Source organism: Acipenser ruthenus, chromosome 23, assembly GCF_902713425.1.
Source record: "Acipenser ruthenus chromosome 23, fAciRut3.2 maternal haplotype, whole genome shotgun sequence".
Taxonomy (NCBI): domain Eukaryota; kingdom Metazoa; phylum Chordata; class Actinopteri; order Acipenseriformes; family Acipenseridae; genus Acipenser; species Acipenser ruthenus.
The window spans coordinates 27,196,303-27,268,045 of NC_081211.1; the positions used below are offsets into that span (position 1 = coordinate 27,196,303).

Sequence of the window (71,743 nt, forward strand, 5' to 3'; positions counted from 1 at the left end):
CCCTCATTTTGTTCAAATTTATTTTTCCTTTTTATTATTTTTAAAAACACTCAACATGCCCTTCGGATAAAATAATAAAAAAAAAAACACACAAAACGCAGTCTTGACACACACAAAGCAGGGCTCAAATTTAATAGATGAATACAAAAAAAAAAAACTAGGAAATCAGAACAAAAAAACCCCAAACTTACAACAAAAAAAAAATATACACCAAAAGCAATAAAATAAAAGTTTAAAAGCAGGGAAAAAGACATTTATTTAAAAACTTTATTTGTGTAACATTTTAAATCTTTGTTTATGCCAAATTGTACTTAAATTCAAGCCCTGTTGGAATGAGACACATTACCCAATCTTATATTAAAACATCCATCTCACAAACCCTCCACAACATACATGGTCCACCGGTCAGGATAACGGCACTCCACAAAGCTTGGTCACACAAACTCTACCTCACCGGCATGCTCTTTATTAAGGGGTTAATGGCCTGGGTTACATTTCTACTATCTTTTTTGACATAACTAAAAGGTACTTCAGTTAGTTTTGCGATTTACACTCGGAAGCGTGTCTGTGTTTTTTTAGTGGTACAGGTAGGTTGATAAAATGAGAGATTAGCACCAGTCTAAGGATCTAAGGATTAGCACCTCGTCCCAGTAAAGGAAATGGAGTGTCCGCGATTAGCTGGGTTTAGATGACAAGGTCTTTGTCAACGTCCTCTGCAAGAAAAACAAAAAGAGAAACTGTTAGTTTCACCTTATTACGCTTACCAACACTGCATAGGAAAACAGTAAATAGTTATAAAACTCAATTTTGTTAACCCAGTGCAAAGATACAATATATAAAAAAAATATTTGCATGGAAAAATACATATATTTGAAGTCCCTGAATGATTTTATTTTTAGTTTTAATGTACTGCAAGAGTCTTCGATTGGGTAACTAACATATTGTACACACTATTACACAGTAGGGATTGGCTCGGTTTAGATGGTGCTTGTTGCCTGTGGATACTCACGCTCCTTGAGGCCGAAGCAGCCAGCCCATTCCTCCAGGGCGATGTACTTGTCGTTGTCAGTGTCACACTGGTCGAAGAAGCGGGTGGTGCAGTGCTCCATTGGGATGAGTGGAGCACGGAGAGGAGCCAGCTCGGTGTGGGACAGATATCTGAAACACAAACACCATCACGCTCAGCTGCCTTCCCTTTCCGCAGGTGCCCGATGCAAAAGAAGCCGTGCAGCCCCGTGCGAAGCGCTACCACCTACCCGTCAATGGGGTGCTGGTCCAGCTGTCCGAACTGCCAGTGCACTGGGAAGATGTACATGTTGTAGTTCTTCTCAAAGTCGTGGGCCAGCAGGTCCAGGGAGTGCTCGCCAGCCTGCAGGCGTTTCTGGTTCTCGTAGATCTTCTTCACCTGCAGGAGAACGCACCCAGGAGACAGACAGACAGAGAGAGAGTTAGCGCACAAGCTCATCAACACACAGGCTGTGCTGCACTGTGGAGGCACAAGAGGTACGGAGGCCCTTCTCAGAAACAGAAATTTAAAAATGTATAAAATACCACATCCAAAATATCATTTCAGTTAGCTCCACTGTTGCAGGCTTAGCTTTTAGTCTATCAGCACCCTTTAGTATCTGACTTGGAGCTGAATGTGTTGTTGTGTTGCCCTGCCATGCTGTGGAGTGAAGGTGCCTCGTGTGTAGCAGGCAGAGGGGGAGACTCACCCTGAGTTTCTGCTTCTCGCTCAGCATGTTGTTATCCTCGTCGCGCTCGTACAGGGACACCAGGACGTTCTTCAGCCAGTCCCTCATGCGCAGGGGGAACTCATTCAGCTCGTTGTCAATGCAGGGAGCGATGACTGTGCAAATAAAGAAAGGAAAGAAAAGAACATAAATATGAAAATCAAGAACCACTAAATCTTATAAACAAAAATAATAATAATGAAAAGCCACTTCTGTATCTAGGGCTCCCTTAGAATTTAGACACATCGTATCTAAATCCCAGAAAAACTACAACCAGCAAAGGAAATGATTTGGTTTCTAAATCTGCCTTCCTACAGCAAAACCATATAAACCACAAGCCAGCTGCCTGGGCAGGGTGTGGCTATAAATAAACTGCACTCTGTGCTTTCTGAAGCTCAGAAACAGATGTATTTTTTGCTTATTCTCCAGTTATGTAGTGGCTTTCTGTAAGCATTCAATTTTAGCCTGCTGAGCTCCATTCATTCCTTAAACTCCTTCCATTCCACTGCACTGGATAATGGAATGCTGAGATTATACATTGGATTAAAAGGGAGGGGAGGGCAAGTTCTGGCTTGTTCCGTTCTGGCTTTGCACACTGCGTTTAAACCTGTGACTGGGGCCTTTGCATTCACACATCAATCACTGCCTCCAGCTGCTGCTGCTGGCTTTGTTGAGACATTGACTTGGCGAGAACTATTGTGGCCAGATTGCGCCGTTTAAAATCAGAGCAGGTCAGTGCTTAACTCAAGGCATCTGCTCCTTTTCTCTTGGAACCCCTTTCCTTAAGGAACTGTAATAAGCATTCACCTGCCCCAGAGTACTTCCTTTACTTACACTTGCAGGGTCCGATATAGTCCAGGTGCAGCTTATGTCCCTTCTTGGTGCCTTCCAGGGCACACTTGGTGGCGAAGAAGTGGCAGGAAGAGTCGTAGGTCTTGTTGTCAGTGCCGCAGACCTGGGAAAGATATACACTGAATAATATATCCTGAGCATTGCAGGGCTGAGGCACTGTGCAGCCTCTCCAGCACTCCCCTGATATTAATGATGCATTGTGCAGCCTCTCCAGCACTCCCCTGATATTAATGATGCATTGTGCAGCCTCTCCACCACTCCCCTCATATTAATGATGCATTGTGCATTCTCTCCACCACTCCACTGATATTAATGATGCCTTGTGCAGCCTCTCCACCACTCCACTGATACTAATGATGCATTGTGCATTCTCTCCACCACTCCCCTGATATTAATGATGCATTGTGCAGCCTCTCCACCACTCCCCTAATATTAATGATGCATTGTGCATTCTCTCCACCACTCCCCTGATATTAATGATGCATTGTGCAGCCTCTCCACCACTCCCCTCATATTAATGATGCATTGTGCATTCTCTCCACCACTCCCCTGATATTAACGGTATTTGATTGACAAGGAGAAGCAGAATGGGGTGGGGGGGTGACTCACATGCTCGAACTCGGCAGTGCTGGCGGGGCAGGTGGAGGGGTCCTGGCACACACACATGGGTGTGTTGCTCTCATCCACTTCGCACACCTTGCCCTTCTTGCAGTGGTGGTTCAGACAGGGGTCTAAAAACAAACAAAAGACAGGATTGTTATTATTATTATTATTATCATTATTATTATATTATATTATTATTATTGTTTATTTAGCAGGCGCCTTTATCCAAGGCGACTTACAGAGACTAGGGTGTGTGAACTATGCATCAGCTGCAGAGTCACTTACAAATACGTCTCACCTTTATAACACAACTACTCTTAAATGTTTGAGGGCAACCGAGAAGACTCTAAACAGGGATCCTGGCTCATACACACAGCTCTCTACTCACTCTCAGAGGGGATCTCCTCTACAACTTCAATGGCCTCATCGAACTCTCCGGTCTCCACCTGGACTGGGTTTGAGCCCACTGGCAGCTCCTAGAGAGTTAGAGATGGGCGTTGATTAGCTTAAAATATAAATGTGAAGGCATTAGATTTAAAAGGAGGGAAAAAAACTAACTTTAGAAACAGAATTCTTATCACAGGTAATAAAGGAAATGGCAAGGCAAGGAGATGGGATTTCTAAAAGGTTTGGGAAGATGCAGCCTTTTCTCAACCTTGATCGCTTTGATACCAGAGAAAGGAGGTACTGATAAGACTTGCACGTATAATCCTTTCAAGGTGCTCTCCATCAACTATTCCAAGCAATAACTATGAGCCACTGAGGGAAATTAATTTATATATTTGGAGGAAACTTATTTATTTTACATTTTACACTAATTAAAGGACTCAATATAAACCTAGACTGGAATGCACTGGTGTCAGATTGGCAACCCCCAACCATGTATGTGACGTACCTCCAGCACCTCATCGATGACCTCATCCTCAGTAGCCTGTGATGAAACAAAAGATCAGTGTCAGCAATCACTGTGGCAAAATGGATACTCTAGACACAGCCATACAAACCAACCCATGGATACCCTAGACACAGCCATACAAACCAACCCATGGATACCCTAGACAGAGCCATACAAACCAACCCATGGATACCCTAGACACAGCCATACAAACCAACCCAGAAAGTGTATTATATTAGCCCACTACACCACCAGTGCAGCCTATACATTTATAAACTTCATATTTAAAGACTGTAGACAGAGTCATATGAATACTGCAGAATAGCTTCTTGTATTGAATGTCTGTGCAAACATGCGTCACATTTGGGAAAGCAAGCAGATCCTCCATTCACAACCTCCATGTTCGACACACCCCTCACTGAAATCACTAGCAGCTGTACTCTGAACTCCAGAGCCAGTTTATTTTGGTGATCCAGACTAACATACACTGGCATACACTGTAGGTACTAAAAGCAACTGAAACATAAAAACATGTGCCCCCACAGCTGAGCAGTTTGGTCAAATTGATGTTTCGCCCATTAACTTTGCATCAGTCTTTCTGATGTAGACTCAGAGCCTGAATGTCAAAGTCTTGACAAACTGTTCAGCTGTGCCAGTGCAGTGTCTTTCTCTCTCCTATCTGCGTGTCTATGGAGGTGCAAAGGAGTTGAGTGTGGGGGAGGAGGCAGGCAGAGGTTACTTACAGGAGCAGCCAGGGCTTTGCCACCCAGGCACAGGAGGAACACAATCCAAACCTGCATTTTCTATCTCAACCTACAAAGGAAGGAGAAAACAAAAGACATTTTAGAAGCCAAGACTACAACTATGCATTAATGTAGAGACCCCAGGTTAAGATAAAGTAACAAAGCAATGCAGGCAGTTATACGACCATCCAACACAGTGTGGGAGAGAGGATTGAATACGATTTATACAAGTTGTTTATTGTGTTTATTGGCAATCTGAATCTCTTTGGAATCTCTGCGACATGCAGATAAGACCAGACTTTGACGCAAATACACCGAACAGGTCATCCAGGTGGAGACTACATTACATGAATCACACTAGCCTGTGCACCCCTACCCCCCTCTCTGTGCTTTCCCTCCAATGAACACCGATCTGACAAGGACAGATTTATGCTTCAGCATTCCTAAAGCTCATAGCATTAACTGCAAATCTGTCACTACCCTGGGACGTGTGTTGAGAAATAGCACAGATTTGATGGATCTTTGAATGAATTGCAAATCCTCTATAGATTCAAATGACTCACTCCAAGTATGGATATATGCTGCCACACTAATTCATTTCAATGGTGTGATCCTGGTGCAACCTCAATTCATCCATACTGAGCGATCATCAAAATATCAATACTTTTGCCTATTGCTGTATATTTGAATGTTCACTCTGATCGTCACCACTAGCTTTCAAAATGCAGAATCACACCTGCAGGGTGCTTCTAGAATTAGCTATAAAATGATACAGAACAAGAATTCTGACATGATTCTGCACTTCTGAACTTACAACTGCATGGTGACATTTTCTGTACCGATTCTTTGAAAATAAGGGCAATTACTGATAAACTGTCCACATAATAGATACTCTGTCCCAAGCTTGAATCAATTCCTGTATTCCCCATCTTTCTTCTCTAAATCCCTGCTAATAATCTCTTCTACTGCATGAATGCACACGGCTATCAAAGAACCTTTATCTTTATTGTCTATCTGAAGATTGATTCATTGACTTCCAACTTCTTAGCAATGTCTCCAGCCCTCAGCCTCTTTCAAGAAGCACTGTGGAAGAGGGTCCTGTTTCATCCTTTCCAATACAGGAGGGATCTTTGTGTACATTGAAATGTAACTGAGAAGGCATGGAGATTAATTATAAAAAATAAGTTAATTTGGTGCAATCTCATTATTTGTATTTTATGGATAAAACTAAGACTTAGTTGTCACAGTTTGTTTGGAGCTGCTGCGATTGAAAAGGAAGATGTCAACACATTCCACAGATGAGATGAAGCCAAAAGGCTGACTAAGGCATCTGACCCCTGACCTCCCCAAGTTACCACATTGCTCAGACTCCACTATTCACCCCAGGAATTCCAACTGCCTTCAAACTGAATGTTTTTGGAAAGGGGTTATTTCAAGACGTTTGTTGGCAAATCTATTTTTTTGTACAGTTACCTGGGTTGTCCCTGAAGAACCTGCAACTTCTGGGGCAGGAAGTTAATCCATCACAATAGCCTTTCTTTCGATACTTTTGGCTTGTCCCTAACAGAGGTCAAACACAAATCTGGGTTTTTCTGTTGACATTTAATTTATTTGGGCAAGCTTGTTGGTGCACACGTGTGAACACCTTTAAAAAACAAAAATTACAATTCCAGCTAATGAGACAGTTAGATACCTACAGGACCAAAGCAGTCCAAGTCAATTCCTAAAAGGGACAGTTTAGGTTGCCTACTCATTCACCACATCAGATGAATAATGCTTCTGTAAGGGTGTGTCACTTACTACCCATTCATTTTCACCAGCCAGCTCATTCCCCCTCAGCTTTGATCTCACTTGAGCAACCAGTGCTGTATGTCTGTGCTAACCCTTCACAGCCCAGGGCTATAAGAAGAGACCCAATAACGGAGCCATTTGTCATGAAACCCCACCCTCCTGGAAGAAAGTGTATCCTTGGCCACCATGGCCTTGGCACTTCTTTAAAGACTCACAGCTGAGAAGCGGTTTGTTTTTGTAGCTTTTAAGTAAACACTGCAGTAAAGTGTACAGAATACAGTCCTGTCAATCCACCTGTACTGTTTTTATTTGTGAGACAATATATTGTTCTATCTTACTTACACTTTATATATATATATATATATATAATATATAATCCTTTAAAAAAAAAATCGGTAAGTTATTAAGATAGTGTTTTATTCCAACATAAGATGACACAAAGGGAAATTTGGTCTGCATTAATATTTAATTCTCAGAAAAGGAGGCCAAATATATGGACTTAAATAAAATACTACTACTACTAATAATCATAATAATATTAATAATAAAAAAAATGCAGTGGATTTGTGAGCAGACATGGCATGACCCAACACACGGCTTTTATTTGGAAAAAGCAAATCCAATGGAACTGGGTGGAATAGGTAGTCAGACTGTATTTTTTGGCCACTCAGTGATACCAGGCACAGGCAGGCTTTTTCCTCCTTTTCTTGTTTTCGTTGGAAGGCAACAAAAGGGCCTTGCTCCGGATGTGAGGTCAGCGGTGCTGCTCTCTTTGAAGAGGACTTGTGTGGAAGTGAACAGCTGAAGCTTCAGACTTCACACACAAGGAATCCCGTCTGTCTTTCTCCAGAGGCACCGTTTGCTTTGGAGCACGGAAAGTACATTTTGTGTTCACTAAAGAGCATCATCTCCTGAAATGTCTGTATTTAGTTTGGAACTCGATTTAGCTCTCTAGACGCCTTACGTAACTGAAACAGGGTTTTTTTTTTTGGAAAGTAGACTGAAAAGAAACTTTGAAGGCTAAAATAACTCCCTTTTCCCAGGGTATTAGATTTGGAAGTAAGCTATGCTAATAAACAGCAATAGTCAGGAAAGCCAAAGCTGTGTGGCCACAGGCCAGACTACATCCATTCAATGCACTTAATGGACAGCTTTAAAATATGATTAAGAGCTATTTTGTAAGGTAGCAGACTGCTACAGAGCTGTCCCTCAGACTCTAGTGGAAAGTCCAGTGTTTGAATCACTTGTAATTTGACACAGTGACACCTACATCACTGCAGCCACCTAAAGCCATCTATTTTGTGTTCACTGCACAGCTTTGGCTGTTTAGATAAAATAGACCAAATTCTTGTATAATCTAAACAGCGTCCACACTAAACACTCCATAATAACACAGTCGCCCCCCGCCGGGTGATTTATTGATCCCTTCATTAAAACGAAACACAACATAAAAATCTGTGAACAGCCAAGAGGGTTCATTTTCAACTTGATGCTTAGATCACCTGAGGGTATGTCTGGAATAACAGCAATGACGTATCATTTGAGGGCGTAGTCCACATTAAGAATCAAATCTGAAGGTTTTGCTTCTAGCTGATGTAAAACCTCATCCAACACGTTACTTACTTTGGAATGCATTCACGCGGTACAGCCTGCAGTACACATCAGACAAGATGTACAAAACAAATATTGTACCTGCAGGAGAAGACTCACAGCGAAGTGACTAATGCTTTTTACTACCCCTCCCAGTGGCAATCAGAGTGCTTCTTTATAGAAACAAATTGAAATGCAATGCACTCTCTATAAACAAACAAAAAGCAGTCAGTGAAATCCAAACGGGTATGCCAAATATAATTCTTGCTTTATCTTTTCAAACTCTCACAGTCTTTGAGGAGGCTCAAGCGCTTTCCAAGGTTTTTTTTTTGTTTTTGTTTTTTTTAATCCACAGGGAGATTAGTGGCAGGCATTTTCCAAGCAGGGAAAATTAATTCCCTAGACACTTTCCATTTGCTAATGTGGATACCGCTATTTGAACTAAAAACACCAGTTAGTAGGTTTGCCCCAATAGCATAGTCTTGTGTTCTTATAATTCTGTTTCGTGAACCAATATGAGCACGGTAATTTACAGTGTTCTTGGAATATTGAAATATCAGCAATACATATTTATGATTACCTGCTAGACAAGAGCAAGGCAATCCAAACATTTTGCAAGTGGCCGACTGCTAGACTCCAGGCAACTGATCATTGAAAAACGAACTTTAGTTGCAAATCACAACAAGGATACAAATTATATATATATATATATATATATATATATATATATATATATATATATATATATATATATGTTACAGTTGCCATGCATACAGATAGAGCCAGCAGGATTGTTTCACTTATTCGGGAAATGGTTTCACAACTTAGAGTAATTTTCTATATTCAAATATAAGAGTACACAATACAGATAACTTGAAACAGACATTCCATCGGGAGCCAGTAATGGGGAGGGTTTACTGTGGGGGAGGGTTGAAAAGTCCACAGACCCCACCCCAAACCCCTGCCCCCACTTCACAACTGCCTATGTGGCAGACAATAGTGTCACAATGCAGTTAACCCTTTCATGTTTCAGCTATTCTGCACCCCAGTTCAGAGCATCTATACAAGCAGATTTGAAACGTGTTCACTTCTAGCTATCTGTATCAAATGAAAGTTTAAAATCACTGTTGCAAATTAAAAATAAGAAGAAGAAGAATAACTCATCAACAAAGCTTATGTTGCCATGAATGTTAAGATTATTTGAAATTCCTGAGGGGCAACGTCTGATCTCAAATTCAACAAAACAACTGCACACACACTCCCAAAATGGAGATGCAAAAAAAAGCACATCCACAGACGTCTGAAAAATAAATAAGTAAATAAGTAAATAAATAAAGAAAATGACTTAATCTAAACGTTTCCTTTGGTCAAAAAGTTATTACACGATATAAAACGTTTAAACTTTGTCAATGTTAAGGAGCGGTACAAAAACAAATCACTGCGCAAAGACAAGTCTGGAGGAAATGAAGTTAAAAAAAAAAACCATAAACAAAACCTCACTTTGGTAAATTAAACTACTAAATAAAACAACAACAACAAAAAAGTTTGGGAAAGTTTAACAACGTTCAAAATAAACAAAACGAAATCATTGCGCAATTAATATGAATTACATGCAAGGACTCTTGTTCGTTAGCAACGGGATCCTGAATAAGAACTAGAACTGTAGTAAAGAACGAACGTTTACAAGTTTGGAGGTTTGGAGGTTGTTTTAAAAGTTCTCTTACCTCAGTTCCGACGAGAAGCGAATTCGAAGCAGCTGACTGTTTGAGGGGCAGGAGGAATCTGACGGTTCCAGAACGAGCTTTCAGAAGTCTGACTGCAGCTGACTGTGGGCAGGATCAACCCCCTCCATTGTGGAGGTTGACCAAGCATCCACCCGCCAGTAAAAATACTGGCTAACAGAGTTCTCAGACTGATTTTTTTAAAAAAAGACAAAAGCAGTCAAATTTAGGGAGTTGATCAGTGAATATGATAGCTAACCATATGATGTGAAGCTAATCTCCAGGTTAAACTACTGGTTAATATTGTATATTGTATATATAAAGAAGTTAGCATTCCATGCAAATGCAGGAGTATATTATACTTCCCTTAATTACATATAGACACATTTTGCTTATATAGATTTTTTTTTTTTTTTTTTTTTTTTTTTGGATGTAGGCTAACCAAAAGGTTAATATATATATATATATATATATATATATATATATATATATATATATATATATATATATATATATATATAACAGTGCAGTAAACGTGTTATTTTCAAGAATGTAATGTATATATGTAAGTACTTAAAGAGACTGATTCACTTCCTTTTATTCAAACTACTACAATGACAATGCAACGTGTAAAATAAATAAATAAATAAATAATAATATTTTTTACATTTTACCATACAAATTGCAGACAATCTCCTGCTTGGATCCATTATGAAGCATGTGATTACTACAGTACCAGAGATGTATACAGCAGACACATTCTATTTGAAAGTTTTCCTCAAAGGGCAATGTTGGTTAACAGTATTCCAGAATAATATTGTAGTTCCAGTTATGCTGTTGGCTGTGGTAGGTTTACTGTCCTCCCTGTGTGACAAAGTAACCTGGACAGCTTTTCAGGAATAGCCCAACCTTCAGTGGTGTCCCTTGGGTCATCTGCTAACATAAGCTTCAGCCTTCATCAGTGTCAACATTTATGACTGAGGTGATATCTAAAACGAAGATGATTTATAGATATCTCTTCAAATGCAGTCTGAGATATCTCAAAATGATCATTTGGCTGAAGAAGAGCTGTCTCCACACCCGTTGTTTTGCAAAGTCTTTTTGAAATTCCTCTATTGAAATATCCTCATCTACGTACACAATTAGGTCAAAGTTCATTTCCATCTTACAATACTTTGGATTCTGTCAATATGAGTGGTTTGTAAACAGTGTTTGTTTTAAACGACACAGTGTGCTTAGCAATAGAATGTGTTTGTGGTGAGGCCTCAGCAATGCAATACAGCACTGCCACCAAGACAAGCGTCACCAAGGCCAGGCAGCAGCAGATGGATTAATAATGCCTTGTTACTGGAACTTCACTCGTAAGAACAAAAACATCTGGAATATTTTTTTAAGAAGACTGCAACGTGGCAACAGCAGCTCTTCCTTTCCGCCTGCAGCCTGTACATGAAGCAGAACCAAATGAAAAAAAAAAACAGTTAATTATAACAGCTCTCTTTTTCTGAATACGTGGCGGCGTCAGTTTTTTTTTAAACAGCGTGTTTTGACAAAGCAGAACATTATCAATGTGGAGAGAACCCTTTTACTGTGGATTACCACCATATCCCAGGCTATACATGTACAAAAGAAAAATGTTTATGCCCTGTTGTACTTGAATTCACCTCACTCCCCCATCTCCTCATCCCAGCAGTTCAACTACAAAGCAGACTTTAAAATGAGGCTTCAAACTCTTTTAAACAATCACTGGGGTGAATGCTTTCATATTTACAGTATTACTTGTCTGGAAAGAAACGTGTGCATAACAACCATTCTTAGTCTGGTTTCCTAGATGGGTCATTCAAACACAGGTTGACGACTTTGATAACATTTTCTTTTTTCTTTTTTTTAATTTTCATAATTACCACAAAGTCAACTCCCTGCATAGGGATTGTCCTTCAGTATTTATGTCCATTGGTTTTAATTTTCAGATTCATAACATTTCCCATTTACGGCATGGACAAATAATCTAATCGAACCAAGTCTTAAGTGGTTTGATCATTGTGTATCAAAAATCTCATTGCACTTAGGTTCAAATTGTTGGGATCACCTCCAGAGAGAACGTATTCAATCTTTGAGAGACCCACAGAGTTTTAAAACGAAATCTCCTCAGTTTTTGAGCAGCTGAGAAATGAAAGGCCTCCTCTTTGTCCCAGACAGAGTTCTTATGGCTCCTCAGCTGTACCCTAGCAGCATTGGAATAAGTGCTACCCTTGAGCTGCCTTTAATGGATATGATTGCAGGGTGTGAGATATAAGAGGTAGGTGTGGGCTCATGTAATCTGTTATTACTTTGTGAAGGGCTCTTGTTTAGTTTGTCTTGCTTGTTTTTCCCCCCTCTGATGAATTGAGGGTTCAGTGGAATTTACTGTACTGTTACTGGTAATGTAAATGAACAGCGCTGTTGTGATTGATATCAACATCGCCCTGCTGTTGGTCAAAGACAGCGTTATTGCATGAATATAGCCACCATCTGTCAAAGTAGGTTTTCACACTTTGGAGATCAATAAAATGGCCCCAGTATCTAGCTAGACTTCATAGCCACTGGGTATACAGACTGTCCCCTTCATAGTGTTGCTATATTGGTGTTTTCTCTGTCTCTATTTTGTCTTTTTGAAAATTGGCAGCAGGTGGTGTTTGTGGAGTGTGCTGGCTTCCCCTTCTACCTCGTCTTGCCGGTGTATCCATGGGAACCCGTAGGCCTTGGCAGGTGCTCTCTGTACAGTAATTACTGTTGTTAATAGCAGGCTGTCTCAGCGACATGCCAGATGGGTGCAGAGGTTTTCCAGTCTACCACAGTTTCCATTTCTTTTTCATTATAACTAACTGGAGGTCAGTGTGTAAAAACGTCTGCATTGCCAACAGAACTCTGGGGTGGCTAAAATTCTATAAGAATGTAACTAGGGCCTGCTGTTTTACTGGATATGTTATAGAGTATATGATACCCAACCTGGAACTAATATTCGTTTTTTGTGTGTGTTACAATAGGTAGAAAACTAATTTCAATCCCGTTTGTATTTTAATTTGTTGTACGTAGATTTACATCTACTGCACTGTCAACTGAAGAGCAGCTATTTTGTCAGCAGCTGTTGCAGATGTACAGTATTTGATCAGACAGTGAAAATACTTTTGCCATGTGCTCATTGCATGCGTGTTAAGATGGAGGGCACCCAGAGGAAAGCAGATCATCCCCCCAATAAAGGTTTCCCATAGTAAAAGCATAGCAAAGTGTAATAAAGCACAGTGAAAGCATGGTAAAGCATAGGCAAGCATTGTAAAGAATAGCGAGGTATGGTAAAGCTGAACTAGAGTGCTTACAATTATAATCATAACTGAATGATCCAAAAATAGTAAAATATTACGAGATGTCTGTCTGTTCAGCAATTTTGTATTAAAAAAAAACAAAAACAATTAAACTAACAAACTCTCTCTCTCTCTCTTTCTCTCTCTCTCTCTCTCTCTCTCTCTCTCTCTCTCTTTCTTTCTCTTTCTCTTTCTCTTTCTCTTTCTCATTCTCTCTCTCACTGCCAGCTGTACAAGCTTACAAGCCCTGCAGGTATTGAAAATTGAAACCACACCCATTCGCTCCTCTGTGGTTTCAATTACTAAATTTATCAGTGCAGTTCTGAGAATGCTTTGACCTTTTTCCTCTTCTGGGTATTCCAGCAACTGGTAACCAGTTACAGCCATGAACTGGGACTCACTGTTACTGGTTTCTTACTGGTTATTACCCAGCAGTTTTACAGAAATACACAGCACTGGTTGTTGAACAGCAAAGTAAAGCAGTAGATTTGCAGTGAAATAAAATGTGTTTTCTTTATATGCATTAGTATAGCTTTGGAACCGCCTTTACAGTTATCCATTAATGTTCGGCTTACAACCAGGGCCAGTCTTTGCTGTCTGGGAATCCACCCTTTGCAATTTCTTATTGGTTACCTTAGGACCGACTGGCAGTCCCTCCTCCGACCTGTCTATAAAGCAACACACAGAGGCGGCTTGCGGATCACACAGATGTGTCACTCTCTGTTGCATTCTTTCATTTGGAGATGGGGGGTAATTTTGTTTTCTTCCCTCTTGACTACTGTTTGATAGGTTTCCATAGAAACCCCTTCAACATGTGGAGAAGCTGAACCCTGTCTTACGATCATGGCTGAACAATGGTCTACCTCTGTAGGCCACCAGTAAACCCTTTATCATGTTGGATCGTGGAGAACATGTTGTGGGTCTATGTTCATAATCTAAACAGGGACGTATCTAAATATTGTGACTTTAACAACGGTGCTCAACCAAACTTTACTACATACAATAAAATGCATTCAGATCAAGGAGGTCTCCCCTAGAGCACATTTCATACATTTGAAGTCAGACCCCCTTCAGGAGACCAGGGTTCAAGGCACTGCATGGCATACCAGGGGAGACTTGGGGTTTGATACAGCAGGTTGCCTCAAACTAGGTCTCCCGGTCTCCTGGAACCAGATTTCAAGCCACTGAAAAAGTGGCTTTGTGTTCCCTCAGCTGAGACACTGGTGCCCATGCTTTCCAGGCTCCAGACCCACTGATTATTACAGGAACAAGAATGTAAACAGGAAGGTCATAATAAATATCTAACAAATGTGTTCGTAAGAAAGGAATAGTTAGGAAGGGGTCCTGCTTCCACTGGAAAGATAGTCTTTTAACAAGACTGGAAATAACACATGGTTTTAAACATGAACCCAGCCCTGTGGCTACAGCAGGTGAAGAGCCACACAAGATTGAAATATGCATACCTGCAGGCTGCTGTCCTAATGCTCAAAACATCAATCTTCATACTACTGCCAGAGGTGCTGATGAAATCACTGTGGCTAATGAGACTGGAAATCATGTGCTTATTATAGAGATTATTATAGAGATTGGATTGAACTGAACGCACCAGTCGGAAAACCAAAGTTGAAATTATAGAATACCTCCAGATACAACAGCTCCCGCACAACTTTGCTGACTGGAAAAGTACCCAGAACCCCAGGGGGTTACTTCATGTGCTAGTATACCTGATATCACTTTAAACAGAATTACAATTAAGGTGATCTCCTTACAAAACTAAATGGCGCAAACTTGCAATGGATAATGCCTGATTTCTTTTTTTTTACTACCCTGACCTTCAGAAGCCTAAGATAATGGATACAGCCTCCTCATCTCACTTACCTTACACACATGCACAAAGACACCTTGTATTGTCCTAACAGATGTGCATTGACTCGCTTAGGTGCATGTGGCAAAAGTGAAATGCATGAACATTGAGACGGGATATGTCAGTACAATCTCACTGTCTCCTGCTGCTGTCCCAGCCTGCATAGTGATCTGCAAAACTATCACTAGTTGGCCTTGAGAGCTCAAATTCAATTCCAATAACAGAGTGATATGTGCTCTGCATTATTATTGGAATCGTTTGTTCTGCACATGCCCTTGTAAAAGTTTACCACAGTATTTTTGCACTGCCTTTTTAATGTTTGTACCATAGTTTACCATGCTTTGCCTTGTTTTTTAATATGGTTTACCATACCTCTGGGCTTTGCCATGATTTCACTGTGCTTTATTACACTTTGCTATGCTTTTACAATGGGAAACTTTTATAAGGGCTCCCTGAGGTTAAAAATGGAATGCAAGCTGTCAGAGTTGGGGAGGCTGGTGTGTGTTTATTCAAGAAAGACATCTGGGATGTGTCTTCAAGAAACGTCGTGGTTTAACCAATGTGTTTTTCCAATGCACGGATATAGACAAAGTGAAAATAATGAATTGTCTAAAGTAGAGATGCTGAAAACTAGAAGGGTCAAAAGTTTATAGCTCATATGAAGGCTGTGTGGGTTTAGAAATATCCAACTGAACTACGCTGGGTAATAACAGCTACTAAAGAGTCATGTGATTAAAGTACTTGACCTGAATGTAAGCTATATGTGTGTGTGTGTGTGTGTCTGTGTGTGTGCGTGTGTGTGTGTGTGTGTGTGTGTGTGTGTGTGTGTGTGTGTGTGTGTGTGTGTGTGTGTGTGTGGTGCTGGAGCGGAATATCAGTATCTTATGATAGTATATATTTATGTTAGCCATTTAAACACTTTAATCTACAATGCAAAACATGTACAGAAATTAAAAACAGATAAAAGTTAGGCTGGGGGTTGGTACACAAACTGTAAAATTGCACACCATAGCAATAATAAATACAAAATACCTTTTTTTCACAGTACAGCCAAATAAGAATAGTTACCCTCCTTACAAAGATATAATCCCAAAACGCCTGTCTTTTGTGTGATTACACCAGTGCAAACTGCCACATGTGTAGTCATGCCAGTTTCCGAGATGACTGATTACATGAGTTTAAATGTGTGCTTCTGCTGAGATACGAGTCTCACCTCGGCCCCTGACAGGAGGCTCTGCATTACTATATCTTACTCCTCACAATCATCAATCAGTGTATCAGAATGGGCATCACGTGTGACTGGGTCATTGATAGTCATGGTCTGCTTACCGTGTTCACTGGTTTAACTTTCAATGCCATCTGCTTCTATACAATTAGCTCAGGAATTATGAAGCAATGAGATTAAACCACAAAAGGATACCTTGTGTCCCTATTGCTTCGAATGACTGCATTGCTTTATATTACAGCATAATGGCTGCGATTAGTTCTGCGATTGCCATGGGGTGAAAGGGTTGGTAAGTAAAAATGTTTTTTTCCTAAAGGATGCTATGGTCTATCATGGATCTGTCTGTGGTTCAGCTTCTATATACATCTGACATCCACACTCTCAAAAGAGCAGGTCTTCTTATTTTTAGGATTTCTGCTGAAGCTTCCATATGTAAATATTTAGCAGAATGTGCCATACCCACGCCATTTTTGCATGTCAGTATGTGAGATGGATTTAGTTTTAATGCAGATTAAACAGAACCTTGTTAGAGCAGTTCACTTCCTGCACTAAAGAGCTGTGACTTGCCAAAAATCTGGTCAGTTTCTATGGAAACAGATTCCTTCTAGAGGCCCATTCATGGTTACTGCCCAGAGCAGGGAGCAAACAGGTCAGAAGAGTTCTGTTAAGAATCGCACTGCCTGTTGTAACTGGTGGGACGACATCTCTATACACGCTGCAGACTGCTACAGAATGTTCATGAATGCAATGAGGTAATTGAATTGTAATGGCACTTTAAATACACATGTAAACCGTCTGTGGAAGATAACGCTGCCTCCTGGAGGTGAGACAAGTTATTGAAGCATAAGCAGGCCCACAGAATTCATTGCACACCGCAGCACAGCTTCAGTGTTTTTAGAACTGTACAGAGAGCAGGCAGAGGTGAAAGGCAAGTGCACCACCCATTGAGCCACCATGTAACAATAACTAGAGCTCCCCAAATAATTACACTGCAGTAGAAATAGTCACTGCACTACAAGCGATAAGCTAGGGGAAGAAATCCTCAGTGCTGCGCTTATGCCAAAATGTGAGCCTTATTCAACAGCTGGCAAAGAAAGAAACACTCTGCTAGATTTACTTTTGCTTCCTGTGCTGTTGCAGTGTGTTTGTTTCTCAACACTCTGTGAGTTTCAAATCAGCAAGTTCAGAGCAAGCCCACAGCCAAGATCCCACACCCCTAATGTGTAGAGTCGACTGTGGGGGCACAGCAGGGAGAGCTAGACGACAGCACTGCACTCACAGTTCATTCCGCTCCTACATCTATCCCCTCAGTGGCAGCAGACTGGAGGGCCGGTCTTTGATATATCCTGACAGGAGTGCTTGAAGGCAGTCAGTTCACAGCCACTGCATGATAAATAGCCTCAGCTCTGTCTTGAGAAGGATACGAATGATGTTTTATAGCCCACAAAGTGAATGATGCTTGTGTAACAGGGTACCAATTGGGAGCAAACCGCGACCTCACGCACAGCAAGCGAGAGTCTTAATCACAATGCAAAAGAGCTAGTCATCTTGCTTGGGGTAACGAGTGATAAAGCTTTCAACTGCTACCCTTTTTGAAAAGGGAGACATTGGGATGGCATTGGATAAATATGAGAAAGCAATGGCAATGATCCGATTTGCCTGCAGAAAGCATGTACTGTACTGTATGTGGGGTGAAACCTGCACAATTGTACGGTGTTAAATGATTCTTGCATCAAAACAGAATGCTAATTCAAATGCAAGAAGCATTGACTGCACTTTTCTCTCATTTATTCATTCATTTTGTTTTAATTGTCACTCGTGACGCATTTCACTTCTAGGGCAATCTACTGAAATCCGTGGAATGAACCCCATTGTACTGAATCAATGCTGAATTATCAGTTTCAAGATATTATACTCTTTTTTTCCCAGCTTTTTCAATGGTGGATCAACAGCAGGCTTCACAGTTTGAACGCTCGCTGATCTTATCTCTCTCTATTTCATTCTTCCATCCTGGAAACAGAAATAACATTGGTGTGCAGGAAGTGTATCCTTGAGAAAACACTCCTGAACCTCCATGTTATCAGCAATACGTTTACCATAATGTGCAAAGAAGTGAGAGATTGCATTTCTTTTTGTTGCGTGTTTGTTTGGCTTCAAATGGTGAATAGCATCATGCACTTATCCTGATAATAAAACAGCTGGTTGCAGATCTGAATGTTGATGCTCATGTTGGCTGCTCCAGTGCACAACACACACACCTTTTGTCCATTGATGCCAGTACGCATAGCTGTACACTAGATGGCACTTCATCTAGTGTACAGAGAGTTTTTCATTACTAGTCTAGACAGTTGTGAATTATGCCCCAGGGAGTCATTTTCAATCTCTTCTTCAGACTTTTCCATTTTCACATTTTCCATCAAGAGCATTTTGTGATCTTGTTTTTGTAAGACTGGGATCAAAAAAAATTATGTGCGATATATTATCAGAAACAAACATCATAAGACAAATATTTTCTCTGGAAGCTGTGGATTCACTGTATTTGCATCTCAAACAAAACTGTCACGCCATTACCTGATAATGCATTGTGCCGTGTCTGGATGTTGAATGAAGCGTTAAATTGACTACAATGATGACTAGGAGTTCCGTTCATCTCTTTTGTTCACAGTTAAAGATACTAGTCTGAACTGTATTTACCAAGGCCAGAGTGTTACCTGAAACAGTGAGGGATGCAAAGAGTGCAGGACACTGTCCTTCAAAGAGCTTGTGTTCTGCTGCTGACTGACCACTGTGTTTAAGTTGGAAGAAACGTTCATATCGTGTTCAGAGCAGGGATCATCAGGGAAGCTTGAGCTGGACCTTCATTAGTCCCATGAACATGCATTGGTAGGTCACCTGCTGAAGATTTTTACCGCAGTTGTTTGCCGTTAAGATTGCATCATAAAAATCACCAGCAAGGAACGGAGACCAACAAAACTATCAAGCTAAAGGAAGGAGAGTGAACACAACACCACATGAGGAAGACGGCTCACTAAATCTGAGAGAGGAAGAACTGCATGCAAATCTCCAAGCATAAGGAGTCATTTTATTACAGCGTCAAATACACAGGATATTAGAAAGGAAGCAATACACAGTGGAGATGGACCTCTGAGGAACTGTGCTAAAAGGAAGAAACTACAGCGACTAAGAGGATCGATACACTGAGTATCAACTCAAAGGAGTACAAGAGGAGGTGCAGGGTACTGGTAACGACTCAGCTGCAGAAATTAGAACAGAAAAAAAACCCAGAAACATAATATAGTTGAAGGGAAATCTCTCAGTAACTTCACTTGAACTAGTCACTTCAGAGAAAGCTTCACTATCGGAGAATAGAAAAAGTGAACAAGCCATTCCAGAATTAAATGTGTGTAGGAAGAGGTTGCATTCCGATTCAGAGGTCCTGTCTAAAATGAAGAACCCGGTGACTCTGATGGTGACCCTGGTCTCTGTGCAGTTCGTCCTGTACACAATATCTCTCTGTGCTCCACAGTGGCTGGTGTACACAGAAGGGATCAGCCAGGGGCTGTTTGTTCTCTGTAACGCCTATGAAGGCTTCTCCAGTTGTGTTACGGTTTCCGCCTGGATGGGTGAGCATTCTTCCCATTGCAGACATATCTGTGCTGCACATATTCAATAACTTTGATGATGATGATTGTGATAATGATTATAATTGATGGAGACTGGTCTATAGTTCTAGCTTGGAACAGGTGCTTTGAGCTTCTTGCCATAATTTACATTTATGCTTTATTAATAATAATAATAATAATAATAATAATAATAATAATAATAATAATAATAATAATAATAATTAAAAAAAAAAAATTATATATGTGTGTGTGTGTAATTAATGCAGGCTGTTACTAACTGCTCTCAACTAGGCAGTTAAACAGTATAAACAATGATATAAACAATAGTGACGATACTACACGGGTAACTTTAAAACAGGGGGCAAACTACATTTTAGATATTGAGATGATTTTATGATGTTTCCATATGATGTCTCAACAGGGGTTGTACAAAGCCTGGCACAAGCCTACACCTTTACAAATGGGCAAGCCATTGCCGATTCGGGGTTCTATGGTTTGATAGTAGTCATGCTCATGTATACTGGAATTCAGCGTCATTAGCTCCAGTATGTATCAGTAGGTTACAGCTGTATTGTTTTATCATACAGGTACCAGCAGCCTGTCCTGGATGTTTCTGACGGCCTCATCTGTGCTTTCCTTCATCACCCTGTTCACTATCAGACCAGCTCTGAGTGAGGGGAAGAGAGCCACCACTGCACTCATCCTCAACATCCTGGCAGGTACCCATGGGAAACTCACTCTCTGAATGAATATACACTAGCGATGGCAATATGACAATTGCATATAGCACTTTGAGTGGTTTAGCCATTTAGGGGTTAAATCCTCCAAGCTCTTTACTCCCAAATGCAATTAGCATAACCAAGTTACCAAACCAGGAATAAACTACTCAAACATTGAATTCAAGGGGGCTTACAAGCAGTCTTTAGTGGTTTTTGTTTTCGTAACTGATATATATATAGTATTGATTTTCTGAAAAGAATCACGTCAATAAAGATTTGAAGTAAATAGCATTGAGGAACCTAGCCCTCAGTCCTGCCTGATCAAGCCAACTATTTGGGGCACACTAGTACTGGGAAGCCTCTTCTAAACGTGTTCTCAACCTGTCGTTGTTCTCTCTTGCAGCGTTGTTTTGCATGAGCTCTCTGACCTGTTTCTTGGCAACCCTGGTACTGCAGGACCCTTACCTGCTGCATAACCTGGGCTGGTCCTTTTACATCTGCTGTGCCACCCTGATCTACGCCTTGGTTGTGAATGTGGCTTTGGGGCTTGTCCGGGTTGCCACGGCCATCGAGCCTGCCACCACTGTCGAAAAAACATCAGAACTGGCCATGTCTCACATCAAATCTCCCTGAGACACAGGCTGCCATTCACAAAGCTAAGCATAAAACAAGCAATAAGCTCCCAGTGTTCTGGACCTCAGAGGTGGCAACCCTAAGCGCAAAACCTTTTTTTTATTGTTCTTATTTTCCTGTATGTTGTGTTCCAGACTATATTCTATCTTCTGCAGAAGGTATTTGGTCGCCTCTTTGTGCTCTGGAAAGTGAGTGTGAAACTTAATAAGATTGGTGGGAATTAGGGTCTGTGAAACCAGTTGAGAGCTAAACCTAGGGTCACATTGTGTTAATTCCCTTTTTCTCAAGCGCTTTAAAAGACTCTAGTGACAATCACATGTATTATGGCAGGTGGTGAACTTTGGTAAATAAGCCGCACATCATGTAGTATTAAAATGCTATTGAATACTCTGTAGAAAAGCACAGGACTTTAGAAGCGATTTCACTGTTGGTAAGAAAACTGATGTACTGACCGTTACCTGATCCGTCTGACTAAAACAGAAATAGAACCATAACTTCACCTAACTGCTGTCACTATTCTTTGTGTGTTCTGCGTGCTTGCTAACTTCATCCTGTCACCCTGTTTGTAACAACGTGCATTAGTGATACACAGCGCTGTTCATGTCTGCTCGCTCATTGATCAGATCCAGATGTATTATGCTGCATTTTATTTTTCCGATGAGCAAGAGAATGATAATACTGTATAGTTGAATGTAAACATTAAAAATAATTGTATTGACAATTGTGAAGTACATTCTCTATAGTTAGGCAAATGTATCTTACATTCCCATTGCAATGCATTGTTCTTTTGTTTAGGCAAATGTGTGTGCGTTCTGTTTAAATGGTTATCTTTTCTTGCACATATCATACATATATAGATGTTTTGTATCTTCAAATCTGCCCATTCAAAGTCATTCTCAAAGTGAAAGGTCAGAATGTTGCTGACACACCCATATTCTTCAAAACAAACAAATTAACAAAGGAAAACAAAACAGAAAGGTTTTATGGATTTTAGACAGTTAAAACATTGACAGATGAAATGGTAGCCGTATTAATCCAGAGATGATGGACAAAGAGAAGGAGATGTGATATGTGAAGAGAAGGATTTTTTTCTTATTTTCACCTGAATAAAAGACCTTTGAGGTCTTGAAAGCTTGCGATTCATTTTTGTTTAGTCAGTCCAATAAAATATAACACATCTCCTTTTCTTTTTCTATTAGACAGTTAAGTCACATTTATGTTATCCTGATGGTCTGTGACACATCATTAATTTCTGTATCAAGAATAGTCCTAGATACTACTAACTGCTTTAAATAGAGCCGTTTTGCAACGAATGCCCTATAAGAGGTGTGGCCAATCCTGGTCCTACAGAGCCACAATCCTGCAGGTTTTCTGAGTCTCTTTAAATCATCAATGGCCAAAGACCTAGGAAACATGTTAGTGCTGACCAATTAAGAAAACGATTGGTTCAATTAAGAATATAATTGGTTCAATTAGGTAATTGAGAACTCAGATGGAATGAAAACCAGAAGACCTTGCGGCTCTCCAGGGCCAGGACTGGCCACCCCTGCTCTCTAATATACTTTAAATACTACATTACAGTCTGTATTTTAAAGTATTTCGGGAGCTTCCTTTAGTCTGAGTTGTTCTTTGGTTGTCCACAGATGTAAGTTTAAACTAACTGCAGCAAGACTCTGCTTGATAGACATTCCTCCCACTTACACAGGGCGTGTTCTTGGTTTCCTACTAGCTGTGGGATGTAAAGAAAGAGAGAGACAGGCATTCTTCAAACCACCTCTCCCATACTGCAGTGTCCCATTCATACTATTACATCAGCAGCCTGCCACATAACACATGCCACACTACTTCCAAGACAAAGCTTACCAAAAAACTCAAACACTTCAGCAATATATTTCAGTATTTTTTAACAGATATGACGCTGCATGAGAAAATAACTTGTTGGGCCAACTAGCCTCAGGATTTCCAATGACTCACATTCATGTCTATTTTCCCTGAGGCGTTTGTAAAGATGAGCGTATTTTCAGTATGAAAAAACACAATTTAACTGTAGAATCGTGATCTTAAGCAAGAGTTATGGTGTGTGCTGCTTTTAGAAACAACTGAGAACCGCTTTAAACTAAATCAGCTACACTTGGATACCATTAGCCCCAATTTACTGCACTTGAACTGCAATTCAAATACAGACGGTTTTAACTAAAACACAACGGCTCTGCTGTAGATAAAGTTAATCCAGAGCTGGCTTAGTAAGAATCCAAACCTGGGATTTATCAGCGAGCAACGAGTCAACGAGTCAGTAATGGGGCTGCTGTGAAGCAACTAAACTGGAAGAGAAGGATGAAGAAAAGCAGCAGGCAGGCTGGCAGCACTTTACTGTTAGGGATCGACAGGCACCTATTTTAAAACCTCATCGTCATCATCTCACACGTACGGTGTTTTGAGTAATGCAGAAGACCGAAAAAAAAAAAAAATGAAGAACTGGAGTGCCCTCTGGTGGTTGTTTTATGAGTTGAGGGGAAAAAAAGGACCTCTGACAATATTGGGATTGAAAAATGTGGCAATTTGGAAAGGTGAAAAATGCTCAAAAAAATTACAAAGTAGCCTGTCATCAAATGAGGACAATGGCACTTAATGTGTTAATAACAAACATCTTAAAACTTGTTAAAAGGGTATTGTTTGGAAGATCTCAGTATTTGCACACCCCTACTGTATACCCCTATTGCTGGGGATTGGCAGAAGAACCTAAGAACCGTTTTCCCTTTGATTATATAAATGAATTGTATAGTTTTAACAGAGAGAGGACTCCTTTCATTTCAGTACGCAATGCAATGGTACACAGTTTAATTGAATCGGAACATAGACGTATACACGGTATAGAGATATTATATTGAAGGCTGATGGAGTTAAATAATACAGCTTTTTTTTTTACCCTTCCAAAAATAAAAAAATTCAAATGGTTCCCCAAAGCACAGAAAATGACAGAAGAGAACAGAAGAGGCCCCCATGATTTCAACAGTGTTTGAAGGTTTGATTTGATGTTACTGCTCATGTTCCTTCAGTTCCCAACGGAGTCGCATACCTGGGTGGGGTGAATAAAGAAAACTGTTACCAGTGTAGTATACAGGATTTAAAAAAAAAAAAAAAAAAAAAAAAAACACACACCACAATGTTTTCTTGGTTCATAATAGCTTTTAGGCTCCATACCTGTGACAGTTGCTTGATAACTGAACCAACCTTCTACGCTGATGTGCCCTAAAGAGGAAACACAGGCTCGGTATCAGAACTTGAGGGGCTCCGACAATACAGATAATCTTAACAGCCTACAGTGCAAAGTAATATTGCAAGGGAAAGCGTTTCCTTTCCTCGCCCCCTGAATGACTCTGATTGTTATCTGATCATTTGAACCTGCCTTGTGATTGCACTGGATGGGAAGTCAAATACAATATTACACGGATTGTGAAACTGTGTGCTTGCTGTATGCTTGTATGTGACGGTCGCCCCTGGGACACCCTGGTGAACAAGACGCCTGCAGCTCATGTGGCTTCTACATTAAATAATCCAAAATAAATAAAAACAGCTGCTTTCATTACAAGGTCTTCAGAGTAAACTACTCCACGCCATTGTTTTTTACCTTCTTTCTTTGATGGCAGGTTTTCTACTTAGCACCGACATACGTGGCATTTTTCCCAGTCTTCTTCAGTGTTTCCAGAAGCAGGTCCACGCTGTGCTCCGACTCAATAAAAACCTTCTTGTTGGGCAGGTCAATGTCAAACTGGACACCTGCAGAGAGATACAGTGTTAGAATATGACTCTTCAAGAAGAACGCTGCTTCTTATTAAGGTGCGAACATAATTACTGTCCATCTGCTGCAAACCACAGGGGGAAGAATACACATCCTGTAACACATGTTTTGGTATTGCATTTTATTCCATACGGGTGTGCAAGAAAATAATTATATAAGACCAAGGCAGCCAAGATCGGCAACTGCAGGGATGGAAATAAGACCCCCATTGCACAGCAGTTTGATCCATTCCTGGTTTTACTCTGACACACCTCCGCTTGTTACCTATACACTGGGGCTGATCAAGCTCGTATCAAAACCTGGAATCGGTGAAACTGCTCTGCAATAGGAGTCTTACTTCCATCCCTGAACTCTACGAGAACGGGACTCAAATCACGCTTGCATGACTCACCCTGCACCCCAAGTAGTGACAGGTCAGGCATTGGGAACCCCCTGTAACACTCTGATTAATAAACTCAGCTTTTAGCATACTCAGAATACACCAGGGCTCATTACACGGTAATCTAGATTCTTAGCAGTCACATGATTTGAATTATCAGCTCCCTCTTGCTATCTCCTCCCTAGCTCCGAGCAGCCTAGTCTTGTGACAGTCAGCTATATCCTTATTGGCAAGGGCGGAACAGCCCCAGTTCAGTGACTGGAAGGTCAAAAACCTTTGATTTTACAGTACTGGGGAATTGTCATGCCGATGAAAACTAGGCAGAGGGGTAGCTCACCACCACCCTGCCCTCCCCCCCCCCCCCCCCCCCCCCCCCAAAAGAGAAGAGTTTCAAAGGTTATGTGGTTCAAGAATGTGCAGCTTTAGAACAGTTTTTCACTTTAGAACAGTGTAAGAAAATACAAGCAAACGTTTGAACACTTTCAATTTTGTTTAAAGTACTGTAAACAAGTCAAAACACAGGGTACTGCTATTTAAAGGTGAACTGTAACTGTTTGTACACTTATTTAAACATTGACCCTCGAGTAGTTAAAATGCATGCAGATTCTCAAGAACAATCCGTTCCATTGCTGTAGGTGTCCATCGATAATATATATATATATGTTAATCTAAAATAATTCTGATAATAATGCATCATGCTGTGCAGAACTCACCCCCGAGCTTATTAAGGACGCGGGTTACAGCACCGGAGCAGCCTTCACAGGTCATATCAACAGAGAACTCGTGTTTCTGTCAAAAAAAACAAAAAAAAACATGCAGTACATTTGGTAAAAATGTGAAATGAGACAACAGTAATGCACTAAAGCTGACTATTCTCGACTGGGCGCCTCATTAATTTACTTGCATTGAAAAAATAGTCATTTCCGCTTCCGTGGCTAACCGCAGTTAACCGGCTAGTCCAGGCATATTACCGTTTATGAAATTAATAGCAATAAATAGTGTTCCCACATTAAAAAGAATATAAACTACAATTGTTCCGGGATCCAAAGGAGTGCAGTTTCGTTTTATTGTACCGATTTTTGCACACTGGAACACGTCATATATAGACGTGGAATATGAGAGCCCACAAGCGCGTTATTATATAACATATTTACTGTAACCTGTAAAATTGTTATGAAAATCTCATAATTTGTTTATTTATTATACTTACGGTCATGTTTTAAAATGTAGTGTCAAATGCCCAGTTCACTCTGCGTGACGAGTTGTCTTCTCCCAGTAAAAAAAAAGTATTTCTGCAGCAAATCCACAGATTATATTTAAGGGACAATCTATCAATTCCAGAATAATTTCTACACGAAATGTGCTCAGTTCTACAGAGTTTATTATTTAAATATATACACAGTGGCCAGATTGTTTCTAAACGCTATAATAACTGATCAAGCGAACTATCTCTCCAAAACCAAACGCAATTCCTCTGACAAATAATAAGTAAACATATATATATTTTTTTTTGTGTGTGTGTGGGTCCCGTACCCTCTCGCGTTACTCTGACTCGCCTCCAGATAATGGTTGCACTGCGCTTTTTCGCCACTGGGTGTCGCTGGTAATCGAATGGTTGAATTTCACTTCGTGGTTCTGTCCAAGTCCCCTTTACCTCCGCCAGGGGCACTGTGATGCAAACAAACGGGTTATCCTGGAAACACATCCTGGTCAGTTGAACCACAACCTTGGAGGTGGAGATCATGTGATCTATAGGAAGCGCAGCTGTCTAATTCTGCTCCAGCTCATCTTCAGAATCCGTTGACACCACAGATCCGCCGTGGACATTTCACAGCAATGATATGGTGTGACGAACGGTGTCAGTAAGAAGAAATAGGTAATTGTCTCTTTTTTTAAGTGGTCAAGGCAACGCTGTAAATTACACACGTTTTTACATATGCGATCTGGCTACAAAGCATCGGAGGAAGCACACAAGCAGAATGCCGGTGGATCGGGTTGGCACTGTGACTGTATAACTGGTATGATAATGTATGCTGTATATCACTGAGCTACACACAGTGCAGCGGTAATCCTGTGTGAGTGGTTACACATGCATGTGCGTGTCGGTATGTTGTGGTTTGGGTGTTTGGTGCACAGATACATTACTAGACAGTTTATATTATCGGTGTGTTGGAAGACATTGCGACTTGAACGAGAGCGATTTATTTCCGCAATCACAGACACCTTTCATTTTCAGACATGCATTAGTACCGCCAGCATGAGCACACGGTGCATTGTGGGGAAATGCGTTTCTATTGTCCCAATAAATGCTGGAGTTCAAAAAAAGAAAAGAAAAAGTATTTAACCTACCTGTGTTGAATTTATAAAAATAAATAAATAAATAAATAAAACCAAAAAGCTACTACTACGATCATGTATACAACTTGGTATTCAACTTAAGCCGATATACTAGAAAGATTAATTTACAGTAAATTCATGCAGTCCTGTGATATTTAAAAACCCATCATCATTTGATGAATATTTATAGATACTTTGCTTGTGTTACAGGTGTAATTATCAGTTTATTCATCAACATGCCGAACCGCAATCAGTCTACTGCAGCGCCTTGTTCCTTGTCCTTTTGACAATTTCCAGAAGCACCAAAGCAATCAATGTGTGAGCCTGTGTGGTGCCAGTGAGAGGCTGGACAATGCAGATAACCAGATCTTTAACCCAAGCACAGCTATGAGATGCATACTTTAGTCATTTAAATAGTATATGTACGTATTTGAATGCACTGCTTGTTTGCTGAAGAAAAAAAGTTTGTACTTTTCTTAAACTGATCATTTAAGTAATATACTGTGCGGTACAAATACTCAAGCTGCAAATGAGTGGAATATGGCTATGTGGCAAGTTTGTGGGCAGAAATATGTTTTAGAATCACGTGATTCCCGGGATGTCACCTGATCCCGTTGAATAAAATTCAAACAACAGTACCAATATTTTATACACAAAAGTCGCTTTAATGATGTTTATTCCTTTTTAATAGTGCAATTATTACATGATTTCTTACATTTATTGTAAAATATAGGATTTACAGTACATGGATTGCAGTGTCGTTTCTGATTCATTTCTGAGCTGTTGTGTTTATCCAAAAGAAGGAGGAATTACTCTAGCAAAGCTTTAAACTCTAATTGTAAATCATGCAAGTTTACACACCTGGTGCTCTATGGCTTTGCATTTGGTTTACAGCTTAAACAGCACAACCCGGTGTATTACATACTGTTTTCATTTCAATTCAGTTTCAGTTTCAATGTGTTTTATTTATACAGCGCATTTCATACCACAGTATCTCAAAGCAAATAATAATAATAATAATAATAATAATAATAATTATTATTATTATTATTATTATTATTATTATTATTATTATTATTATTATTTGTCGACTCATATAACCTAATTTACATGTGAAGTTTCGTTCCTCTTATTTGCGTATGAATCTTGAAGTGTGTTCAAGGCATAGGTAACAAAGCCCGCACCCTCACCAGTCGCAAACAGCTATTTTAGAAACGTCACAGACAGTTTCAGTGTTACACAATTTGAAGTGCCAATTGCATTTTCAACACTGCAGATGTGTAGTCGAGGTGCGGTGATATTTATAATTGAGTGGCATGGTAACACGCTGTTTTCAGCTTCTGAGATAAAAGGTAAAAGGAATTTTCTTTAAAAAGTAGGCTTCTTCGAATACAACCACAAACGTAGGATAATAATAATTTAAAAAAAAATGATTTAACGGCAGTTTTAAATTACAATCTTATATTTATTAACATCGATTGCTCATATCCACATGTCTGTGTAGAGCTGCTGAGCTAAATTCCTGTTCGTTCAGAGCAACCCTAATACGCTATAAAGGAAATCACAGAAAACCCAATGATAACCCTTTTCAGTCCAGTTAGTCGTCACTACCCCCCGATTTTCTAAGGGTGGTTTTTGTTTTGTATGCAGTAACATTCACCTTACAGTAAAAAACATTGAGAATTGCCTTTAGTATTTGTATGCTTGTTTAAATTTAAATGTATTTATACAACAACAACAACAACATAATAATAATAATAATAATAATAATAATAATAATAATACCAGTAGCTACTGTATCAAATTAAATAGTACACAATCATACACTACAAAGCGCTGTGTTCAAGCCAGTCTTTATGAGTGTACTGCATGGCTCTTAATACTGTAGGCTGTGAGTCAGTGTTCAACCCTTGAAGGAAACTCTGATAAGCACACTGGCAGAGCTCTTATGATCTGTACATTTTGCTTATTACAGCAAGATAAAGTAACAGGGATCATTTCAGCTATGTCCGGCTTGCACTCTAATCGTTTTGCAATCTGTTATGCACAATTACCTCTGGATAAAGAAACAGAAAGGGAGCTTTTCTGTTTTGCACAATGCAAAAGTGCAAAGGAAGGTTCATTTAGAGGTGTAGATAACATGGGTCACCAGGTTGAGTCCTATTGCCGTAGCTCTCTGTATTTAATCACATCTGTGATGTAAGATATGAGCCTTGCTTAGTTACACGAGAACTGTTGATCAGTATAGAGAACATACTGTACCATCCGGCTACTGCACAATAATGAACAAATGAAAAGAAAACACATACGGAATCATGGGTGCGTGTGTTGCAATAGCTACAGCTTAAGGGCTGCTTCATGCTTCTGTCGCAGGTGAATGTGATATGTCAGGTGCAGACAGCTGTAAAAGCTGTGCAGCTTCACTTTGACCAGGCAGCAAAGGTGGACGTTTTTCACCATCATCCGACCTCATGCGATTACAGGTCACAGACGCATGAGAAAAGGCTGTACGACTTTCCAAAAAAGACACATTATTATTGTTATTATTATTTATTTCTCAGCAGACGCCCTTACCCAGGACGACTTACATATCAAGAATTACAATTAAGAGCAAGATATAAAATACATTGACTTCAGTCCTAACCATGACCCTTCTATAAGAGATCACTGTATTATAAAACTGATCACTGTTCTATACACTGTACGTGTGCTTCTTTGAATAGGATTTTACGTAAGCAAACAGCACCGCTCTGTCTGCATTTTCTGCACATCCCTGTTACATTTCTGTAGGCACAAGGTTGTGACCACTCTGAAAATCTTAACGTCAGTAGATTCAGCAGATCTTGCAGTGCTGGGGGCTGTAACCTGGAACACTCCATCATGAATTATGAGGTGGAAATGTCTGCTTGACATAATATAGATTGTTGAAGGAGGACAGGGAGTTCAATGGATTCTATTGTTTGGTCCTTATTGAATCAAGAACATGACAATTTCTTCTACACACTGTTAAATGTTTGGTGCTCTGCATATCATACCTAATAATGGCAATGTTTTCAACCTGTTACAGACTCATTTACTCTATGTGGGAGCTTGTATAGGACTGCAGAAGACACTTAGCGAGAGGAGCCTTCTAGGCTAAGTAAGCCTTCAGACAATATTACCGGTAATCTCTTTTTATTGCACCTAGCAGTTGAGTCTGGCCATTAAAAATGTCATAACTTTTGCTTTATTATAATTAAATCATTTTGGTTTCAGCATGTACACCCTATGGTGCACTGCCATTCATGGAACTAAATGTATAGCAATCATTGTGTAGTCTGTACGTTCACAAAGGGTAAGTGTGTTTCTCTTTCTTTCTTTCTTTCTTTCTTTCTTTCTTTCTTTCAGTCACAATGTCTAATAGCAGCCGAGTGAACAGCCCTACGGAGGAGACCTCTCTCACCCCGGACCAGTCTCCAGGCCCAGATGCACCCCAGGATGAGTATACGAGGCTGGGAGAGAAGACGGGAACAACGTAAGGAGGCTGCTGGAGCATGGGAGAGAAAGGGTTTTGATTTAGGCTGGTTCACCGTCTCCACATGCTGCAGCTCTGATTAACTGGCAGCCTCTTTCCCGTTTCACCCATAGATCTGCTTGTTTTTCTGCTTCTTTTTTACACAGTTCACATTTGTGCATAAAATATAGCTGGTGGTTTTGCGGTGTAGAGATCGATACGCCCAAATCAACAAACGTCAGTATTGTTTTCATTTATGCATTTAGCTTCTGACCTTAACTGTGTAAAGTCAGGAGTACTGTGTACCCAAACCAGGAGCGAACATAGAACAAACAAACAAGCATTAAAGTAAACAACCATTACCGCTTCTAGTACAGAAATAGGAACATGCATTGCTAATGCACTAACCAAGTGTGCCGTCTGAGCTCAGAGGGTGTGTTTCCACAGTGTCTATCCGCGGCACTGTGTTTTACATGTTTTAGAATAAGAAGGACACAAGTGAGATGCAGATCTCTGGATTATTATTCATTGACTTTAACTGGATTGAATGTCAGGTTAGAGCTTCATTCATTCTTGCACGGCTGGTTTCATAGACCCTGATCAGAACTAATCTTGGATTATTTTACTGAAACTAACATTAGGATTAGATTAGTGCTAATATAGGTCTGTGAAATTTCTAATGCACGCACACTTTGATTAAGAAAGGGTTACTGGTGATTTCAACCTTCCTAGTCCAATAGAGGGTTGGCAGTATTTTATCAGGTAGATTGAGACATTGAAGCCATACCAGAGTTAAGATTGGGAACAACGAGGCAGGATGCAGACGGAAAAGAAAAGCAAAATCAATGGTCATTCAAGGATCTTGGTGGTGAAATATTGTTCAGAAAGGTTCCTTGCGATAAACATTGTTGCAATCCTGTTTCTCAGATTAGCATTATGCAGGCAGCTGGTGTTTATGGGGCTTGTCCTGCTGTTTGTCATTGTTATTTAATTATAGCTTCACGTACTTGATTACATGACGAGACCTGCAGAAAAATAAAGCAAAGCGTCCACGAGTTTACAGTACACACTTGAGGGACAGAACTGAATTATCATTGCAGGGCTGTGTGGTTGCTTGTGTGGCAGGCTGGAAGTCTGCACAGGTAGATAGTGTGGGTGTGTTTTTATTTTGTTTGGCAGGGATGGGGTTAATTCCATCCCTGCAGTATACACCTGTGGAAGAGGCTGGGTCTTGACTGAATGATTGACCATCAATCAAGTCTCACCCACATGGTATAAAAGCAGGAGAAATCCTTGGTTAGCTGGAGGGGTGTGTGCTCACAGCTAAAGCACTGGAATAACGGTTGCATGTTTCTTTTTGTTTGTTTAACCCGTTTTGTTTTTGTTAATAAATTCACGCTCTTGCGCTTATACTGCACAGCTCCTGTTTCTGCTTCCAGAGGGTAACCATCCTGCACCGTGACACTACCCTTTCACAGCATGCAGTCATGATGTGCCGAATTGCATTGGTTATTAAATTGTGTCTGGATAGTTTATCTGGATCTTGAACACTCCTATATGCCTGACTGCTGTCTCCAGGATAACTGGCTTGAAAAGCCGATCCAGTATTTGACTACTGCAGTAGCATACTAAAGCTAGAATCAGATATATATATATATATCTTCTATTGTGTAATGCAAAAAATGCAACCTGGTGCATTTTTTCTTGAGTTCTTGCTTGTGGTTAGTTGGGTAATGCTGGCAATATTCTCAAATCTTTAGCGTTTGTGTCAAGACTTTTTTCCACTTATTATTCATGTAGGTTGTAGGGCTCCTGACACCTGGGTAGCTGAGCTATTAAAAGCTGCACTGTATCTTTAAATGCACTCCCTGAATTAGATGTTTTGCATGAAGTTATTCCAGCTGGTGTTCTGTATACAGCTTGCTGATACTTGATTATGTCACCTAGAAATAGGGATGTTGGATTCAGTTCAATTCCCTAAACGTTTTAACTTCAGGATTGAACATGTTTCAACATTTAAAATTGTGTGGATGTTTGTAACCAGTCAAAAAAGGCACCATGAGAAGATTGCTGTTACTTTTTTATGATACACCAGAACACTGGTGTAGAGGAGACTATATGTGTGCTATATGGACAAGATTTTAAATAAACCTCCCACTGTATAAACAATACGTGCGTATGTTTGACAGTGCTTAAACATTGAGGCAAACATTCTAAATGTTAAACACTTGAACAACGTTTAAACATTTAAACTTTGAACCAGGGGTGTCCAATCACGGTCCTGGAGGGCTATTCCACTCCAGGTTTAACAGGTGAAATGAGATAATAAACTACTTCAGGGTCTGGATGGAGGTTTAATTAAATCATTTAGAACAGGGATGGAACAAAAACCAGGAGTGGAAGAGCCAGCATTGGCTACCCCTGCTTTAAACCATTACCTAGAAATACTGCATCTTGATAACCACATGACCAAATTTGATTAAAATGCATCTCGTGGACATTCATTACAAGAAGCTATCTCTGCTGCCTAATGCATTGGTAAGAATAACGTAAGCAGAGGAAATGCAATAGGTCAGGGAGGGTTGCTGTTGCTTTTACATTGTCAGTGCTGATCACCTGGTTTTCATTTCAGTTTCATTCAAACCCTGATCCACTTGCTGAAGGGCAACATTGGCACAGGTCTGCTGGGACTTCCTCTGGCTGTGAAGAATGCAGGGCTTGTGGTAAGAGATCTGTGGCAGAGGCGCTGTGTTTCACTGCTCTCCAAACCTTCTAGAGATCCCGTTTCAAAACCCCATGGCAGCAAAGGATTGGGGCCCCTTTTCACTGCCATCTCCCTTCATTGTGGACGTGACTGGGGGGCTGATGCAGCCATATACAAAAAACAATGACCTGTCCATTTGGAATAAGAAGTCCATACGATTGTTCTGTTTTTATTCAGTACGCCCGAACTACCTCTGATCTTTAACATGCTTGCATTTGAAGGTGGATTTCTTATTTGTGCACTTGTGCATCCTGTAGTCCCATGAATATTTGGCAACAAAAAGTACTTATTTGCAAAGGGTTCCTCAGAGCGTAGACTTTAGACCTCTGTGAGTCCACCAGAACATTCAAAGGAAGAGAGGCAGTATGCCCTGGTTAGACCAGGGTGATTCCTCACACGGGCTGTGCAATTCCTTATACAAATCAACACCGCAGCTTAATAAGAAAACCCTTTAAAAGCACTGCTTTGTTGCAATTGTAATTTTATTTATTTATTTATTTTTTTCATAGTTGGGACCTATAAGCCTGTTCCTAATGGGCGGCATTGCAGTTCACTGTATGGACATACTGGTGAAATGTTCTCATTATCTCAGTGACAGGTGAGTGCTTGTGTTTCTGCTGCTGCCCACAGGCACAGATGCTGCACATGTCCTTCTGTTTCTGTTCTTGTATTGGCTGCTGTTCTTCATTTACAGTGTTTTTTCTGCACTGTACAGTCCCGTGCTGGCTGGCTGAGTTGAGCCACATCACACGAGTTCAAACGACTTAGTCTGCACTTTCAGTTTCACAGAGGAGGTTTATATCCCCCAGCGTCTCCAGTTGTGCAACAGTTTTACATCTCTTACACAATGCAAATCTATTGATCCTACACATTTATATTCTATTTCCAAATGCAAAACTCCAGCATTTGATCTCAGCTTCCAAGTATGGTTCTTTGTTGTTGCAGAATGTTGTCCAGGATACTATTCATAATATTTTTTAATGTTTTTAGTTTTCTTTATCTTAACAGTGTGATGCCACTTCTATATGGTAATCTGTGATGTAGGTATATAGTATAGTGTCCATGTGCATAACAATCTAGTTGGGAGGTTGTAAGGATTTCCACTATTTTTTTTTTATTTTTTTTTTGGGAGACAGTGTTTATTGCTTCCACTAGGTGTCACCCTTTCATCATCAAAAAAACATATATATAGTACAGCTTTTCAAGTAATGCATGGAACTTTCCACCAGACATTCCAGAGCATATTATGAACTATCCAGTCAACTGTTTATTGTCTGTCTATCTATCTATCTATCTATCTATCTATCTATCTATCTATCTATCTATCTATCTAATATTTTTTATTTATTTTTTGTAAAAATAAAAAGGTAATTTCCCTTATTCCCCCCCCCTTTCTTCATCATCGTCTTCTTCCTTTTCATATTCTTCTTCTTCATTTCTCTTCTTCGTTCTTTATTAGGATGAGAAAGCCTTTCCTGGACTATGGTAATTGTATGCAGTATGGCTTGGAGGTGGGGCCAGTACCTTTGCTGCAGAGACATGCAATCTGGGGAAGGTGAGATAAGGGATGGAAGGGGGTGGGAGTGCCTGAATATGTATGCAGGAGTTGCTATGGCAGAACATGAACAGCTATTCAAAACAACAGAAACAAGCAATCACTTACCTTTACTTCAGACATCAAAAGCAGCTGTTAAGAACCTGTTTGGGCGAAAGGCTGTTACTAAGAATTTTGTGTGAAAAGAAACTTAAAAAAAAAAAAAAAACTGAGTACATGAGATGAATCTGTATGCGGAGGACGTTGTAATCTTTATAACTCACATAGCGCTGTGCAAGACATTCATGCTTTGGCTTGCTTTCTTTCTCCTGTAAAGACTTCAAGCTTTAAAAATGTTTCTGTGCAGCGCCCAGTCGTACTCCATATAAAACAAACGCACCAGCAAACACCACAGCAAGCACTTCTGAATGACGGAGTGATGTATTGTTCATCTTCTACCCTCTTTCTGTCTCCAGGCGAGTGGTTAATGCCTTTTTGATGGTCACTCAGTTGGGCTTTTGCTGTGTGTATTTTGTCTTTCTCTCTGACAATATCAAACAGGTAAGATTTATTTTTCCTCCTCTATACACACTTTTTTTTTATTATTTTATTTTTTAAATGGACTTCCTTAGTTTTAAAACACATGGGGCTAGATTCTTAAAGTAGCTCACGTCTTTCAGAAAGGAGTATGGCTCTGATTACATTACCAAACCAGAAATAAACCACGGAATAAGCATTTAATAAAGGTCTTATTCAATTTTAATTGGTGGTTTTTCCTTTAAGAAAGTACAGTATATCCACACATTCTGTGTTCTTCAATGTAAATCTCAGCAATTACTTTTTCTCTCTATTATATTCACACCTGTCTCTGCGTGGCAGGGGAGTATAAACTGCACATCCATAAAATATTTTCTCTGCTTCACTTTCTTGAGAAAACTTTGACAGTCCTTAACCTCTAAATATTCAGATGATCTTCACAATGATGGGAGTGAAGTGAAAAGCCTATATATCGCCTTTGTTTTCTTTCAGTATGAAAGCATTTCTGAAAGCTATCAGTAAGACAGACCTGTAGCGTGAGCTTGCACAGTTTGCTGTTTCATACCTTGGCCTCTGCTGCTGTGTTTTTGATGAACACAGTCCTCCCAGACAGTTTGGGTATAGTTCCTGTGGTCAGCAATTCTCTCGGCCTGCCTCGCTCCCATCATATTGTAAAAAAAGGACTCTGTATTTATTTATAATCTGTACAGGGGCCTGACCCTAAATATGTCTTCTACTAACCTTATTATTTCAGTTATTTGAAAGGCAACCAGTATGTATTTGTTTATTAAATACTAGTTGGTTTATAACAGTGATGAGGTCATTAGCTGATACCTGTGTCTTAATTATTGTAATTGTTTTGTTATTTGAAAGTGAAATTGAAAAATGCACTGCAAACCTTGTTAGCTGATGGCTCTATCTATATTTCTTTTAAGGTCATAGAATCGGCAAATGGAACGACCACTGACTGTCATTTAAACCAGACGGTTATAATGACCAGCACCTTTGACTCCCGGCTCTACATGCTGTGTTTTTTGCCGTTTATTATTCTGCTGGTGTTCATCCGAAACCTCAAGTACCTGGCCCCTTTCTCGATGCTTGCAAACCTTGCCATGATTATCAGTCTGGGCATGATTTTTAACTACATCGTATGGGTGGGTATCCATGAACATGTTGCCTATGCATTTTGTCCCTATGAAATGTAATTTTATACTTTAGTCATATGTATTAATTCCACCACAATTCTGCTGTAACCAGGATCTCTTATAATGCATCTAATTATACACTGCAAAGGAAAGCATATGCATGAAGTAGGAAACCCCGGCTTTCCCTGTTAATTCAGAACAATTTCTTGTAAGTTGCCATTTGACGTTATCAGTAGTACAGTCAGATGCATTTACGGTAAACGTATGCATTAGAACTGTCTTTAGCTTATGACTGGTTTGTGCAAGAACCAATGTTTCCATGTGATGTGATGACTTGCTACAGCCGCTGAGCTCTGATTCTGCATTGCAGTGATTCACTTTCACTTGCGTAGTACAAACCAAGTGGTGCCACTTCTCTCATGGTGTAGCTATTAAAGACCTGTAACCTCTTCCCAATTGCAACTTCAGTGTCATTTAATATGTCCTTGGTATGCGCTTTTTAACTGTCCATGAAGCGGACATAGCTACAGTTGCTTTTAATAATCAATATTCAAGTGTGCACCACCGCTAAAGTCTTGAAAACGTGACCACAGTGGGTGTACATTGTTCAACACACTGGTTCATGAAGGCCATCCAATCCACAAACCACAAACCTCTTCAGTTAAAACAGTGGTACTTTTGTAACAAAGACTGGCTGCGGCTTTAAAATTGCATGGCTTTCATACCTTCCCCAGTTAAATACATGAAACTCGGCAGCTTCACTGGTGACCTGGGTGTGTTAGTTACTGTTTTGTTTTGTTTTTTCTTACTGATTTGCTCTATTTCTGCATGGACGGCTGTGGCGAGGGATGTATGTCACTGATGTACTGTACTTGTTCTTTTTCTTATCAACCTTTGTCCCTTTCAGAATATCCCATTTCCTGTTGCATTGCCGTATTTGGGCGAATTGAAGAACTACCCTCTCTTCTTTGGTACGGCCATATTTTCATTTGAAGGCATTGGAGTGGTAAGTCATTTATGGTTTCGTAATTAAAAAAAAAAAACAAATTGCAATCACAGAGTGGTCATGAAGGATGCTTGAGACTTAAAAGCTATTCCATAAAGATAAAAAAAGGAGTTTATTTACAACCTATTTGCTTATCGCATCAAAACGAAAGTATTTCCCAGTATTCATCCTGCCGGTTACTGTCCTTTGATTTTCAGGTGCTCCCTCTTGAAAATCAGATGAAGACGTCTCGATCGTTCCACAAGGTTCTGTACTTGGGCATGGCGATTGTAACCTGCCTGTATATCAGCTTGGGAACCCTGGGATACCTCTGCTTTGGAGACAGCATCGGAGCGAGCATCACGTTAAACCTGCCAAACTGCTGGTCAGTGTTATCTCTAGTCTCTTTCTCTCATACGAAAGACCACTTTCTTTCCATTTTAAATTTTAAAAGCTTGTTTTTATATGCCGTCTCTTTCACAAGGCACAGCGTGTTGGTGCGGTTGTGAAATATCATCTCAAGTCTTAGCACCTCTATGGCCACAGTAGAGCTCAGAGGATGGTGTGGGACCTCCAAGTATATTTGGTACACCAGAGCGTAAGCATTATTCTGGTGTAACCGTGTGTCCTCTGTGACAAAAAGAATACATTAGTTAAGTTAACTCCATACCACGTGACAAAGGACATAGGGACACTGAAACATACAGACAATACAAAAGCAGTAAAATAGTTGATGTGATCAGTGTTGAGAAGAGCCATTAGATTTTAAAGGACATCTCCGGGATTTTTTTACATGAAAACAGAAATCCAGTCAGAGTCGCTGTACCTACTGCTGTGAGAATTCATCTCGGGCAATATTAACACTCTCCAATCTTTACGGAAAGACTCATTAAGGATTCAATTTAATCCAAGCCTGCTGTTGGCTTTCGATTTTAATTGCGCACCAGGACGATGGCATATTAAAATACTTTTTTTTCTTTTTTCTTAATTTCTTCAAACTGCTCACCTCTGATGTGTAAACATCGCAATTTCATATTAAATAAATTGTCTTTGGCTTCAAAGGGTCCTCTCTCCAGCCTTGAAGGGGACAGGCTGCTGTCTTCTCTTTTTCTAATTAAATATATGTAATTGGAGAAGCACAGGTAGATGAAAGATTTGGGTTTCTACCCAGGAGCCTGGTTGTGTCTTTATTGAATGTTAGCACAGTTGAAACTTATCATTCATGCAGTTACAGCGTATTTGAATACAGCGAGCTCATTGATTTGACATGCCGCACTTGTAGTAGCAGGCAGGTTATTGCACTGGTGGTGATGCATGTACAGGTAGAGAACCAGTCATCACGTTGTTGTAAAGGTTATTCAGTATACTGTGAACATACTCCTATGGATCAGCGGTTAAGCAAAAGAAGATAATGGAAAGCATCAGTTAGTTGTTTTACAGCAGGGAACCTCAAGAACCATGTAGGCGGAGACACAGAAGAGACAGTCGGCATGGAAATAAAACAGATATAGAAATATTTACCTTGCCTGTTACTTGTGGCATTGCCTTTCATTACAGTTAATAAAGCAGGTTGTTAAAAAATACTAAGTCTGTTTGTAAATGTGTCTGTTTCTAGGCTGTATCAGGCTGTAAAAATCCTCTACTGCTTTGGGATTTTCATCACCTATGCCCTGCAGTTCTACGTGCCTGCTGAAATCTTGATCCCACGAGTAGTTGCCCGGTTGGAGGAACGATGGGCGTGGGCAGTTGACCTTGCCGTCCGTGCAGCGCTGGTCACCTTGACCTGTAAGTAATGTATGAAAATCAACAATAAACAACAAGAATCTATGTAGTGTACACCAATATGTTCATCTAAAGCAAAAAATGCTGCCAGTACTACCTAACTCCATCTCCATGAACAAGCTTCAGTAATGTTGACAATTGCTGAAACCGCTGAACTCACTGCAGCTCATTTCAATCATGACATAGATAAGGTCATTGGCTGGCGCAGCCCAGAGCCCAAGATCTAAGAAGGAACTACAAACGCATAGAATACGATATTAAACAGGTAAGAAGTGAAATAGTAGGGAAATGTAAATGTTGTAAGGTATGCCTCTAACATCAGATTGAAGACAGAGCAGAGTTTATTGTAATAAAATGACCTGGCGTGTCCACTCAAAGCCTGACATCGAGGATAAGCACAGTGAGATGAAATGGCAGGAGTCATTGCTGTTGCATCCACAGCTCTGACTGATGTTAGATGCGAGACGCATTGCTTATTGAGTGGAAATGTCTCTCAGATCAAATGATGTTTAATGTACACAGCGAGCTGAAGAATCCTTTATTTTAAGCCTTTTAAGCGTCTCTTATTTAGATCAGGTGCATTAGATAGTAACAGGTCTGTGTAGAGAGGTATCATTTCATTTTCAAGGGGGTCCTGGCAAGAGAAGGCAGCAAGAAATAACATCATAAAATCAGTGTCAAAAAGAGGCAGATCATTCATACAGGACAAAAAACACTTAAAGCAATCATAAAAACAGTACTACAAAATAAAAGCATTAACAATGTACCTGATTCTGGTCATAGTCAGTATTTACAGGATTTGCAGCCCTGTTCAGATTTAAAATCCAAGTGATTGTGGTTACAACACCAAGGTCTTCCTCTTGGTTGGTCTGTTCCAGCTCTGTACCGCTGTTGCAGAGGGAGGGTGTAAGAGTTCCTGGAACAGCATGCTCATCAGGAATGATTTCCACAACAGGGTGATAATACAGTGCTAACAGGGTGCGAGATTGCAGAGCGTCACACCTCCAGAGCTACAGCGTATCGTCCTGTCTTCATTGCAAAGTAACTGGCATGTCCTGCGTTCCATGTTATTTAAGAAATAACACGCACAAGGCTGTGTTTTGTGCTGGGGTAACGCCTGCCCCCAGGTATGTTCTGAGGGGTGAGTGTTATACTGCAGTTACAGGGTGTTATTGTGGTTATAACAATGCTCCAGGTTTATTTTTCAAAAGAAAGTAGAAATAACTGTGATTGATGGACTTTAAATGATGTTTTACTCCGCGTATCCGTTCGCTGTTGCTTTGTCTTGGGCATTGGAGGGTTTTTAAAATGTATTTTTGCAGATAGTTATTTTGCTGCATACTTTATTACAGGTTTGGATTCATCACTTTCTGTAAATGTGTTGAACACACTGGTATTGAATGACAGCCCTACTGTTTCCATGAGTACAAGGTGGAATCAACAATGTCCATTTGGAAAATAAGAAAACGTTATTTTGAATTTTTTTTCCACAAATAGGATGATTAGCTAGCACCCAGCAAAGGTTGTAGAAGATTTTTTTTCTTTTAAATAGCTTTTTTTCCCCCCACAGATAATGAAAGCTGATAATTATCAGTTTTCTAATCAGTTGCTTTCATGCACATTTACCCTGACCCATTTTTCTAATAGAAAACAAAATCCTTTAGTGTTGTTATGCGTATTGCTAATACATTCTAGTAAGACTTATTGCAGTATAATGACATTTCTGATTAACCTTGAAAAAGAAAAAGTGTGCTATGAGAACACTTGGATTCAAGAAATTGCTAAAGCAATTTGCTGATCCAGCGAAGAATGGACAGCATGTTTTACTTCTGCCATGGACAATAATAATGGTAACTCATTGAAAACGACAATCTGTAACGTACAGCCTAGGTTATTTGAGTAAAAGCCCTGTTTGCAAAGCATTTACCCCACTCTGCCTTTTCTTTCTAAAAGAAAGGAATAGCAAGAACCAACTAATGTGTATGTAGGAGTTCCTATAATGAATGTGCTGAGCTATTGATTTGTAGCTGATTTTCATCTTTGGAAAAGTACCAGTAATCTTTCTGTCAGTATCTGTCATGTATCTGTCAGGTAAAAAAGCATATGCCAATTCCTCAAGCCCAGAATGGTTAAATATCATTAAAGAGTCTAGTTGACAAGTATTATTGAGAAGACTATTTTTGTGTGTAGCAGATGTGTGTAGCCTGCTTTTGTAGTTAGATCTGTATAGCTTTGCTTGGGATAAGTGCATGTTACATACATGGTGCCTAAAGAAAACATGAATAGCTGTCAAATGGGAGGCTATTAACCCAGTCCAGGAAAATACGAAGAGGACATGGTCAAGTGAACTCTATAGACCATGGCATTTCATTACCCCCCACCCCCCCGTAAAGTACAGAAGTGATTTGACTTCTTCCATTGTGTGGTAATGTTGTAGATGGACCCTTTGCCTGTACATTACTTTTTAAGCACTCTGATTCCCATCTGGTTCACTGTGCGTGCGTCTGAGTGCATGTGCTGACACCTTCCCTTGAGAACACTGGGATGCTGTTTGGCAATAATAAGAAATAATTTATATCTCTTTGAGAGCGTGGAAGATTACTGAGGGATGTTCAATATTTGCAGAGCATTTTTAATATGTGGCAGGTATACAGGAGCTGCTAATTGAACTAATGCCCCTGACAGATCACACAGGGAAGCTTATGCAAAATAAATATTCCCTGCTGTGTAATCTGCTACAACAGTCCTTTTTATTCATTGAGCCCCAGAGGACAGAGAAAATAACTAAAATGACCGATTCCAAATATTCCATTTTAATATTGTCATTATTATTCAAATGATTTGAATACCTGGGCGATGCTTTCTTTCTCCATTCCTGATGCAGTCATTGTTTTACATTTGGACTGGTTTCTGAGCCTGTTTTGAGCTAAATCTTATTTTAAGACTTTCAAAGGCGTAGATATCTGCATACTGCTTCCCTTAACATGACTGAAGACAATTCATCCATAACTTCCGAATGCTCAATCAGAACTCTAGTATTTGGGCCAGTGCCGCCATCAGTTTCTTAAAGTTTTACCTCAAAAACAATTTAGATCTGCCACCGTTGAGATCCTCTTCAGATACCCTAAATATTCTGTAGAGGAAGATGCTTGCTATAAGAAGCGAACAGGATTGAATATTAAGCCACTTTGATATGGAAAACCAGCATAGATTATTTATGGAAATGCAAATAGCTGTTTCAGAAAGATGTTTTCTATTGGTGATCTCTGGAACCCATGTGAGGGCAATTAGGTGCCAAGTTGAAGTTTGCTTTAAAAAAAAAAAAAAAAATTCAAAACGGGTCAGCGAGATGGCTAAAGCACTCCTGGGCCTATATTTATCATCCGTGTGTAAATAAATTTCTTGATTTGTTGGAAGTTTAGAATCGTTGCATGCATAATTCAGTTCAGATTTCTCAATCTTGTGTAAGGCTCTCGTACGCACATTTCTATGTGATGGGTGTTAATAAATCTCAGTATCACGAAATTGCTCAAACGTGGACATTTGCAATTAAAACTGACCTTGTATGGAGATTTCTGTTTGTTATAAAATGCCGTCACCCTATGAAGAGAATGGTCTAATCTTGTTTTCACCTGTGTCCTCAATGAATACATTTGGGAGTGGCAGAGTAGAAGTAGTCTTTGGCAGTGCTTGGAGCTTGCACAGGTAGTACTTGCTAAATGAGCAGCAGGATTACAGCAGTAGCATGAGGGATTAAAGCCAGGCAAAACATCAGTGAGTCCACATTCAAGAGAATCGTGCTGCCCTCCTCCACCTCGGCTCTCCTTGACAAATCTCCCAAGGAAAAAAAAAAGTATTAGGGACTTTGACTGCAGTCATTCATCAAATGGGTTGGAATGAAATGGAAAGTGGACCATCGGTATGGAATCAGTTGCCAAGCCTTGTTGTTGATGCTGAACTATTGGGAGCCTTTAACGCACAACTTTACAAAGTTCAGAGACAAACCAGCTATTAGGAACCAGACAAGCACTGATGGTCCCGATAAAGTGGCAGTTTATGTCCATTAACTTGTGTTAGTTATTTATTGATCAGGCAGAGGCACGCTTGATTTACTCAAGTGCAGATTTTTTTTTTTTTTCTTTTTTTGGCTGCATTTTCAAAATGATCTGCCGTAGCCTGGAATGTCGGTCTATTAGTAAGTCTATGCAGAACTCTAGACCCAGAGGACATTGTTAGAATACGGCTCCTGGCTATGAAGAAAGTCTTTCATTTATAATTAATATCTGAGATGAGAATATTGGGTTACGCAGGAGACAATCAGCAGACGTTTTTTTGAGAGTAGAGCATACTCTTGGAAGTCTTTTAAATGGAGCTTTCTGGGTTTTTTTTTGTTATTTTTTTTTCTTGAGGTCAAGTTTTCTCAAATTTTGCATTTGTTTTTAAATGGCGTTTTGTGTGAAGTAATCCTCTATCAGCAAGCTACAGCTGTGCCAGGCTGTTCTAGTGACAGGTGTGTGACGAATCTGTTTCTGATCAAAGCCTTTATTAAAAAATCCTTATAAGCACACTGCTTCAAGGCAAAGTATCTACCTTCGTGCAGGGCTGAGATTGCTGGCTTTCTTTTCATTTACTGCAATGATTAGGTATTTAAAGATGTCACAAACCGTTGATATGTGACATGCAACCCTTTTAGAATTCATATTTTTTGTTTTTTTGTTCAATGTTTAATATAATTGTAATAAAATGGTAAGCTATACCCTATGAACTCCAAAAGGGTGACTAGGTCTTGCCTTTTCAAGCATTCTTTTGCACTTACATGCTGAGTTCTAAAGGCATTCCGTATTGTTCTGAAAAACACACTTCTTTTTGTACATGGGATGTCCCGTCACAAATAATGAGTTACCCGAATGAATCTGCAGTACATATAAACTACCTCTCCCTGTTGCAAGTCAGTCTCAGTCACGAATGATAAGACAGCAGATCTAAAGACTGGCTTCAGGCACTCAGTGGGCAGGTGTGCCACAGCCATGACTGCAGAGATCACTCCCAAGGAGCAGCCTCTAAAGCAATGGCTCTGTCTATGGGCCAGTCTGGAGAACCTTGGAGGTTGAGAAATGGCCTGGTATCCCTTCAAAACCTTTTGAATTAGTGCTGAGTGAGCTGCCCTTGGTCATCCGACACTGCCCCCTACTGGCAGTGTATATAGCAGGTGTTTTCTACTTGTGTTTTTTTTTTAATTTTCTTTTATCGGGCCAACCCTCTGTATGTGAAATAGTGCCATGGATGTACTCCGTGAAATGACTCCCCAGCATGACAGAGTGGTGTGCTTTTGAAAGTATTCTCTTTCTGTTAAAACATACCACTGTGCTCCAGTCTGCTTTTCGGATGTAAAGGACTCCCCAGCAGTTTTTCAAGCAGAGCAGGCTTAGCTGCTCTAGTGTCCTGGCTGTAATCTCAAATGTTGCTGTACCGGATGGCCTCATGATACCTCAGAGGGAGCCATAGCATATAGGGGCAGAACATCCTTGAATGTGCTTTTTAAAATATAAATGGATCTGTGTGAGAAATAATTCAGCCTGTAATGTTAGATTCACCAAACATCATCTTCTAAAATTATTAAACTAATGAAACAATTACAGACTGATTTACAAACTACTGAAAAACTCTGTGTTTTATTATTTCTAGTTTGAAATTGTTTGGTTCTGTTTTTTTTTTTCTTTTTCTTCTCCCTGAGGAGAATGTGCTATTGACGAAGTGGAGTAAAAAGCTTCCAGAATCTAATCCTACTGCATGTCACATGTTCTGCTGTGTGCTATGCACAGATTATTCTTTCATTTGTTGAGGGTGTCAAATGGGGCTGTTAAACATCAGCTAAAGCAACACATATCCTGAGCTGAGGGATCGGAGTTACATGATTACTTTAACTACTGCAATGGCAGTAGTGTAAACAGGGAGTGCAACATATGCCTTTAATCCAGACTGATGGAGCAAGACCAGGGCAGCAGAAATCTTTCCAAAGGACGTTCTTCCAGATGGAATACAGAGCAGCAGCGAAGACTAGTTGTTCAAACCAGTTTGTTGGCAATAGTGCTATTTTCTACGTGAATTTAGATTTTGCAAATTACATTTTCTCACACGCGCAGAGGCACCTTGAAAAATGGGATTGCTTCATGCTTTCAGAAAAGCTTAGACATTTACCAAGGAAACTTCCAGGTCAATGTATTGTTATTGCTATGCTGCCTTAAACTACAGGGATGTTAGTTTAAATGCAAATACAAGAAGAAAGCAGATTTGATGTTTTGCATTTTTACTCAAAGGTTACCTATTTTAAATGTACGCTGTAGATCTTTTTTTTAGATTCTACCCACCACCGTTTAGGTGAATTGAATAGAAGACACTCTGTGGCCTGGATTAGCAGAGGGCTCTGTGTTCGACAATGTGAGAATTCCCAGTTGCATCCGTTATGCAGTTTGTCAATACAGTGATCCGTCACGTATCCACCCGTCACATATCCTCCCTAACCGTTTATCTGCCATCATCAACCTCTTCAGCACAGTGTGAGAGAGAGAACCAGAACCAGGCATAAACAGAGAGGGTCCAATCAAATCCTGCTTAATGAAAACCCAAATGAGAGGGCTAGCTCAAGCTGGCAGTGCAAAAGACTATAGTTACTCCTACTCCTGCTGAGATGCAATTAGATAGAAAACCCTTTTGAATACTAAAAGTTAGGGTGACCATGCACCCATGTGGTAAACTTTGACTTGAATTTAGTGTCGTCTGTTTCACCCATCAACCAAACTGTAGAGTGGCAGTAGTATTTACAATCCATGCCATGTCAGCAGCTGAGGACTTCACAGACAGGCAGACGAAGAGCCAGTGGAAGGGAAGGACATTGCAGCATCAGCGGAAAACACGCCTAAAGCAATATTCAGGATCTGTAAACGTACTGGGACAGCACTTGAAAGGGTTCCACTACAAGAGAAATTTCTAAGCTGCAAAGTGCTGTGGCCAGATCAGAGAAGAATGAGATTCTAAACCTTAATTTGGAGAATAGGGAATGCAGACCTCGGTAAAAGATCTTTCTGAGGGTGTAGTGACATTGTTTTGACCTGTAGAACAAGTGGTTTGGGATAATTATCCTCTTCTTTTACATACAGCAGCTCATCTTAGTTGGCCAGGTCCTTCTGAAAAAACAAATAAAAAATAAAGTTTCACCCTTTCAAAGATTTAGATACCGACAGCTTAGGAAAGTTATCTGGTTTATTAAAATTCCTTTTAACAACATGATTTGCAACAACATCTGTTAACATGAAGCGCCAAGATAAGGCAGGACTGAAAGGGTTCATTTCCTATGGAGAGATCTGTGACTATTCTTTTGAACCAACACACATGACTTTTCTTTTACAATCCACAATAAACAAACAAACCAGGTTTAATCTCTGGCGCAAAATCAGTTGCCTTTTTTTTTTTTTTTTTTCCTGAGCTTTGAAGTGTGTAGTGGGTGTTTGTTATGCAACGTGATTGATTTTATTTGGGTTGCGCCTCTTTAGGTAAATTAAAGATACATTAATCTGAGACGCATTTGATTGAATACATGAATAGCTTTATTGAAACGTCAGACCATTTGGAAGTCTTGTTGTTAGTGCCTTTACAGTTTTTACTTTACGTGCAGCAGTGGGTCAAAATCTTTTAAGTATAACTCTTGTTATTGGTAAATCATTGCTGTTTATTTGTATTTTGATCAGCTTTTACAAGTGGAGGGTACAGTATGATCGAGGCAGAGCTCCTTTTCCTTTGGCCAGGTGCAGGCTGGATTAGCTGTCTATGCCTGATGCTCGGATGTGTTGTAGCAATGTAATTTAGACTGACCTCCCCTTGTTTACCCAGCACTGTCAGAGATCTGGGGACTCAGTTATCCTCAAGCTTTGTCGGATCTTGTGTGGTGGGATTGAAAGCGTTTGTGACAGATGATTGAACCTGGCTCTGAGGCTTTAATTGCCGACGGCTCCTCGCATAGTTGAGAATTGACGAGAGCGGCTCCTGATTAAACTGGCTTCTCTCCCCCTTAGGGGTGGGGGGTGGCATGCTTGATTCTCTGTTTTGAAATCCTGTTCGGTTTTAAATTGGGCAACGGTATGCATTCAAATGGCCATGGAGATGCAGACAGGGCTGATTGGTAGGTCACTAAAAGAAGCATCACCATTGTAGCCCTTACCGTTGCCCTGCTTCTCATTGTTTCACTTTCCCATGATGCCAGCCACAAGGAAATCCACTGAAATACAACCAGTCCCTATATATGGGGTATGGAGAAATGGAATGCTTTGAATGTAGTTTGCCAGAGCAGCAGGGCAGAGATTAAAGCCAAAGTCGCTGACCTGTCATTTAACTGGGACTGTGGGATTAAAGCAGCTCTTCTTAAAATGGCTTGGCATTTTTTAATGTCTAAAAGGGAGATTGGATTCCTGAACAGCACTGTATCCAGTCACAGCATGCTGGGCTGCCAACGCCAATACTGGTGCATCTGCTTTTGCTGGGAGGACTCTATTCCAAATCCTGATCGGACACAGACCCATGTAGCTTTAAAATTGGCAATGCTGAACTGTTTGGACTGCAATGCTGTTTATAGCAGACAGCTGTCTCTTCATACCGGCTTTCCTTTACAAGTTAACAGAAGTGAACAGCGCAGTAAATATAAATTAGGTTTCCATCAATCAAACTGTATGGTATCTTTGAAGCCAGAAATACCTGCTGGTGAGCCTTCACAAACTGTAGCGTGGCTCGATGAACTGTCAGATAGAATCCATTCTTAGATTTGTTTATTTATTTATATACATATTTCGAGGAATTAAACTTTGTTGGCAAAAGGCACATGTCATGCTATTTCAATTTTAATCTTTTATTTATTTATTTATTTATTTATTGATTTATTTGGCCTTTGATGGAACAAAAGAAAATCACAAACAAAACAAAACAAAAAAACACAACATCCTGAAACATCCTTGTTACATTACTCAGAGTAGCATCTGATTAAAGTCTGTTAGATAGGTGGTCAGCTATTCTAGATGGTCTTTCTTTTGAGTTGCTTCGTGTAGAAAGTGAATGGCCTGCCCTTTGATTGCACAACAGAGCACCGCTGTGTGTTACCGGCACACACACTGTGCACATCAGAGTATTTCACACTGTTTCTTTTCACAAGCCTAGCGTGCCTCAATAACAACATGAACATAACTTCCCTTGCAGAGGATTGATTACTACATGCCCTGATGTTGAATTAATTCAAGTAACACTGGTGAAGGCCCAAGAAAAATGTGTGTCTACTTCACTAAAAAAAAATGTTTTACCTTAATTAACAACTAGAACTAGCACCTCATAAGTGTCACTCCAAATTCACTGTCAAAATAAATCTCAAATCATATTCTTTGTGTAAACCGTGCCAATAAAGTGTTAGTGTGCATATTGAAGGTTTTTGGTTCTGCAAAACCCCGTATGATGTTTAGCATGTAGAAAACATAATATTTGTTCATATAACGTGCAGTCAAATTGTTATGTCAGGAAGCATACACTTGTTTAACTTGCAGCAATAAAGTCGAGGCATGCCCAAATTCTCTGCAGAATGGAGATCCACTTGTTTGCCATAGATTTCAAAGTTGCTTTGTTTAGAAGCATCTCCTGAACATCAAGCTGCTATTGAGTTTTTGCAGTTCCAGACTTGACTTCTAAAGTTTCTTTCTCGGTTGTTGAAACTTTGTGCCACCCCCATGGTAAGGTCTGATAATGCTTTTTCTAGGCAACAGGCAAGCAGGCACTTTCAAAACCAGGCTCCTTGTTAGCTAGAGGGAATGTCTGTCTTAATGTTGAAAATGTTTAGCTGTGCTGTTCTGATGGAGCAAGGCAACCATTTCAGGCAGCATGCACTATGCATAGCAGACGCACTGACGCTGCTAATGGAACTTCTGTGTCATCCTTGCATAAATGAATGGTTGAGTTTTTAAAGACAAGTACCTGCAGATCATTTAATTGCTTTCAGGACCGTCTCCCCAAGGGGCTCTTCTTAAGAAAAATCATTTTTACAAATATAATGTTATAACACGCTTCCAATACAAATGCTTACATACCCAGTGATAAGCCTGTTTAGTTAACCTTGCTGTGGAATCATTGTGACCCTGCCACCCAGGCTGTGCCATGCAGTTGTGGTCATTACGCTGTTCAAATACCACGGTAATGCTTACAAAGAGTAAAAGATTAAATAACAACTGTGTCATGCTTTTGAAATGCTTGTTCCATTCATGCTTTTGAAACGTGGTTATTTATAGAGTTCATCACGCTCATTATTAAGCATTCAAAACAAGACCTCTAAAAGGGATGTAAAAGATACCCTGACTGATTGAACCTTGATTGTGAGCATGTCCTAATTTGCTGCCCGTCTTGTGACACTCTGAAACTGAGATTTAAAGAGCAGAATGGAGTGAGAATGTGTTTCTCTGCCCTGCAGAAAGCTCCAAGGGCACAGTATTGCAGGCATGCGTGATATACCTGCATAAATGTTCTCTTAAAATTTGAATGTATTTCTTATTTAAAAAATAAAAGAGCTTTTCAGATGCTGCACTGTAATTTCCAATCACTTTCTGCTTTAAAACATGAGCTTGTTAAACCTTTTCAAAGGACTCTCCACTTGAACTGTAGATGTGTGGCTGTTCTCGGAAGATTTTGTAATTTATTTATTTAGTTAGTTATTATTTTTTTTAAATCCTTTGTACTTTTCCATTTGCGATATAGAAAGCATTATTTCAAGTGGGGCAAAGCAATCCTCCACAATCAGCAGTGCTCTATTCACTTTTAATTTGTATTTGTTTTGTTTGATTGCCGTAGTTTCTAAAGTCTATCGAGAATGTTCAGAGTTACATCCCCTGCAAGAATGATTCATAAATATATACTCCTTCTCTATCATTTCTTGTGATCCTGAAACACGTGGACACACATATACACACACGAGCTCTAACATCATATGGTCAGAAAGTGTGATTTTTCTCTGCAGTCAAGGGATTTATCAGATGAGTGATATATTTAATTTCACACTAATGACATATTATTTTAGTATGTATAATCCGTCCTCCTTGTGTTTAAAAAAAAAAAAAAAAAAAAGCATGCATATATGTGAAGCAGAATTGTTTTTGCAACTTCTGCATGCAGAAGTTGTATGCCAACCCCCCTTTTCAAAAATGCCAAATAAAAAAAAAAATTATATATATATATATATATATATATATATATATATATATATATATATATATATATATATACACACACAGTACTGTGCAAAAGTTTTAGGCAGGTGTGAAAAAATGCTGTAAAGTAAGAATGCTTTCAAAAATAGACATGTTAATAGTTTATATTTATCAATTAACAAAATGCAAAGTGAGTGAGCAGAAGAAAAATCTACATCAAATCAATATTTGGCGTGACCACCCTTTTGCCTTCAAAACAGCATCAATTCTTCTAGGTACACTTGCACACAGTTTTTGAAGGAACTCGGCAGGTAGGTTGGCCCAAACATCTTGGAGAACTAACCACAGTTCTTCTGTGGATTTAGGCAGCCTCAGTTGCTTCTCTCTCTTCATGTAATCCCAGACAGACTCGATGATGTTGAGATCAGGGCTCTGTGGGGGCCATACCATCACTTCCAGGACTCCTTGTTCTTCTTTACGCTGAAGATAGTTCTTAATGACTTTCGCTGTATGTTTGGGGTCGTTGTCATGCTGCAGAATAAATTTGGGGCCAATCAGATGCCTCCCTGATGGTATTGCATGATGGATAAGTATCTGCCTGTACTTCTCAGCATTGAGGAGACCATTAATTCTGACCAAATCCCCAACTCCATTTGCAGAAATGCAGCCCCAAACTTGCAAGGAACCTCCACCATGCTTCACTGTTGCCTGCAGACACTCATTCGTGTACCGCTCTCCAGCCCTTCGGCGAACAAACTGCCTTCTGCTACAGCCAAATATTTCAAATTTTGACTCATCAGTCCAGAGCACCTGCTGCCATTTTTCTGCACCCCAGTTCCTGTGTTTTCGTGCATAGTTGAGTCGCTTGGCCTTGTTTCCACGTCGGAGGTATGGCTTTTTGGCCGCAAGTCTTCCATGAAGGTCACTTCTGACCAGACTTCTCCGGACAGTAGATGGGTGTACCAGGGTCCCACTGTTTTCTGCCAATTCTGAGCTGATGGCACTGCTGGACATCTTCCGATTGCGAAGGGAAGTAAGCATGATGTGACTTTCATCTGCTGCAGTAAGTTTCCTTGGCCGACCACTGCGTCTACAGTCCTCAACGTTGCCCGTTTCTTTGTGCTTCTTCAAAAGAGCTTGGACAGAACATCTGGAAACCCCTGTCTGCCTTGAAATTTCTGCCTGGGAGAGACCTTGCTGATGCAGTATAACTACCTTGTGTCTTGTTGCTGTGCTCAGTCTTGCCATGGTGTATGACTTTTGACAGTAAACTGTCTTCAGCAACCTCACCTTGTTAGCTGAGTTTGGCTGTTCCTCACCCAGTTTTATTCCTCCTACACAGCTGTTTCTGTTTCAGTTAATGATTGTGTTTCAACCTACATATTGAATTGATGATCATTAGCACCTGTTTGGTATAATTGTTTAATCATACACCTGACTATATGCCTACAAAATCCCTGACTTTGTGCAAGTGTACCTAGAAGAATTGATGCTGTTTTGAAGGCAAAGGGTGGTCACACCAAATATGGATTTGATTTAGATTTTTCTTCTGTTCACTCACTTTGCATTTAGTTAATTGTTAAATATAATATATTAACATGTCTATTTTTGAAAGCATTCTTACTTTACAGCATTTTTTCACACCTGCCTAAAACTTTTGCACAGTACTGTGTATATATATATATATATATATATATATATATATATATATATATATATATATATATATATATATATTGAGCTCAAAGAGCATATATGCATGTATGTATTAATGTTAATATTCTTGAACCCTTGTTGCTTTTTATTTCTTTCATGTATTAATTGGCTCCACAGCATTGAGCATTTTCTTAGACCCAAGACCAAAGAAGTGTATCTTTCCTTACACATGACATTACGTTTATCAAAGAAGTCCTTGAGCTTCCTGTTTATTTATTTAAAATAATTTCTGGCTTTTTTTCTGGCTTAATTGTTTTAGGATAAAAGCAGGGTTGCTGGATAATATGAACGATCTTAAGTTTCACTGTCTTATGCTGCCTTTTTTATTTTAACATTACACTGCTCTTGTCCTCCAGTCCTTTCCGCTTGTCTGTCTTTGTAATCTGCATTTATTAATGTTTCATTGAGAATGTGACAGATTTGGTATCTCTCTCTCTCACCCAGTCTGTTCCCCATTTCATCCTCTAATGCAAGATTATTATTTATTTTATTATTTTTATTTCTTAGCAGACGCCCTTATACAGGGCGACTTACAATCGTAAGCAAATACAATACAAATACAGTGTTACAATACAAGTAATACAATAAGAGCAAGAAATACAATAACTTTTGTTCAAGTGTGACAAACCACAATTCAATAATACAGCAGATAATAGTGATAGTTACACCAGGATATGATTAAATAGTGATAGTTACATCAGGATATGATTAAATACAAAATACTACAGGTTAAACACTTGGCAGATTACAGTACTCTGAAGTACAAGATTAAATGCAGTAAAATAGGGGGCAGATAAGAGCAAAATAAAGCACATTTAAATGAAGGGTGATAGTGTCCCAGGATACAAACAGAGGAGTTCTACAGGTGCTGTTTGAAGAGGTGAGTCTTAAGGAGGCGCCGGAATGTGGTCAGGGACTGGGCAGTCCTGACATCTGTAGGAAGGTCATTCCACCACTGCGGAGCAAGGGTGGAGAAGGAGCGGGCTCTGGAGGCAGGGGAGCGTAGCGGAGGTAGAGCCAGTCTTCTAGTGCAGGCGGAGCAGAGAGGTCGAGTGGGGGTGTAGGGAGAGATGAGGGTCTGGAGGTAGCTGGGTGCAGTCTGGTCAAGGCATCTGTAGGCTAGTACAAGAGTCTTGAACTGGATGCGAGCGGTGATCGGGAGCCAGTGGAGCGAGCGGAGTAGTGGAGTAGCGTGGGCGAAGCGAGGCAGAGAGAACACCAGGCGGGCAGCAGAGTTCTGGATGAGCTGGAGCAGACGGGTGGCGGACGCAGGGAGGCCAGCCAGGAGGGAGTTGCAGTAGTCTAGGCTAAGATTGCTGTTGTCTGTTCTCTTCCACTTGTTTAAGTCTGTTCTAAACTGTAGCTAATCTACAGTAGCACATAGATGCAAGATACTTTGCCTTAAAGGTCTAGATACACTGCTATTGCAAAGCAGTATCACACCATGCTGTTGCAGTATGTTGAAACTGATCTGAGAGGGTTGTAGTTTGTACAGCACTGGGTTTGTGATATGCCATACTGTATTAGAAAGGAAATAAAGAGCAATCCGCTGGCTGTGTTATTCTCCAGTAACTGTGTGTGTGTGTGTGTGTGCTTCACTCTTCAGGTGTCATAGCTATCCTGGTTCCAGAGCTTGATCTCGTCATCTCTCTGGTGGGCTCTGTCAGCAGCAGTGCCCTGGCTCTCATCTTCCCTCCCATCCTGGAGATCCTGACCTTCCACAGCGAGGGGCTGCCCTGGTGGGTCATCTGCAAGAACTTCCTCATCAGCGTCATCGGCCTGGTGGGCTTCGTGGCCGGGACCTACGTCTCCATCGAGCAAATCGTCCTCAGGAATTCTGCCAGAGGCGCGCTGAACGGAACTCTGTCCGGAGTGCACTAATCCGGGCAGCGTCAGGTTTTAAAGCTCCCTCTGGATTAGACCTGATGGGTTCTATCTCAAAGCGTCTCGCCCTCCACCTCTCAAAAAGGTTATCGTTGTAGATTTAAAATGCCGTGTCAAGGAAATATCATTCATCTTCTTTTTTTTTTTTTTTTTTTTTATGTTTTTTTTTAAGTTTTTTTTTTTTTTTTTTTTTTTTTTTTTTTTTTTTACTGACCTGAACGTTTTTATTGAAATGATCTCCCTGTTTGAACTAATCATTGTCTTCAAAAAGTTTTGACTTGAAAGTGCAATATAATATTAAGTTCTTTTGAAATAGTAACTTGTTGAGTTTTACTCTCACAAAGAATCGAATTGAAAACGACACATCAGGCCAGTATCTTATAAGATAAGCCAGACTGATACTTCTGTGAGTAAGCTTTAGACAACCAGAGGTGTGATGCATATCCTACAAGAAAGCTAAATCATACGGGCAGGAGGAAAGTGCCTGAAACTCAGAGGACGCAATATTAATGCTACCTTGCTGTAGATCAGGAGGTGCCATGCTCATCTCTTCATCAAACACTATCGCATGCCAAATGTACCGCAGTGTTGTCATTGTGTTGTGTTTTGATCGCACACTAAAGTGAACCTCTGTGTATTTGCATTCCTTGTTGTTTTTTTAGGACGATGCTCTAGTTTTTTTATGTCAATTATGCCAATGTGTCTGTTTTTGTGTTTCTTCTGTAAAGATGAACCATCACTGTTCTTCATGATAAAGGGAGTTGCAATACAGGTTTTACAGAAAACACTGTTTTAATTCTGCATCGCACAAGTTAGAGCTGAGGATCCTGGGGTCCAGCTGGACATTTATTTATTTTTGTTAGCATGTAAATGTATATTTCTTCTTGTTGCAGAGGAACAGTTTTATTTGAGTTGCAGAGGTTTCAGTAAGACTATAAACATTTAGTTGATCAATTGCTAGCTATTGACCTACTAACATGTGCTGGTCTACTCCTCAGGTACTGTGGCCAAGCAGCGTGTCGTATTTTCCATTGAAACCACTGAAGTGACCTGCTGGCTCTGTCTCTTATACTGCTATTGGGCATCGTTAGGGGCAGGGGGTGCACATCCCTGGCAAGGGGCTTACATTGGAGAACCTCCTACATTGTAAGAAAGGTCCACTTGTGATCATGGAGGTCATGGTCTGTCTGTATTTGGAACTGAGCTACTGGAGGTGCCCTGGACGGGTTGGGGAGGGGCAGGGAGGAAGGCAGTGTATTTGGAATCCTTTCTGAGTCCAGTACAGCTGTAAGAACGTTACATCGTGGAGGACCAGGGAGGGATTGTAAGCAGCCTAAGTGTCTGGTTTGCTTGGCTGTACCATTTGTTATTAACCCTTTGATTTCCAGCAGTGCATGCCTAGTTACATTGTAAAACTCAAAAGTTTCCAAAGTTTGACCAAAGTTTCCCTCCACCCCCCAGTACTGATATGTGATATTTTCATTCAAGAGGTCTGGCATTATTAATTAGAAACTGTAAAAAAGATATATGGAACAGTTTAATGTAATTTCTGCATTTGTGTTCTATTAATCATGATGGTTAATCTTGAAAAAAGGACATTTCACAGGGCTTTTTTTTGTCTGGTTGTTAAAACCCTTTCACAAAGCATTTTAAGATTAAAAAAAAAAACATTGTACTTGGAAGATAAGTTTGAGTTCTGTATTTTTGTTTACAAAATAATTAAATATGAGCAGTTGTGAAGACAGTATTTTGAGTTTTTTGTTCGTTGTATGTGTTTTATTTTTCTATTTGTAATGCTGAAATCCCCACTGTGCAATGGAAGACGGAGTTCACTAATTGTTTGTTTTATTTGATTTATATATTAATTTAGCAATATATCCAATACAATATGTACTTAATTGTGTTCTTTACTGTACTTCACTATGTCAACAGGTCATGTAAAATACATCTTCCTTGTATTGTTTTAAGATAATCTGATAAAGCATGCTGTACTAGATTCTTGCTTAACCAATGAGCCTTGGGTATGTGTTGCCATTTTAGTTCTTTAATTTAACTGGTTATAAAATCACTTTGTCATTTTGTGCTGCAGTTGTGGAAAGACTGGAGTAATGAAACCTGACAAGTGGAGGCATCAGAAGAGCAGCCACAAGGTTTTAGGACCTCAGTCGTGGTTCATAGAGCACTTTCACAGGGACACGCAATACTTCTTGACAAAAGGAAAGATTTGGTTATTATTAGTTTTTCCACAGGGTCTTACGACTTTAATGTACCGTGTTTAAGATTTTTAATACTGCACTGTTTAAATGAAGTGGGAGAATAATGAAAACTTTCTGAAAATCCACTAGCGGATTACTTACTCCCAATACGTCTCCCACAGCGGCAGGCGGAACCGTTGAGTGTAGACTAAGTTGCTGAGTAGTAGGAACTATCTTCACAGAATGGAAGTGTCCGTGATGTTTAGGCATGCTAACAGTTCTCAAAGGGAAAAAACCTAATTTTATTCCTTCCCATGCTCCTTTTGATTTGGATGAGCAGTAATATTATCGACCTCGATACTGCTGTAATCGTATCTGCTTCATGCAAAGTGAGAGAAATGAGCGAAACTGTCCAGAGCAATAGAACTTTAAAAGATGATGCAGAGCGGAGATTTTTTTTTTTTTTTTTTCCTTCTAAACCCGGGGTCAGTTTGGGGACATTCACTGCTTTAAATGTGCTTCATGTGCTGTGCTGTAACTCTTGGTTTCAAAGAGAATATTTGTTCTGCCATAAGGACCATTGCTTTGGAAATGCTTCCTGTCTTTGATAGCTTATTTATTCTAATGGAGTCCAATCCTGCTTGTGATGAGGCTGACATTTTGAGTGTTCATCTCTGGGATAACTGGGATCAGTAACCGACCTCCCACTCGACCATGATTCGAACCTCAAGTGGCAACAAACAAATGTATAACCGTCTGTAATAGCTCATTGCCTGCAAAGCCAGAGACAGGAACACGTTTTCAAGCTTGCTTCCATGCCATCTTGTGACAAATTACTAATCAAATGTGATGGTGATCATAGTTCAAATTAAACCTACCTTCACTCCCATGGGCAGGAGATTTTAATGAGGCCAGTGGGATTGCGAAGGAATGATTTTGTTGCAGAAACTACGCACATCTGGGTTATGTCCCTTTTTTAAATATAAAGTTTTTCAACCCTGTATTAAAAACATTCATGTGACTCCCCAGTTAACTATCCAATTCATTTTCTACCGAGCTGCCACAGGCATTGCCGCCCCGGGCTTTTTCCTGAGCCATGTCTGAGGTGGGCATTATTAAAACTGAACTGCTCTTTGGAATGATATCACTGGGGCCTTAAGCTGCATGTTTTAAGACACTGAGACGTGCTTTCACCAATCAGGTTTCTAGCAGTAACTTTAACATTTCATTAAAGCTTTTAATGAGGTTCTCAAGAAGAGTTCAGCTGGGCAAACACAATAACTAAAGATAATATGCGCAGTAAACACTACACTGATCAGGAAGGATGGACTCCAGGAGTTTTTTTGTTTTTTTTTTTATCTAATTTTTTTTTTCTCATTATGGAATCCATCTTGCGTTCATTCAAATCCAACGACAGACCAATTGAGCAAAACGCACTGTTTTCAATTACACTGTGTTGCTAAGCAACTATGGAGCTTGACTAATGAAAGTCTGCGGTATCAGCTGTTAAATATAGGTTTAAACATAGTTTAATTTCCAAGTGCTGTGGTTATTTGCTTCTTGGGTGTAGTCGTTATTCGGCTATATTAATTTGTGGAAGAACTACAGCACTCTGAACCTGTATCATCTACATGTGTGTTCTGTGTTTATCTCTACTGTTGTTTCCACGGTGATCCTTATTTGCCAGTAATTTATTCCTGCCTCTCAAAAGGCCAAAAATGTCTATTATTTTTCAAACCTAGAACCGAACAACTGCAATAGCTTCTGAGCACTTGCAGTTAGTCATTTCTCACCTTGTACCATTAACAGGTTGTGTCGCCTTTCAAAAAACAGGAATACAAAATATGACTACAAGGTGGTGTTTTGTTACCCACTGTTCCATTTTTTGGTTTTGTATCTGCTGCTTCTGTCCGATTAGTTATTCTTTTTTAAGAGCTAACATTTGGTGGGGATGATATGTGAGCAGAAACAAACCATGTTATTTTTGTGACTGCGTTTAAAGAAGAAGCCACTCAAATGAACAGTTAGCAGTCCCAGTGGGCTGGTTTGAGCCGTGCTTCTCAACATCGTATTGCCACTCAGCACTAAGGGATGCATCGCCACACAGCAGTCATTCAGGGGCAGGGGATAGATTAACAGGGATGCGCTCTGTGCACATGGTAGAAAGAAAATATAAGGAAGTAAGTGAATAGGATGACTCGCATTATAAAGAACTGTCAAACAAATATTAATGGAGCCTACAATTGTACACAGTAGCAAATAAAGAAATATATATATATATATATATATATATATATATATATATATATATATATATATATATATAATGTGGAATATGTATTCTGCATTTTGTGTTAATATGATATGTAATGTACCCTCCTCCTACATTTACCATGCATGGGCAAAAATCCCATGTAAGCTCCAACAAAGTATTAAAACACATTACGGCTTTGTATTTGCTGCTTTTCCACAAGGTTGTCCTCCAGTTTCTTCCTTTAGTGTCTGATGTGCTCGGTGCTCATTGGGCTCTCTGACCTTTTCAAATGGCTGAGAATCAGTTGGTTGCAAGGGTGTGCTCAAAGCCAGATTTTGGGTTTGTTTTTTGAATTGCAATATTAAAATGAATTACAATATGATACATGTGTAAATTCATGCCATCCTCCTTTGTTTTAATGAGAATTGATGTTTCCGCTCGATGGCTGCTGGGGAGCCAGTGAGAAGATAGACCTCTTACTATCTGACCTGTATCAAACACATTCAACAGTCCACTGCCAATACAAAGCTAGACAACTGAATTGCCAACTAACGCAACCAGCCACACAAAATGAAGGAACAATTCATTGAAATTCTGAGAATGGATTTGGCTGTACTAATGTGCTTTCCTTCACAGCTAACCTTACTTTTTGTAACCGGAGAGGTCATGTGTAGATTGTCTTGACCCAGTTACTGGCGCCTCCTCTTCTAATCTTTGAGAGGAAATGCTGGTTGATATGAAGTAATGGGGCTACTGCGTGAATCCCATGTCTTGAGCACAATAGCACAAGCATAGTCCTATTTCCCCCTGTGTGGCCGTGAAAGAAGCTGCTTTAATGAAATTGTCAGTGAAAGAAATGAAAGGCCAGGGCTTCATTGACTGTATCCGAATACGAAAACAAAAGAGCAAATGCCTTTTCTCTTCTTGTTCTTTCAGAAAGAACTGTGAAGGACTGGCGTCAGACTGAACCGTGTGGGAGGGCGCTTTGTCATTTGCTGATCTGCTGAGGACATGCTGGTGGCTTACAAATAGAAGCTGCTCTGTTGTTTGTATTAGCAATGGGAAAAGAAGCCTGAATCTGAGACTTAATGACAGCCTTCTACTTGCCATCAAAACCCTAACCACTAATTTACATGAGAGTGTATGTACAATAACAGCAAGCAGGGCAAGGCTTTCTTATGAGGATTACAGTAACATACATTCTCCTTTTTTTAATACTACCCAAGTTCTATTAACCTTGCTAAGACGTACAGTACAAAACCTCATCTGCTGTTCTGAAACATGGTTATTCTCATTATTCTTATTTCTGAACTGTCTGCGTTACTCCTTGACGCCTCTATGAGTACTGTACCTCGCAGGAGGACTCTAATGATTCTGCAAGTGGTTTTAAAAGGAGCTCCCCTTTAAGGGGTCCGTTTGAGGTCTTGCATGACTCCTTTTTACATTTTCAGATTTTTTTGAATTTGATGATGCTGAGAATGTTGTATGCCAGGGGTCTCTCTGCGGGGGGCGGGGGTGGGGGTGAGTATATTGTACACAAAGCTTTTTGAGGCAGTACAAGACAGACAAATGGACTTTAAAAAGCAGCATTGAATTCAGATAACATAGAAATAGGTTCTGTGCAAATATCATGTTGGACTTTGTGACAGAATACAGACCCAGCTGTAAACAGAAAGGGCACCTTTCTCAAACTGTATTCAGGGACAGATGGGTTATTGGTGAATGGAAGGTAGGATTTCATTAAAAGAAAAAAATGGACAGAATATCTCTGCCCCAGGGATCTTGAGCACATCCTGGAAAACAAACACAGCGTATATCGGCACCTTCAAAAGAAAAAAAAAAATAAAATCTACAAAGTGAACCTGAATGCACTGCTGTTAGGATTCTGCCCCCTGTCGGTAAGATCAGATGAGGTTTAAAGCTCAGCATCCACTAATGCAGACGAGCCCGGCTCAATTGCAGTAATTAAGTAATCGCTGGCAGTGTGAGATTGCTGGTTTGCGCCCAGCCTCTGCCCTGTTACACTGGTGCCGTGAGCCGGATCTCATACACTGGCTGCAGGCCACCGCTTCAAAGGATCAAAGGAAGGAAGAATGTAACGGGCAGTATTGTGTGAATCACTGCCCTTACTGATTCTAACACAGGTTGGTGAGATGAGATGAGATTAAAAGCTCTAATACCACAAATGCAGACGATCCTGGCTCTTTTGCGTTGTGGTAAAGACGCTCTGGTTAGGTGTGCGCGTTCTCCAGTTCATGCCCAGCGGCCTTCACTCCAGTTACTAAACATTACACAAGATAACTGTGCTTTTTCAGAACCAAATGAGACTGAGCAAGAACCGATTGCAGTGCCATCAATACTGCTGGGAGGCATTTGAATCCTCGCCACATGAAAACTCCTGTTTTAATCATCTTTTACCTTCAAGGCTTTAACTCCTGATGACATTGCACTTGGACTGAGAGCTCAAATGAGTTTCACATGCCCTTCACAGCCAGAAGGTTTCTGAATATATAAACACCAATACACTTTTATTTACAGTGACTCCCACTCTCTATAATTAAGCGGTTGTATTGCTACATGCAAGAAAGCTTTTAAACCACTGTACAAAAGGATTGATTCTCTATAGTTGAGTGGTTTTTCTTGTAATTGTTATTTTCAAGCTCATAACCTATTAACCTGGGAGTTTCGGCAGTCTCTGTAACGGCATTTCTTCACACACTGTATAAATTGCTGTGTTTCTTACATCATCACTGTAGGGTTTAGTGTCCACTTGAACAGAACTTGAGACAATAACCCCTTTATTAGTTATAACAACATCTAGACAGAAAATAGGTGTGCCTGCGAGTGTTAGAATGTCTATCTGGACTCAATGCTGTATTAATTAAAGATTATTCCTTGTTTGTTTGTTTGTTTGTTTTTTATATTTATCCATAAGAGACTACTTTTATGTGACAGGAAGAAGAAAAACACATTCTGTTCAGGAATGCTTTGAGAGGACTGTTTATTTAGGCTTGCATTCTAGTTTATGCATTCCTTCCACAGTCTTACCAAGTAATTGCTGACTATTGTATAAGGCTTTCCTCACTCATTCTTATTTGTCAATGTTATATAGGAATTTAAATGGATTTTATTCAAGCTCATTAAAAATCTGTTTTCATTCAGTATACCATAAATTAATGTAGTATACTATAAATGACAGAATAATAATAATAATAATAATAATAATAATAATAATAATAATAATAATAATAATAATGAAAGCAATACTGTACAATGTGCAGTGCTATAGTTGATGAAGGTGTTTAAAAATGAATAAAGCTTACCAAAGCCAAATGGTGTCATTTTGAGACAATTTGTTCACATGATTGCTCTTTTTCCTGAGCAATATTTTCCCTGTTAGAAACAGTGCTGGAGAAAGGAAATCAATTTCGTGCTGCTTGTGTTGTAAGGTTGTAAACAGCACTTAAAAAATAAGTCCCAGCATCCTGATTTTTCAAAGACGTACCCTTGCCTTGCCTTGCCTTTCAAAGTCAAAGTCATTCAATTACTGCATATACACTGCAAAACGGATCATTAGAAAGAAAAAAACTGCTTACTTCAGTATTTTCCGTTAATAACACGTTGAAAAGAAATTCAAGCCAAGATTAAGCATCCATTTATCTCAAACAGCTGACCAAGCGCCTGGCCTTGTTTTGTGTTTCTCCAGCTGACCTCCCAGTACAAGCTTGTATGTCTATGTGAGGTACCATAGCATTTCATATCTGACATGATATAGTGTTATTTAGTCAATATTGACAACTTCTAAATTGTTTACTAGACTAGGATAAATAGGCAGTGAAAAATGTAGTTCTGCATATCCATCTTCTTATTGAAGAGACAAAACATGTAAGAAACAAATATGATGGTAAAATGCAAGATAGATGTTGGATAAAAAGTATTACATCTTGCACAGTTATGGGATGTATACTTTATAAGCTTGGGGGTGGGTGTTCTTTCAACTCTATAACTCTGTTGTATATTTTATTCTATAGTTTTGTTTTTAACACAGTCAATTGTTTTACGGCATTAACAGTTCCTGATCGGAACAGCAATGCTGAATGTCCAGTCATAGAAGGGATCACAGAAAAGCCAGGAGATCCTTAGCAGCTAGCCAGAGAGGCTGCACTGATGGGCAGAGTGATCCTCCGGCTGTCAGGCTGCAGCTCGGCTCTCACAGAGCCCACCTGGGTCAGCTGCTTGCAGAGTGTCAGGAAACGAGTCCATTCTGCTGTGCAGGTGTCTTGACAGTGTGTACCTTTGCTCCGTTTCAAACACCACATCAAACATGTTACACATTATGCAGAAGCACTGGATTGGAAAAGGTATTTGTCCTGCAGCTCAGTCGGTTTTAATAAGCAGCAGGGCACCTGGATACTCTCAGGTCAGGATTCACACATCTCTGCACTGTGATCATGCCACTATCAGGAGTGTGCTATCATTTTCAATATCAAATTCTACTGAATGTTTTAATCAACTCTAACCCTAACCCTGACGGCTGGAGAGAAGGAAATGTCCTTATAGGCCCCATAATCCCAAGACAACCACTAATGTTGAATTTGAGGAGTTGTTTTTCGAAAGGGTTATTGCTCTGGGTGGAGACTTCATCACATTGGTTATACAGCCAGTTTCTTAATGGTTCTATCGCTCTGTTAATGGATCTTGTTAATTACTCTTAAAATACTATTGCATGCACGAATCAAAACAGTGTCTTTGCTGAACACTAAGATCAATCAAATAAGTTTTCTCACATGCATGGGAAAATCCAAAGCTAAAGTAACTGCTGGAACTGCTGTGTCAGGAAAAAAGGTGAGGAAAAAACTTCTGTCTTGCTGACAGCAGTGATATCTTTCACTGGAGACCTGCCGCTTGGCTTTCATTTTGCAGTCACAAAGTTAAAGCAGCAAAAGGAGGATGCATTTACAAGCATTATCACTGCCATCAAAAGGCATTCCGATTCTTGTCAATGAAAGACGCGTATTATGCTGTTTGATATCTTAGGGTTTGTACTGTAGGTTTCAAGATGCTGTTGGTAGAGTTGAATCTTTGGCATAGCACTACATACCATTACAATGAAAAGCAGGATTCATCTGCATGTTTATATTTACCAGTGAGTCAGTGATAATGCTATAAAGTTTGCAAATAACCCAGAGACACATCTTTTAATAGCATGTGTCCCTCGAACGGATACAGACTCCTGGCACAGTGGTGTGGGTAGCAGTCATTCTTCAACCTATCTTTTTGTGGCAATGACACCCAGCAACCAGGAGCAACAATCAATAAATGCCATTATCCAACAAATTCATTATTCAGTAATACCCTGCAGAGATAAATTACCGCAGATTACAGAAGAGTTTTGGTCAGTAATGAGCTGGAGAAAATGTCTCGTTAACACAGAATTTTATGATTTAATTGTGACTTGCTGTTACTGAGTTTGAGATCTCCCAGGGAAAAACAAATCAAACAAACTGGTAATCTAAATGAGTTTCTCCAGGGGAAATGGTTTAAACAAACAGGGAAGGAAGGATGAAAACTAACAAATGGGTCTGTCATGAAGAAAAATAATTTCAACAAATAGAGGAGTAGCTGTTGCAAAACCCAGTGTTATGAAAGCACAGGCACTGCCCATTATACCCAGCTGTTGTTCAGACAGTATTTTAGATTTAGTTTTGTGGACCCCTTACAAAACAACGAGTCTGTATTTTGGATTGGCTTTGCTGTAGCACTAAACAAAATACTCACTATGTGTTTGGCACACACATGCATTTTTTGTGACTTGATTACAACACTGCTTGGTATCAGTAAATACATCTAACTGTACCGGTGAGTGTGACAGGACAGAAGCCTGTGTGTATAGATTGTAAATAAAGATTCATTATTTTTAATTGAAGTTTAGCAGGGATGGGGTTAATTCCATCCCCGCCAAATCCATGTGTGGAATGTGGCTAGGTCTTGATTGAATGATCATAAATCAAGTCCCAGTCACATGGTGTAAAACGGAAGCCAAATCCTTTGTTTGGGAGAAGTTTAGAGGTGTTTTAGTGAAGGCGGCTCTCTGTCTCTGAGTCTCCCTCCTCTGTTAACAGCCTTGGCCGTGATGCTATCCTGTCACAGTGAGCAGCAACTCATAACACCAACATGAAAAACAAATGGTGCCAAGCCCTAATCAATCGGTCTTGACAGGGGGTGGTATTAGGAGAAGCTACAGATTGGTTTGTTATTTCTAAACCTCCAGTACAAATCCTAAGATATCAAACAGCATGATACGCGTCTTTCATTGACAAGAATCGGAATGCCTTTTGATGGCAGTGATAATCATTGTGCCTGCAAAATGAAAGCCAAGCATCACGTCTCCAGTGCTAGCTGGCTGGGATGTTCTGAGATAGTTGTTTTTTTATGTCGGGTATCCTCAGGGAGGTGCTGGGGACTGTGCCCCTGTGACAGGGATTGATTTACCTAGGCTCGCTCTAAAACAGCATTTACACCGACATGTGTACCGAACAAGGGCAACACCTCCTGTTCTAAGCTGTCACCAGAGAACGTAGTTATTTTAATTATCACTGAAAGGTCTCTTCACTGGAACCTGTCATTAAAACGCCAGAGCCCGTCTGTCTACAAGGATTTCATTTTGTTTTAAATGCATTTATTGAGATTCCCAGAGAACAATAATACATAACCCCTGGGTGAAATAAATATGCATAATTATTATTTTCACAAACATTTTACCTTTTCTAGTTTTCTATTGTTATCAGTTCTAATAAACATGTTTATTATTAATTCTTCCTCGCTGTGTGGGTTTTTGCTTTTGTCAGTTTCAGATACCAACAGATGGATACCCAAGCCATTACACGTTCCTTCTGTTTCATGCTCATGAACACGTTATTAAGAAGAGGGATGCTTTTAGTGCATTGATGTGGGTAGGTCACTCGAGTCCGGGCAATGCCTCTGTTCTTGGCAGCATTATACTGAATATATAGAGGCTACACCCTGAATGATTATAGGGTGCTGTAGTTCCACCAATGAGCACCCAAGGACTTACAAATATGACATTTGTTTACCAAAAAAATAACCCAGCAACAAAACATTTATTGCATGTAATTTAAAATATCATGATTCTGCATGGAATCTCTGGTTGTATTCCACAGCCTGGTTTTGCTTCGCTTTCCTCTGCCCAGGAAAATTTTCTAAAGGGCATTATTTATGTTCCTTGGCAATTAATAATGGTTATAACAGCCCCATTAAGTGCATATTAAGTGTTAAACTAAGACAGATCAGGGGATTAGGCTTTTAGAGGGCTGCTTTCTACTTTCTAGCATAAAAATGCATTCTGATGATTTTGATACAGTTCGTATGCGTTGCAAAGCAGAGCTGGTAGGATTCCGTGAAGGTCCCCGCTCAGCACTTCCTCAGGTTCACATCACATCGAAATAATCCAGCTTCAAACAACCTGGCAATGAGAGTGCACAGCAGAATGATTTGACACAATAAGAAGCTTAGCTCCCCCTCGCCGGCATCTCTCTAGCAAAGCCCCTGTGGAAATCAGCAGTGCTCTGAGCCACCCTGTGTAAACGCCTTCAAATAAATAAAACAGAACGACACTCTTTACAAAGGCAAAGACTTGCCGCTGCTCAGTGCTAAACTGGGATGCGCTTCCTGCCGAACACCAATTACTGTCTCTGAAAATAAGCTCAATGCATCGTTTGTATGCAAGAGATGTCAGTTTTATTTAGGAAAGGGAGGGCTGTATCAAGTGAAGTTGTTTTTCGAGTTTAGTAGTATGGGTAAGCTGAATCTACACCAGGATGGAGATATTGGGAGTTAGTGGGCAGTTACTTTGACTGGAATTACTATTTAATAATCTTCCAACACCAATTAATGGTGGATTCCCAGCAAAAGCTGATCAAATCACATTATGATTTGTCCATTTTTATTTTATTTTTTTCAAAATATTGCACGTCCAGGACTCGAAGGAAGACCTACACACAAACATGTGGAATCAATAACCTCACCCAGTCTCCCTTTCCACAAAGCATCCCTCCAGCATCACATTTACCCACCTCTTGCTGCTTACCTTCTTCTCAGTTTGCATCATAGGTTACATCAATATACTTTGACAATAGAAAGTAACGCATGCTCAGTCCCTTGTTATTCAAATGGCTTTATCTAAGATCTTAATATAATCGTGACCACATCAGATCAGTGCTGTGTATCTTGTCATTAGACTCCAGTGATGAATAACTCACATTGGGTCACTGTTTATCATTAAGTTAAACATTGTATCTGCCTTGTTTCTGTTTTTGAGGTTTTTCATAGCTCTATCACTTCCCTACCATTTGAGTTGACTGCAATGGACTTGGCTTTTCTGTGATCCCTACACACTGCTCGTAGGTCTAATTGTTTATGTGAGTGCTTCCCTGGTTATTGAGGTTCACGGTGACAGCCTGTCTCTCTTCGTTCTGCTTTCTAGGAATGACAGATTGATCCAAGGTAGTTTAGAACTGCTGGGGATGTCTAAATCACCCAGCCCTTTCAGCAACACACTTAAAAAAGCAAGGCTTCTGCCCAGCTGCAGTAGCTCTGTGCTCTCGCTCCTCTACTTTTAAAATGGCTGAATGTCAATGCAAAAGCCGCCCATTAGACATTCCCTTACTGTGTGTTTGCACGAATCAAAACCACATTGTTTACAGTGCTGGTGTTTATTAGGGTATCATTAGAAATAAAACCAAATAGAAACACAGAGCAAAGACGCCTTGTTGTCATGACACTGCAAGCGTTTCTGTGATGGCAGTCTCTGAAGGGTATACGGCTTAATGAAGACAACCACACATTGCTTTCCTCTTGATTTGCCTGTACAGTATAAAGCACATTTTCTGGATGAGCATGTGTACCACAGGGCGCTGCTGCAAATATTAACCTGAAAAAAAGGAAGAGTGTGATGATGCTAAAATGTAATGTCCATGGCCTAAGTGGACTACAAATACAAGTCTGCATCAACTTCAGATCTTTAATGTCACAGTGTGGTCTTCCTTGACTGAATGAATCTTCTAATGACGTCACTGTTGAGTTTTGATTAACGCAAGTGCAAGATGGGTTTGTTTGTAGCAGTTTGTAAGTATTCAATCCCATAGTGCTCCATTCAAAACCAAACATTTTAGGTCAAGACAAGCAGGCAATTGTACTTTCATGGCTTCCCTAATATACATATGTCATATCTTCAGATTATTGAAGCTGTTGTTTAAGTCTTCAGACAACATGCAGCCTGGTCTTCATTTATAACTGTTCACCACAATCTTCCATTGTAAAAACCTTAAAAGACTGTAAAAACCTTAAAATGAAAAGGCAATAGAAAACAGGATTTTTGCTTCTCTTCCTTCCTTTCATTTGTAAGACGATTATTTATAAAGAAGTGTTTTTTCACAGCTCAAGCGCAGAGGGAATTACAGTTTAAACTCTGTTTTTTCATTTGTTTCAGAACAGTCTGCAGAACTACTCAGCGTGCTGATGTAAAACCACAGAGTAGTTTCCACACTTTGAACATAACACACATCCTCCTGGGAAGGTAAACACCACTGCAAAAGTTCTAGCAGAGAGTGTGTGTGTGTGTGCCTGTCTTTGTGCTTGTGGGCTCTACAGTAAACATTTGTACCACTAGCAGGGCCTGTTAGGTTTACGCAAGTCTATCATTTATTCTGTTTTTAATTTTTTTTTTTGAAAAGGGAAAATAACTATGTTAAAGTTACAAAACCAAAACAAAACAACAAATCAGTTGTTAACAGGTGTTCTTCCCCCTCAGGAAATAGAAGAACATTATGCAGTAAAATAAAATCCTGTAAGTGAAAGGGACACAATTCCATGTTACAAAATGAGAAACCAATAACTTGAGTGATATTATTCTGATCCCCTCATGGGTCATCTTTCTCAAGGTTTTTACACTAAGAGGCAATTTGTAAAACAACTTGTATGGCTAATTTAAAGACTTCACTGCTTGTTATTAGTTTTTTTTATATACTCAGTGTGTGTCTGCAGTAAGACATCGAAATTTATTCCTTTCCTTGTCTTAGCTTATTTGGTTAATTTTGCTCAGGGTGAATTGCAAAGACTATTTTGACTGAAAATGAGCATACAATGAGACCAGATGGTGGTGTTGGGAATGGTACCATTAAAGAATATTGCTATTCAGTGTTCCTGAGAAGGAAGTCAAATAACTAAGTTATGCCCTTGTGTGACTAGAATATTTACATTCAATGTACTTTTTTTTAATGATTAGTTTAATGATATACAGTAACATGGTGAACATTAGTAATTAAGGTCTTGTCCCTGTGTGTGTGCTGTGATAAAATGTTATGTTACAAAGAGGCCTGGGTCACAGCTTTTAATCTGATACAGGCAGTTATAAATTTGACTAATTTAACATAAATGTGTAACATTTAAATCTGGTGGTTTGTTACCTTCTAGCTCTTTTATTTTTTAATATTATAAATATGAACATTCTAAGCATTGATACAATGGTTCCAACAATGTTCCAAACTCCGCCCAGGGCGACCTGCAATATCAGGGTTTTGATGGGCTCATCTTAATTTTTCAATATCAAAGCATTAGCCAAAATGGCTTGTCTACCTGACTTAGGAGTTTATTTAATCAGCCTATTCCCCTGCTGACATAAGCCACAGCTGTATGTTTTATTGGAGCATCTGACAGCAATGGGCTGCATCAATCCCCTATCTGTGCTCATCCTGGGATTGCTGCTCAAATACATCTATGCGTTATTCCTAAAGGGTACAGGATGATCAAAAGAGTTTCTGAAGTGAGTGTTTGAAGTAGATATAAGTGCAGTAGATGATGACACTGCTTTGATGTATACAGTTGATTATCGCGGTATAGTACAGATGGCAAGCCCAGTGTTGAAAAAACTAAATTACATATTTCAGCAAAATAATTTCAAAGATCTTTGCAGAAATGGTAGACAGGTGAACCAATCAAAACTCGGCAAGTGGCGGTCTTTGTGGAACCAATTTACAGAATGATGCATTATGGGAACTTCTAAGTGCATTATTGGATTGTGCCTAAGAGCCTTTAGCAGTCCAGGTTTTTAATCGAACCAGCTTTCAGTCATTTATACAATCTGCATTGTAACTTGTGCACAGAATAATTGCCAAATACAATCTAAGCAATTCACAGACCAGTTCATTTTGTTATGGTTTCTTTCAGGGCTTTGCAGCTGATGCCTGCAGACTCAATGAAGTTTTTCAAAGTCAAGGTAACAAGATAAGAATGCACGGTTTCTCACACTTGTAGATGGATGGCATCCTTCGGATCAGTTAGGATGTTTTGGTGCATCCACTGTCAAAGGGCCTTTTTTTATTCCCTTGGATATTAGAAGCCATAGTCATAAAGCTTTACGTGCCTCCTCTGAACATGCCGATAGCTGTGGGGGCACACACTCAGAGCTTTAGCTTGCCAATTAAAGATATGTCATTTGCCAATAAAAAAAATGATTTTTGTATTTGCATGATTGGGAGGCTGGGCTGACTTTATTTTATTTTTTATTGTACTACTCATAGCAAAGGGTCAGAAAGCAAAGGTAAAGCATAGGGAAGCATTGTAAAGCACAGAGAGGTCTGGTAAAGCATATAAAAAACATGGTAAACTACAGTAAATGCATAGTATAACTCTGGAAAAGCATGTTAAAAAATACTACTAAAAGATGTATTGCCGGTACGGAGATGCCTACAAAAATTGTATGTTAAATCTAATGTTTTAATGCTATAAAAAGCTTAGAGTATGAATGGTTTTATCCTTACAAATCCAAGGTGCTAAACCATGAATCGGAAATGAATTGCATCCCCATTATCTGGAGTTCTGCATTTGGTAGAACAACTAGGCAGACCACAGAAACGTGTGTAGTGCATGTGTTGGGATAAAGATACTGGAGGGATTTAGCTTTCAAAAGAGAGTTAATCACTTCTGAATCCCCTATCAGACTTTGGTTTCATTGAGCCTGGAGTTGCCTTTTGCTGATTGGACCAAGGGCAGACTTAAGCCTTTTCAGTGTGGTTTTAAAATAATTCAGATGGTTGATTAAACATCTAATTTTAGTGTTTTTCTCTTTCTTTTTTTATTGTTGTACTAATGAATGTCTTTTGGCACTATACCAATATATATATTAGGTAATTTCTGTTGTGGTTTGTGAGTTGAAATGGAGTTTGTAGTCAACATTCTTACTTCCTAACCCGTTCTTCCATGATGCCTGTAGAAGCATGTTGTAAGGGGAGGGGGGGGGGGGCTGCTTTTGGTGAATATAAACATCAATGCAATTTTAAGCCTTGATAGGCCTTACACTTAGGATTA

The 71,743-nt window shown here is 39.8% G+C and overlaps 4 protein-coding genes across 8 annotated transcripts in view; 1 reads left to right on the top strand and 3 right to left on the bottom strand.

The window, feature by feature from the left end:
* Positions 1 to 103: 103 nt before the first annotated feature.
* LOC131699664 (SPARC-like) lies at positions 104 to 10,083 on the bottom strand. The gene is made up of 10 exons (XM_058997075.1): positions 9,932 to 10,083; positions 4,827 to 4,896; positions 4,084 to 4,119; positions 3,577 to 3,664; positions 3,195 to 3,316; positions 2,568 to 2,688; positions 1,716 to 1,849; positions 1,257 to 1,405; positions 1,010 to 1,158; positions 104 to 713 (listed from the first exon to the last, which is right to left on the bottom strand). Exons 2-10 carry the CDS (start codon positions 4,881 to 4,883, stop codon positions 685 to 687), a joined length of 885 nt encoding a protein of 294 aa, XP_058853058.1. The 5' UTR covers positions 4,884 to 4,896; positions 9,932 to 10,083; the 3' UTR covers positions 104 to 684.
* A 14,063-nt stretch (positions 10,084 to 24,146) lies between these two features.
* Positions 24,147 to 27,052, bottom strand: LOC117413060 (copper transport protein ATOX1-like). 2 transcript variants are annotated; one of them, XR_004546003.3, is made up of 5 exons: positions 26,719 to 27,052; positions 26,222 to 26,297; positions 24,959 to 25,107; positions 24,532 to 24,579; positions 24,147 to 24,406 (listed from the first exon to the last, which is right to left on the bottom strand). XR_004546003.3 is itself a non-coding variant. In XM_034021795.3 (4 exons), exons 1-3 carry the CDS (start codon positions 26,722 to 26,724, stop codon positions 24,983 to 24,985), a joined length of 207 nt encoding a protein of 68 aa, XP_033877686.3. In that variant the 5' UTR covers positions 26,725 to 27,051; the 3' UTR covers positions 24,147 to 24,406; positions 24,959 to 24,982. The 2 variants fall into 2 exon arrangements, 1 of the variants encoding a protein (XP_033877686.3); XM_034021795.3 differs by lacking the exon at positions 24,532 to 24,579 and having other exon boundaries at positions 26,719 to 27,051.
* Positions 27,053 to 27,179: 127 nt separating this feature from the next.
* Positions 27,180 to 56,482, top strand: LOC117964554 (proton-coupled amino acid transporter 1-like). 4 transcript variants are annotated; one of them, XM_058997078.1, is made up of 12 exons: positions 27,180 to 27,384; positions 30,913 to 30,984; positions 31,233 to 31,359; positions 33,971 to 34,061; positions 34,612 to 34,700; positions 35,562 to 35,657; positions 36,113 to 36,197; positions 37,109 to 37,327; positions 38,226 to 38,324; positions 38,522 to 38,688; positions 39,919 to 40,088; positions 54,633 to 56,482. In XM_058997078.1, the coding sequence occupies exons 3-12, from the start codon at positions 31,238 to 31,240 to the stop codon at positions 54,905 to 54,907; spliced, it is 1,413 nt and encodes a 470-aa protein (XP_058853061.1). In that variant the 5' UTR covers positions 27,180 to 27,384; positions 30,913 to 30,984; positions 31,233 to 31,237; the 3' UTR covers positions 54,908 to 56,482. The 4 variants fall into 4 exon arrangements, with proteins under 4 accessions (XP_058853061.1, XP_058853062.1, XP_058853059.1 ...); XM_058997076.1 differs by having other exon boundaries at positions 27,181 to 27,384; positions 30,913 to 31,008; XM_058997077.1 differs by lacking the exon at positions 27,180 to 27,384 and adding an exon at positions 27,410 to 27,526 and having other exon boundaries at positions 30,913 to 31,008.
* Positions 56,483 to 68,089: 11,607 nt separating this feature from the next.
* Positions 68,090 to 71,743, bottom strand: part of LOC117413450 (melatonin receptor type 1A-like) — a 13,568-nt gene continuing 9,914 nt past the window's right edge. Inside the window, exon 2 of the mRNA XM_034022654.3 lies at positions 68,090 to 71,743. This exon is cut by the window's right edge and continues 1,069 nt beyond it. The gene's annotated coding sequence lies outside the window, so the exon portion shown is untranslated.

Excerpts from the sequence above, each read along its gene's own strand:
- LOC131699664 (XM_058997075.1), bottom strand. The coding sequence starts at position 4,883 with ATGCAGGTTTGGATTGTGTTCCTCCTGTGCCTGGGTGGCAAAGCCCTG. Across the intron at positions 3,317-3,576 it reads AGAGGAGATCCCCTCTGAGA|ACCCCTGTCTGAACCACCAC; the intron begins GTGAGTAGAGAG and ends GTTTGTTTTTAG. Across the intron at positions 1,159-1,256 it reads GACCAGCACCCCATTGACGG|ATATCTGTCCCACACCGAGC; the intron begins GTAGGTGGTAGC and ends TTTGTGTTTCAG.
- LOC117964554 (XM_058997078.1), top strand. The coding sequence starts at position 31,238 with ATGTCTAATAGCAGCCGAGTGAACAGCCCTACGGAGGAGACCTCTCTC. Across the intron at positions 38,325-38,521 it reads CATTTGAAGGCATTGGAGTG|GTGCTCCCTCTTGAAAATCA; the intron begins GTAAGTCATTTA and ends TTTGATTTTCAG. Across the intron at positions 38,689-39,918 it reads TTAAACCTGCCAAACTGCTG|GCTGTATCAGGCTGTAAAAA; the intron begins GTCAGTGTTATC and ends GTCTGTTTCTAG.
- LOC117413060 (XM_034021795.3), bottom strand. Across the intron at positions 25,108-26,221 it reads CGTCCTTAATAAGCTCGGGG|GTGTCCAGTTTGACATTGAC; the intron begins GTGAGTTCTGCA and ends ATCTCTCTGCAG.